Source organism: Nycticebus coucang, chromosome X (assembly GCF_027406575.1).
Source record: "Nycticebus coucang isolate mNycCou1 chromosome X, mNycCou1.pri, whole genome shotgun sequence".
NCBI lineage: Eukaryota > Metazoa > Chordata > Mammalia > Primates > Lorisidae > Nycticebus > Nycticebus coucang.
Genome location: NC_069804.1, coordinates 172,968,888 through 173,040,976, shown reverse-complemented (window position 1 = coordinate 173,040,976; position 72,089 = coordinate 172,968,888). Strand labels below are relative to the sequence as shown.

Genomic DNA, 72,089 nt, shown 5'->3' with positions numbered 1-72,089 from the left:
CTTGGGGTTTGGTTAATTTCTCTTCTAGCTCCTTGAGATGTAACGTTAATTTGTTTCTACCTTTCTGATGTGGGCATTTAAGCTATTAACGTTCCACTTAGGGCAATTTTTTACTGTGTGTCATAGATTTTGAGATGTCGTGTCCCCTTTGTAATTTAGTTGGAGGAATCTTTTGATTTCCATCCTGATATCAACATTAACCTAAGGATCATTCAGCAGTAGGTTGTTTAATTTCCAAGACTTTGTGTAGATTAGAGGGTTTTTCTTGATATTGATCGCTAACTTTATTCATAGTTTGAGAAGATACATAGTATGATTTTAATTTCTTTATATTTGCTGAGACTTATTTTTAGCTTAAGATATTATCAGTCTTGGAGAATGTCTCATGTGATGATAAGAAGAATGTGTATTCCACAGTTTGTGGTCAGAATGTTCTGTAAATGTCAGTTTTTTAGAAATCTTTTTTAAGTCTGGTGTTTCTTTCCTTGTTTTCTGTTTTGAAGATCTGTCTAGTTCTGTCAGTGTAGTGTTGAAGTCCCTAGCAACAAGGAAGCTAGTGTGTTTTTTCTTTGCTTTGATGTGGTAGAATTTTCTTTACGAATCTGCAAGTGCCTATATTAAGAAAATATATCTATAGGTTGTTCTTTCTTATTGTTGCATTGCTTCCGTTAATATCTTGTAGTGACCACAGTTTTTGTTTACTGTTGTCAATTTAAAAGTTTTTTTTTATTTGAAATGATAATGGCCATTCCTAATCACTTTGGCTTCCATTTATGAGGTATGTTTTTTTCTATCCCTTTACCTTGGGTCTGTGGTCCCTGTGGTTTAGATGTGTTAATTGAGGATAGAAAATATTTGAATCATTTTTTTAATCTATTCAGCCAGTCCATGTCTTCTAACTGAGGCATTCAGAATATTCATGTTGAGTATTCGTATTGATATGTTGGATGACGTTCTGTTAATCATGTTAGATGATACCTTGTTGCTATGTCTTCCCTCTTGTGATGTTTTTTGTAAGAGCTGTAAGCTTTAACTTTGGGGTGTTTTTACACTGGTGTGTATCTATTTTGGTATTCCATGTGTAAAGCACTTTTAAGCATTTCCTGTAGGGTATGTCTAGTTATGATAAATTGTCAATGTTCGATTATCTGGAAAAGTCTTTATTTCTCCATTATTTATGGAAATTTTTCACAAGATTCAAAATTCTTGGCTCACAGTTTTTCTGTTTTAGAAGACTAGAACTGGAACCCCAATCCTTTTTGGATTCTGTGGTCTCCATCTAGAAGTCTCCTATCAGCCTGATGGTTTTCTTTGTAGTTTACTTGTTGCTTTTGCCTTGCACTTGGTAGAATTTAATCCTTCAGTTATTCTTTGGCCAGACTGATGAAAATATATTTTGGGGATGTTCAAAAGTGCTATCTAGAGGTTGATGTTCTTTTCACTAAGTAGAAGAATTCACAGAAAAGAAGACTATGTCACCTGGAAACCTACCTTCCCTGAGCTGTGTCTATTGTGGAAGATTGATGAGATAGGAGAGGGGCAGATGCCCTGAAAACCTGTACCACAGCTGTTCTCTTCTGTTGTCCCATTCTCCTGTCATTATCACAGTCCAAGTCAGTGCTTGGGAATATCCGTTTGGTTTGGTGGGTTCTTCTCAGGCCACTGTTTCAAATGTTGCTCAGGGAGCTTGACAAGTCTTTCTCCTTGGGAGTTGGTTCTGTGAACTTGACTTGTACCTTGGTAGGTACTTGGATGCATCTCAGGACTGTAGCTAGTTGTGTGGCGTGTCATGGGACCTTGGCCGGTACCAAAGAGAATAAAGGGTCTGTAGCCAGAGACAAGGGTGCTTGGGCACATTTCAGGGTCTTGGGCTGTACCTGGGATTGTTAGTGAATATTGATCAGCACCTACTTGGGTCACAAGATCTTTAAAGGTCCCTGGACAGGTCATGGACCTTTAGCAGACACTCCAACAGTTTGAAGCCCTTAGTCAGCACATAAGCCAAACATAGGGCTTAGGGCTGAACCCTGGGTGTTTTATGAGACCTTGGCCAGTGCCTAGGAAGGTTTCAGGACCTTGGTAAGTAACTGGGCTTTTGCCAGCACCACAGCTGGTAGCAGAGTGGGCTGTGGGACATCGGTGGACAACTGGTCATTTCGTGAGATCTTGGTGGGTATCTGAGCAGGTTGCAGGAACTTGGCAGGTGCCTGTATAGGCCACAGGACCTTAGTGGATACCAGGGCAGTTCAGGGGCTCTTTGCTGGTATCTGGAATGTTGTAAGACAATTAGCTAGGGTTGAGGTGTCTAGTCAGATGAGCCACCCAAAGCTGGAAGGTTAAGTTAGACATGCTTGGGGAGTTGCAGTGGCTGGGGCTTTCTCTCTTCTGTGATCTGACTATGATAGCTGATGTAGTGCTACTGAGGTTGCAGCAGCAGCACTATTAACATGGTGAAAGAGTGGGGGCAGATTCTGTGTGCTAGTGAGCAGCTCCTCCGCTAGGATCCCTGGAATGCTGGTGGGAGGTACCTGGCACACAGTCACAGTGCAGGAGATAGCATCTGTCTTCCCTGACCTGACAGGGATATTAAGGAAGTAGCTGCAGTTGAGCTTACCCCTCCAGGTGCTCTGGGGCCCTGGATACTCTGGGGCTGAGAGAAAAGAATGGTGTCCTTTGCAGCAACCTAGGACCAGAAGCTGACAAGTGCCCACTATTCTCAGTCTCTGGTACACTGACTGTTTCTCAGTGTACTCACTGACATGCAATCTCCTAGCAGCTCTCTAATCAGTTCAGAGGCCTACAGATTTCAGAGGTAGGGGAGCCCCCTTGCAACTCAGGTTTCATTGTCTGCTGGGGAAATCCATACGTGGGATCCGTCTCACAGTCCTTCCCTAAGTGTGAATGTTTGTTCCAGGTCCCTTCTGGTCTTACAGAGTGAATTTCCCTTATTCTCTCTCCCCTAGTTTGAGTGTCTCCGGTTGATTCTCTGATGATTCAAAATGCCCTCTCTGAGACGGTCCATCTGGAAGCTTTGATCCTCTTTTTGAGAAATGAGCATGCTGGCTGCTTCTAAACCATCATTTTAACATTTTGACATGCCTCACACATCCCCCTTCATTTTATTTTCTATTATGGTTTTGAAATAGGTCTTACTTTATTTATTCCAGAAACATTAGCCAGTGTTTCCAAAGCTATTTTTTTTTTAAAACCTGCCTTTGTTGCAGTGATCTGAGATGCCATGTCAGTAACACACTAAATTTTCTTATGTATTTGGGTCAATGTATGGTATTTGAATTCTATCACAAAAGTCTGAAGTTTTTTTTCATATAACAGCAGTATTCTGTTTTATTATTTAAGAATAATTTGCAGTGTGTTTAAATGCCTGATAGGGCTAGTCCCCCATTGCACTTTTCTTGTGATAATTTTATTCTAGGTCTACTTACAAAATTGCTTCCTCATAAATTTTATTATGAACTTAGTTTTATTATCAATGTTTCAAACTCCATAAAAAGTGAGGAAATACCCATAAGTAGAATGACATTAAAGTTTATAAATTAGCATAGACAGAATATACACCTTTTTGATTTTGAGACCTATCAAAGAAAAAGGGGGTGTTTGTCTTCTTGTTCATGTCTATTTATGATTTTTCAAAAGAACTGTAACATTTTTCTCATACACATTTTACACTTGCCGTATTTAGTTTCTTCATTTCTAAAAAGGTAATCCTCTCTGGTAATATTATGAAGGGATTATTGCTGCTATTATTTTCCCTAACTAGCAATTGATATTATATATTAAAGGCAATAATTTCTGTATTTTATTGCATATTCTGCTATATTACTGAATGACTTTATTGTCTCAATTAGTTTTATCATTAAATCTCTAGGGATAATTAGATAAATTATCATAACATGTGAAAATAGAGACAGGTTCCAATTCTTTCTCAGTTACATATGCCTTGAATTGATTTGTCCACCTTTGATGTGTTTCAATTATTCAACCTGTAGTGCAATGCTAAATAGTCATGAAATGTCTGAAAGAACATCTCACTGAAGAAAAAGCATAGAGCAATCAAACGTTTTTCATAATTTTTGGTTACTGTGACTTTTGTCTTCATCTCAGAGTTATGTGTGTATAGTGTCATTATTCTTTTCACATCTATTATGGAAGATCTATGAAGACTATTTTCCAACTGAGAAACTAGAGGTGATGTTTTACTAGCAAATGTACTATAACATAGTAGAAGTCAGATTGAAGACAGTTACAACACTGACTCTACCACTTTTTTGATCTGTGTCTTGGGGAAATTATTACTCTTTCTGAACAGTAGTTTTCTTTACCTGTAAAATTATGATAAAGATGATCTATTGGGTTTGTTGTGAGTATTGAATAAAATTACACACATAAAGTAATTAGTATGCTTACTGGTACATTTAATTGTTCAGGAAATATTTATTTTTCTTTTTATTATATTTTATATCTCCTCCCTTGAATTTGGAAGCACATAATGAAAAATAAAATGGCTATGCTTGCACAAAGGGCCACAATGTATGGGATCACATCTCAATTTTGTAATTAACAGAACTGAGTATTCCTGTGTTGTTGGGTAAGTTGAAACAGTGCCTAGAGCATAGCAAGTGCTCAGCAAATTATGTTTTTATTCATTCTAAATTCCATTTTTGATTTGTATTATTCAATGTGTGCATTTTTTGAATAGGAAATCATGACCCAATTAATAGCAAGTATGATGTTGAGTGGTGCATTGCACTAAAGGCAAGAGTTGTGTTATTTAGAAATGAATTATTATTCTCAAAAGCATCCCTAATGGTGTATAAGGTTAACTGCAATGTTCGAGTAGATACTCATTGTCAAGTTGAAGAATCATTAATGGGTGTCGGGAATGATGCAAGGATATCTTCTTGCACCACTTCCTTTCAATATCATTCTGGAAGTGCTAGCTAATGAAATTAGAAAATAAAAGGAAATAAAACATTTAATAATTGGAAAGGAATGAATAAAACTGCCTTTTGGCAGATGATGTGCCTGTCTGAAAAACTGAAAAGAAATATACTATAATTAATAGGTGATAATAGCAGAGTTTTAAGGTATAAGATCAATATTCAAGGAGGAGAGCAAGATGGCGGCCGAGTAACAGCTTCCTTGCATCTGGGCACCGTGAGTCCGGGGAGATAGGACTCCAGGCATCACTGGCTAGTGGGATCTGCCTATCATCACTCCTGCAAGGATACAGAGAGTCAGTGAGAAACTTCTGGACCCCAAGAGGAGAACTAAAACAGTGGAAAACTGGCAAGTGGTCGCATGTGTTCAATCGCTCTAAACCCGCCCGCAACTGTAAGTTCAGTAGCAGCGAGACTGCAAACCAGAAAGGCCTTACCTGTGAACTGTTTTGGTGTCTTTGGACTTGGCACTCAGTTGAGCTGCCTTGGGGAGAGCCTGGGCGGGAATGTGGAGAACTTTGGCCATTGCCTGGGGCCCCAGTCTGAGCCGCTGAGCCAGACGGAGCTAATAGTGTTTGGAGGGAGCCATTGTGAGCGATCTGCCCTGCCAAGCTCTGCCCTCAGGGTCACAGAGCTAGAATCCAGGTGGGTGCTGGTAACCCAGCACAGAGTAGCCTAAGGGTGGGTTCTGAGCTGCCTTGCAGCCCTAACCCCAAGGGGCAGAGTGAGACCGTTTTGGCACATTGGGTAAGTGGATAGCCACTACAGCATTGATTCCAGCAACAAGCACTTTCCTGGGAAGGCTTCTGCTCAGCAAGTTAACAAGTTCAAAGTGCCTTTTAAGTGGGCTGAAGAGAGATTTAGGGTGTCTACCTGCTGGGGTTTGAGAAATCAGCAGCCTCCAGTCGTATCAGAACTGTGATTAACATCTCATACCCCAGAAGACCACGTGTTGCCCAGACAATATTCAACAACACATACATACTGCTTTGTTTTTGGTTGTGTTTTGTTTTTTTGTGTGTTTTTTTTTGTTGTTTTTTTTGTTTGTTTTTTTTTGTTTATTTTGATGTTGTTGATGCTGTTTTGATTTTAATTTCAACCCTTTCCATACAGATCTTTTTTCTTTCTCAATTTTTCTAGTTTAATTATAATTTCCCATTGCTGCATTTTTTAATAACTAGAACTTCATTTTTGCTACTGTTTCTACCGCTATTATTTGGTTTTTCACCCAATTTTATCCCGTAAAGTTTTCTGTTTGCTTTTCTTGGTTTGATTTATAGCATTTTTGTCTTTCCTCTCTACTTGGTGGAGGTGGGGTACTGTGTCTGATCAGGTTAGCAAAGAGCTGCTGACCTCAAGGAAACCACCCAACTGGACACCCCCAAAAGGTGTTTTTTTTTTAAGGTTGTGTCAAAGTACCCTACTGTACACCTAAACTGCTCTGTCTCCCTAATTCTGTGCCTCTTTTCTTTTGTCAATATTCCTTTTACCCATCCCTGCTTCTTTCTCTATTTTTTTTTCTTTTCACTCAGTCCTCCTGTCTTTCATCCCTTTCTTGCTCTTCAACCTTCTCACCCTTCTGGTCCTGTACCAAAAGGACTCATCTAACCCTTAGTCCACAGGCACGAGAACTTAAAGAGCAAGAGGAAGTGAAAGGAAAATTAGGGCAAGTAAACAGATAAAAGAAATCACTCATGAGGAAGAATCAGCAGAAAACTCCAGGCAACAGGAAGAACCAGTCCAGAACAACCCTGTCAAGGGACCATGACGTAACTACTACAGAGGATTCCACCTATGAAGAAATGTTAGGAATGATAGAAAGGGAATTTAGAATACACATGTTGAAAACAATGAAAGAAATAATGGGAATAATGAAGGAAACTGCTAATAAAGTGGAAAATAACCAAAAGGAAATCCAAAAACAGAATCAAATAAGGGATGAACAATATGAAGAATATAAAAAGGATATAGCAGAGCTGAAGGAACTGAAACAGTCAATTATGGAACTTAAAGATGTAACAGCAACAGGTTAGACCATGCAGAAGAAAGAATTTCAGAGGTAGAAGACAAAGTTCTTGAGATAACTCAGATAGTAAAAGAGGCAGAAAAGAAGAGAGAGAAAGCAGAACGTTCACTGGCAGAATTATGGGACTTTATGAAGCGATCCAACATAAGAGTTATAGGAATCCCAGAAAGGGAAGAAGAATGCCCCAGAGGAATGGAAGCCATACTAGAGAATATTATAAAAGAAAATTTCCCAAATATCACCAAAGATTCTGACACACTGCTTTCAGAGGGATATCAGACCCCAGGTCGCCTCAACTCTAACTGAGCTTCTCCAAGACACATTGTGATGAACCTGTCCAAAGTCTAGACAAAAGAAAAGATTCTGCAAGCTGCCAGGAGTAAACGCCAGTTGACCGACAGGGCCAAATCCATCAGAGTGACCGCAGACTTCTCTAATGAAACTTTCCAAGCAAGAAGACAATGGTCATCTACCTTTAATCTACTTAAACAGAACAATTTCCAGCCCAGAATTCTGTACCCTACTACGCTAAGCTTAACAATTGACGGAGAAATCAAATCATTTACGGATATACAAACATTGAGGAAATTTGCCACAACAAGACCAGCTCTATAGGAAATACTTCAAGCTGTTCTGCACACTGACCACCACAATGGATCAGCAGCAAAGTAAGAACTCAGAAATTAAAGGACAGAAACTAACCTCCACACTGATGCAAAAGATAAAACTAAGCAATGGACTCTCACAAAATAAGACGAATAGAATACTACCACACTTATCAATTATCTCAATAAATGTTAATGGCTTGAATTCCCCACTGAAGAGACATAGATTGGCTGACTGGATTAAAAAACACAAGCCATCCGTTTGCTGTCTGCAAGAAACACACCTGGCTTCAAAAGACAAATTAAAGCTCTGAGTCAAGGGTTGGAAGACAATTTTTCAGGCAAATGGCATTCAGAAGAAAAGAGGAGTTGCAGTCTTATTTTCAGATTCATGTGCATTTAAAGCAACTAAAGTCAAAAAAAAAAAGATGGTCACTTTATATTGGTCAAGGGAAAAATACAACATGAAGATGTTTCCATTCTAAATATTTATGCACCCAATTTAAATGCTCCCAGATTCTTGAAACAGACCTTACTCAGTATGAGCAATAGGATATCTGATAATACCATAATAACAGGAGACTTCAACACTCCTCTTTCAGAGCTGGACAGATCCTCTAAACAGAAATTAAACAAAGATATAAGAGATTTAAATGAGACCCTAGAACAACTGTGCTTGATAGACGCATATAGAACACTCCATCCCAAAGATAAAGAATATACATTCTTCTCATCACCCCATTCAACATTCTCCAAAATTGATCATATCTTGGGACACAAAACAAATATCAACAGAATCAAAAGAATTGAAATTTTACCTTGTATCTTCTCAGACCATAAGGCACTAAAGGTGGAACTCAACTCTAACAAAAATGCTCGACCCCACACCAAGGCCTGGAAATTAAACAATCTACTGTTGAATAACAGATCGGTGCAGGAAGAAATAAAACAGGAAATCATTAACTTCCTTGAGCATAACAACAATGAAGACACAAGCTACCAAAACCTGTGGGATACTGCAAAAGCAGTTTTGAGAGGAAAATTCATTGCTTTAGATGCCTACATTCGAAAAACAGAAAGAGAGCGCATCAACAATCTCACAAACCATTTTATGGAATTGGAAAAAGGAAAACAATCGAAGCCTAACGTCAGTAGAAGAAAAGAAATATCCAAAATCAAATTAGAGATCAATGAAATTGAAAACAAAAGAATCATTCAGAAAATTAATGAAACAAGGAGTTGGTTTTTTGAAAAAATTAATAAAATATATAAACCATTGGCCAGACTAATGAGAAATAGAAAAGTAAAATCTCTAGTAACCTCAATCAGAAATGATAAAGGGGAAATAACAACTGATCCCACAGAGATACAAGAGATCATCTCTGAATACTACCAGAAACTATATGCCCAGAAATTTGACAATGTGAAGGAAATAGATCAATATTTGGAATCACACCCTCTCCCTAGACTCAACCTGGAAGAAATACAGCTCTTGAACAGACCAATTTCAAGCACTGAGATCAAAGAAACAATACAAAATCTTCCAACCAAAAAATGCCCTGGTCCAGATGGCTTCACACCAGAATTCTATCAAACCTTCAAGGAAGAGCTTATTCCTATACTGCAGAAATTATTCCAAAAAATTGAGGAAGAAGGAATCTTCCCCAACACATTCTATGAAGCAAACATCAACCTGATACCAAAACCAGGAAAAGACCCAAACAAAAAGGAGAATTTCAGACCAATCTTACTCATGAATATAGATGCAAAAATTCTCAACAAAATCCTAGCCAATAGATTACAGCTTATCATCAAAAAAGTATTCATCATGATCAAGTAGGCTTCATCCCAGGGATGCAAGGCTGGTTTAACATATGCAAGTCCATAGATGTTATCCACCATATTAACAGAGGCAAAAATAAAGATCACATGATCCTCTCAATAGATGCAGAAAAAGCATTTGATAAAATCCAGAATCCTTTTCTAATTAGAACACTGAAGAGTATAGGCATAGGTGGCACATTTCTAAAACTGATTGAAGCTATCTATGACAAACCCACAGCTAGTATTTTACTGAATGGAGTTCAACTGAAAGCTTTTCCTCTTAGAACTGGAACCAGACAAGGTTGTCCTCTGTCACCTTTACTATTCAACATAGTGCTGGAAGTTCTAGCCAATACAATTCGGCAAGACAAGGAAAGAAAGGTAATCCAAATGGGAGCAGAGGAGGTCAAACTCTCCCTCTTTGCTGAAGACATGATCTTATACTTAGAGAACCCCAAAGACTCAACCACAAGACTCCTAGAAGTCATCAAAAAATACAGTAATGTTTCAGGATATAAAATCAATGTCCACAAGTCAGTAGCCTTTGTATACACCAATAACAGTCAAGATGAGAAGCTAATTAAGGACACAACTCCCTTCACCATAGTCTCAAAGAAAATGAAATACCTAGGAATATACCTAACGAAGGAGGTGAAGGACCTCTATAAAGAAAATTATGAAATCCTCAGAAAGGAAATAGCAGAGGATATTAACAAATGGAAGAACATACCATGCTCATGGATGGGAAAAATCAACATTGTTAAAATGTCTATTCTTCCCAAAGCAATCTACCTATTCAATGCCATTCGTATCAAAATACCAACATCGTACTTTCACGATTTGGAGAAAATGATTCTGCGCTTTGTATGGAACCGGAAAAAACCCCGTATAACTAAGGCAGTTCTTAGTAATAAAAATAAAGCTGGGGGCATCAGCATACCAGATTTTAGTCTCTACTACAAGGCCATAGTGGTCAAGACAGCATGGTACTGGCACAAAAACAGACATAGATACTTGGAATTGAATTGAAAACCAAGAAATGAAACTAACATCTGACAACCACCTAATCTTTGATAAACCAAACAAGAACATACTTTGGGGGAAAGACTCCCTATTCAATAAATGGTGTTGGGAGAACTGGATGTCTACATGTAAAAGACTGAAACTAGACCCACACCTTTCCCCACTCACAAAAATTGATTCAAAATGGATAAAGGACTTAAATTTAAGTCATGAAACAATAAAAATCTTCAAAGAAAGCATAGGAAGAACGCTGGAAAATATTGGCCTAGGGAAATACTTCATGAAGAAGACTGCCATGGCAATTGCAACAACAAAAACAAACAAAAGGGACTTCATTAAACTGAAAAGCTTCTGTACAGCTAAGGAGAGAATAACCAAAGCAAAGAGACAACCTACACAATGGGAAAGGATATTTGCATATTTTCAATCAGACAAAAGCTTGATAACTAGGGTCTATGGAGAACTCAAATTAATCTACATGAAAAAAGCCAACAATCCCATATATCAATGGGCAAGAGATATGAATAGAACCTCTAAAGATGACAGACGAACGGCTAACAAACACATGAAAAAATGTTCATCATCTCTATATATTAGAGAAATGCAAATCAAAACAACCCTGAGATACCATCTAACCCCAGTGAGAATGGCCCACATCACAAAATCTCAAAACTGCAGATGCTGGCATGGATGTGGAGAGAAGGGAACACTTTTACACTGCTGGTGGGACTGCAAACTAGTACAACCTTTCTGGAAGGGAGCATGGAGAAACCTCAAAGCACTCAAGCTAGACCTCCCATTTGATCCTGCAATCCCATTACTGGGCATCTACCCAGAAGGAAAAAAATCCTTTTATCATAAGGACACTTGTACTAGACTGTTTATTGCAGCTCAGTTTACAATCGCCAAAATGTGGAAACAGCCTAAATGCCCACCAACCCAGGAATGGATTTACAAACTGTGGTATATGTATACCATGGAATACTATTCAGCCATTAAAAAAAATGGAGACTTTACATCCTTCATATTAACCTGGATGGAAGTGGAAAACATTATTCTTAGTAAAGCAGAATAGAGAAGCATGAATCCTATGTTCTCAATTTTGATATGAGGACAATTAATGACAATTAAGGTTATGCGGGGGGGAGGAAAAGCAGACAGAGGGACGGAGGGAGGGGGGTGGGGCCTTAGTGTGTGTCACACTTTGTGGGGGCAAGTCATGATTGCAAGAGGGACTTTGCCTAATAATTGCAATCAATGTAACCTGGCTTATTGTGCCCTCAATGAATCCCCAATAATAATAATAAAAGATCAATATTCAAGACTCAGTAGCTTTGCAATATATCAGCAATGTACAAATGGAATGTAAATGAAGAACAATATCATTTACATTGGCACTTCAAATAATGAAATATTGATGTTTCAATCTAATAATATAGGCATAAGATGTATATAAGGAAAACTGAAACATTATTATGCAATAAAAGAAAACTAAATAAATGGAGAGATAGGTCAAGTTTATGTGCAGAAAAACAGAATGTTATCAAGATGGTGTCCCAAAGTGATTTATAGATTCAGTATAAGAAATATCCAAGCAAGTTGTTTTATGTACACAAAGAAATTGATTCTGAAATTTAGTAAATTAACCAACACAATATTGAAGAGTAAGAATAAAATTGAAGTGCTGACATTTCCTAATTTCATAACTTTCTATAAAGTTTCCACAACCAAGACAGCATGTAATTGGCACAAGGATAGAAAATAGTTCAATGGAACAGAATAGAAAGCCCAGAAATAGAAATGTATAAATGTGATCACTCGATCTTTGAGGGAGCAAAGACAACGTGAGCAAAGACAGTCTTTTCAACAAATATTGCTGGAACAACTCGAAAACTACATGTAGAAAAATAAATTTAGGCAGACTTTACGTCTTTCACAATGTTAATGAAAAATTGATGACAAATCTAAATTGAAAACTCAGAATTATAAAAGTCCTGATGACAACATTAAAAGAAAGTAGATGTTATTGAGTATAGTAATCACTTTTCAAAAACATAATCCATTAATAAATAATCAATAATATAGCCATAAATTAAAACCTTCTGATCTTCAAAATACACTGTTAAGGGAATGAAAATATAAGCCACAGTCTGGGGAAAAATAGTTAGAAATGACCTCTGATTAAGGACTGTAATCCAAAATAACAAAGATGTTGCTGCAATTGCCAGGGGGATCTTCATCATAAAGTTTTTCCACAGGCCAGTATTCAAGCATTCCCCCCACAATCTCTTCTAGAATTGTTATCATTTTGTGTCTTAAATTTACACTAAAAATAAATAACTGGCATTTGATCAAGCTAAAAAGCTTTCTGCACAGTAAGGGTACCCCCCAAAAAGCAAACAGACAGCATTTAGAATGGGATAAGAATTTTGCATATTATGACTCTGACTAAGGGCTGATAACTAGAATCTATAGAGAATTCAAATAAAACAACAAGAAAAGGGTAAACAACTCCCTTTATAAATGGGCAAGAGACGTGAACAGAAATTTCTCTGAGGATGACCGACAAATGACCAATAAACACATGAAAAATGCTAATCATCTTTAATCCTGAGAGAAATGTAAATAAAAAACACTTTGAGATATCACCTAACTCCAGGAAGATTAGCCCACATCATAAAGTCCCAAAACTGCAGATACTGATGTGGATGTGGAGAGAAGGGAACACTTCTACATTGCTCATGGGGTTACATACTAATATAACTTTTATGGAAAGAAGTATGGAGAATTCTCAAAGAACTAAAAGTTAACCTTCCATTTGATTTTGAAATCCCATTATTAGGTATCTACCCAGTAGAACAAAAATTATTTTACCACAAATATATTTGCATAAGAATGTTTATTGCAGCTCAATTCATAATTGCCAAGTTGTGGAAGCAAATCAAATGCCCATCAACCCACAAATAGATCAACAAATTGTGATCTATGAGTATACCATGGGATACTATTCAGCCATAACAGTAATAGAGATTTAATATCTTTCATATTTTCCTGGAGTTGAAACACATTCTTCTTAGTAAAGTATCTGAAGAATGGAAAAATAAATATCCAACGTACTCAATACTAATATGAAACCAATATATAACCAATTAAATGCTCATACGGAAATATAGTCTAGCAAACGGGTAGGGTGAGCCGAGAGAGGGGAGGGGAGAGGACAACTGGTGGAAGGAAAGAGGGCATTTGGTGGGATCTCACCTAATGTGCACAATGCGAGGGTGTACACCATGCTCCCTAATGAGGGGTTCTTATACAACTGGAACTTTACCTTGGAAGTGAGAACAATGTAATCTAAACATTTGTACCCTCATATTAATTTTAAAGATTAAATTTAAAAATAAAATAACAAAGAATACTAACAGTTCAACAATAAGAAAATAAAAAACCCTGATAAAATAAATTAGCTAAAGACTTTAACAGATATCTCACTAAAATATATATGTAGATGGCAAATAAGCATACAGAAAGATGCTCAACAGCATATGTAATTAGAAAATTGCAATTTAAAACAAGTGAGATACCCTTAGAATAATATCAGTATGGTAAAAATCCAAAAATACTGACAACACCAAATGCTGGTGGAATATGGAATAAAAGACTCATATTCACTGGTAATGTGAAAATAAAGTGGTACAGCTTCTTTGAAAGACAGTTTCTTAGTTATGTACAAAACTCAACATATTCTTAACTTACTATTCAGCAATGTCAATCCTTGATAGCTCCTAAAATGAGTTGAAAATTCCATCCATGAAATAATCTGAACATAATTGTTTATAGTAGCTTTATTCATAATCACCGAAACTTGGAAGCAGTCAAAATGTTGTTCAATAGTTGAATGGATATATTAACTGTGAGACATCCAGAACATGTCTGCTCCTTGGAGGAACTTAGGCAGACACTAAGACAGGACTGGATGTGCAAAGATTAACTAGGGTAAATGTCTATGTGAAAGTTAACATGGAGGGAATTGAGGAAGCTGGGAGAGCTGTCAAATCTTTATGTACTTCTGACCCTGAGAGAAGAAGACAAGGAGAGATGGTTAGAAGGAAGCAACTTAGACTACAGTGACTCAGAGGAAGATTGGACAAAGCCATGGGAGTTAGTAAATGATAAACAAAATAAATGTTAGTGAGGATATGGAAAAATTAGAACCCTTGTAAACTGTTGGAATGCACAATTGTGCAGCAGTTACAAAAAAACAGGATAGTGGTTCCTTCCTCGATAATTTATTTATTTATTATTTATTTTATTTTTGAGACAGAGTCTTACTTTGTTGCCCTCAGGAGAGTGCCATGGTGTCACAGCTCACAACAACCTCAAACTCTTGGGCTTAAGTGATTCTTTTGCCTCAGCCTCCTAAGTAGCTGGGACTACAGTCACCAGCCAGAAAGCCCTGCTATTTTTTGGTTGTAGTTGTCGTTGTTTTAGCAGGCCTGGGTTGGGCTTGAACCTGCCTGCCTTGGTGTATGTGGCCAGCGCTCTAGACACTGAGCTATGGGTGCCAAGCCAACCTCAATAATTTAAAAATAGAAATTCCATATATAATCCAGCAATTCCAATTCTAGGCATTCATCCAAAAACAAATAAATGAGGATATCAAAGAGATGTAAGCACCCAATGTTCATTATTGCATTATTCACAATAGTCAAGGTGTGGACACAACCTAAATGTCCATCAATAGATGAATGGACAAAGAAAATGTGTTATATACATGCAATGTAATATTATTCAGCCTTAAAAAAAAAATCTGCAACGTGTGACAACATGAATGAACTTTGAGGACACAGTGTTAAGTGAAATAAAACATTACAGAAGGACAAATACTTCATGATTCCACTTATATGAGGTATCAAAAATAGTCACTTTCAAAAAAACAGAATGCAGAATACTGGCTACCAGAGACTGTAGGGCAGGAGCAAAGGAATATGAATGTTCTACTGATTACAGTCCTATAATTTCTGCCCCCTAGAATTTCCATTCTCTATTGTCTTTCAGGATCATTTTAGAGTTCAACTTTGGATAATGCAAGATATTCCACAAATACACACACACACACACACAAAAATAATGGTGAATTCCCAGTGAACTAGGCATATAAATTCCTCACGAGACCATGGGTGTTAATGGAGGGAGAGACATAATTGTAGTATAAGTAAGATCATTGGGAGTGTGAAAAATACATTCATGAAAGTTACTGGTGCTTTGAGAGTCAACAATTTCCACTTGATAAAAAAATGGTGCCTGTGGCTCAGTGAGTAGGGCGCCGGCCCCCACATACAGAGGGTGGCGCGTTCAATCCCGGCCTGGCCAAACTGCAAAAAAAAAAAAAAAAGTATCTGGGTGTCATGGCGGGCACCTTTAGTACTAGCTCCTGGGGAGGCTGAGGGAGGAGAATCGCCTAAGCCCAAGAGCTGGAGGTTGCTGTGAGTTATGACACCACGGCACACTACCAAGGCAGAGGGCAGCAAAGTGCGACTCTGTCTGTCTCTAAAAAAAAAAAAAAAAAAAAAAATGCTCAGCAGTTATATGTTTGATTGTTACAGATGAACCCAAAACATCATGGGCATTTGGATGTCATGGTTAGTTACTATTTTTTTTTTTTTTTGATACTGAACCAGCAGTCAGAAAGAACTCAAAAATTACTGCTCAAAAGTTGTTTCTAAGAGGCAATATGTCTTTGCTCTAAAACTTTAATGGTTTTTAATATAATTTGTCCTGATTTTATCATAGAATTCATAGAGTATTCCAGTATACTGGTGAAAATTTAATCATATCTGGATCTGTCATATCATAAAGGCACATGCAAGTGAGTGGAGAGCCTTCTTTTATCTGATGTCATGAAAATGTGGCAGCAAAAAATGTGTTACCTCCATAAGATAAAGAGGTGTATGAATTGTTACACATCTTTCTCAAAAACATAACAGCTTTCTTCTTAATCATAGTGTTCTGACTTGCCTTCAGATCATGGGTTCCTGGGAAATTTGTTCTAATTTCTAGAGGCTCATATTTGCTATGTGTTTGCATATTATTTCAAGGCATCCACAGAAACTGCCAATTTATGTTCCCCTGGCCCTCTCATCAATATTTTATCAATGTAACAGGGATATCCTGTAGGATGATGAGGCATTTATGTTTCCCTTGAAGTAGGCATGAAAAGATTTAACATACACCTGAGGGAAAATGGTAAATGTGTACTGATATACCTAGGCAAAATACAGGTGTAACTTCTGCTGGTATTCTCTCATTAATGGAAAGAAAAAAAATGCTTCCATCAGATTAAAATCTTCACACCAAGCACCATTAGCCCTATTTATTTACTTCAGTAAGAAGACCTTACTATGAACTTCAGCTACAAAGCCACCATTTGATTAAGTTTACCATCATCCAGTAACATTCTCCAAGACCTATTAGACCATTTATTCACCAAATAGGAGAATTAAATAGGCCTATTATAAAAATCAATAGTCTTAAACCTTTCAAGTCATTTATGGTGACAAATTACTCTACATGTCCTCTTGCAGAATAAATTGTTTGATAGATATTAGAAGCCCTTACTTGGTTCACTCAATATCAAGGAGTCAAAAAAAAAATTCAGTAATTTGTCGAGCCAATATCCAAAAATACAACCTAAACTAGAGAAAAAACTATAGTATATATATATAGTTTTTGCTGATATATGGTCACATATGACAATATTTAGTTGATAATTCCACTTGTCATTTTACCTCATGTCTCCAATCTAATAAATTAAAATTGTATGATATGTCCTGAGGAGGTAGCTTTAGCTCAGTGCCCATATATGATTTCCCAAAGATATTTATGCGGAATATTTTTAATTGTTAAATCATAGCTGTGTACATTAGTGCAATTGCCTGTACCCATTCTAAGATGCACCATAGATGTGGACCCACCCACTACTCTCCCTCCACCAAAACCTCCCGCCTCCCTTCCCCTTCCTTGGCCCTTTCCTCATAGTCTTGTGCTATAGTTGAGTTATAGTCTTCATGTGAAAGCTATAATTTAGCTTCATAGTAGGGCTGAGTACACTGGATACTTTTTCTTCCATTCCTGAGATACTTTGCTAAGAAGAATATGTTCCAGCTCCATCCATGCAAACATGAAAGAGGTAAAGTCTCCATCTTTCTTTAAGGCTGCATAGTATTCCATGGTATACATGTACCACTATTTGCTAGTCCATTCGTGGGTCAATGGGCACTTCGGCTTCTTCCATGACTTAGCAATTATGAATTGGGCGGCAATAAACAGTCTGGTACAGATGTCTTTGTTATATTGTGGCTTTTGGTCTTCTGGGTATAAACCTAGTAAAGGAATTATAGTATAGAATGGCAGGTCTATTTTTAGGTCTCTAAGTGTTCTCCAAACATCTTTCCAGAAGGAACTTATTAGTGGGAATTCCCACCAGCAGTGTAGAAGTGTGCCCTTCCCTCCACACACGCCAACATTCTGGTTTTGTGATTTTGTTGTGTGGGCTACTCTTAATGGGGTTAGGTGATATCTCAGAGTAGTTTTGATTTGCATTTCTCTGATGATTAAGGATGATGAGCTTTTTTTCATGTGTTTGTAGATTTTGCATTGGTCTTCTTTAGAGAAGTTTCTCTTCAAGTCCCTTTCCCACCCTGAAATGGGTCACGTGTTCTTTTCTTGCTAATAAATTTGAGTTCTCTGTGGATTCTGGTTATTAGACTTTTATCAGAGGTATAACCTGCAAATATTTTCTCCCATTCTGAGGGCTGTCTGCTTGCTTTACTCACTATGTTCTTGGCTGTGCAGAAACTTTTTAGTTTCATCAGGTCCCAGTAGTGTATTTTTGATACTGCTTCAATTGCCTGGGAAGTCCTCCTCATAGAATATTCACCCAGGCCGATTCCTTCAAGAGATTTCCCTGCACTTTCTTCAAGTATTTTTATAGTTTCATGTCTTAAGTTTAAATCTTTTATCCAGTGAGAGTCTATCTTAGTTAATGGTGAAAGGTGTGGGTCCAGTTTCAATCGTCTGTAGGTTGCCAGCCAGTTCACCCAGCACCATTTGTTAAATAGGGAATCTTTTTCCCACTGAATGTTTTTAATTGGCTTGTCAAAGATCACATAACGTTAAGTAGCTGGATTCATCTCTTGGTTCTCTATTCTGTTCCAGACATCTACTTCTCTGCTTTTGTGCCAATACCATGCTGTTTTGATCACTATTGATTTATAGTACAGTCTCAGGTCTGGTAGCGTCATTCCTCCTGCTTTGTTTTTATTGCTGAGTCATGTTTTGGCGATTCGAGGTTTTTTTCTGATTCCATATAAAACGAAGTATTATTTTTTCAAGATCTTTAAAGTATGACAATGGAGCTTTAATAGGAACTGCATTAAAATTATATATTGCTTTGGGCAGTATGGACATTTTAACAATGTTGATTCTTCCCAGCCATGAGCATGGTATGTTAACATCTGTTAACATCTTTGGCTATTTCTTTTCTTAGAGTTTCATAGTTCTCTTTGTAGAGATCTTTCACGTCCTTTGTTAGGTATACTCCCAAATATTTCATCTTCTTTGGCACTACTGTGAAAGGAATAGAGTCCTTGACTGTTTGTTTGGCTTGGTTATTGTTGGTATATATAAAGGCTACAGATTTATGGGTGTTGATTTTGTAGCCTGAGACATTGCTATATTCCTTAATCACGTCTAAAAGTTTTGTAGTAGAATCCCTAGTGTTTTACAGATATACGATCATATCATCTGTGAAGAGTGAAAGTTTGATCTCTTCTGACCCTATGGGGGTATCCTTGATCGCCTTTTCTTCCCTAATTGCAATGGCTAAACCTTCCATTACAATGTTAAAGAGCAATGGAGACAATGGGCAACCTTGCCTGGTTCCTGATCTAAGTGGAAATGATTTCAATTTAACTCCATTTAATACGATATTGGCTGTGGGTTTGCTGTAGATGGCTTCTATTAGTTTAAGAAATGTCCCTTCTATACCAATTTTCTTAAGTGCTCTGATCATGAAGGGATGCTGGATATTATCAAAAGCTTTTTCTGCCTCAATTGAAAGAATCATATGGTCTTTATTTTTAAGTTTGTTTATGTGTTGAATTACATTTATAGATTTGCGTATATTGAACCAGCCTTGAGACCCTGGGATAAATCCCACTTGGTCATGTGTATAATTTTTTTGATGTGTTGTTGGATTCTGTTTGTTAGGATCTAATTGAGTATTTTAGCATCTATATTCATTAGTGATATTGGTCTATAATTTTCTTTTCTTGTTGGGTCTTTCCCTGGTTTGGGGATCAAGGTGATGTTTGCTTCGTAGAATGTGCTGGGTAATATTCCTTCTTTTTCTATATTTTGGAAGAGGTTTAGTAGTATAGGTACTAGTTCTTCTTTAAAGGTTTGGTAGAATTCTGATGTAAAGTCATTTGGTCCTGGGCTTTTCTTTTTAGGGAGATTTTGTATAGTTGATGCTATTTCAGAACTTGATATAGGCCTGTTCAACATTTCCACTTCGTTCTGGCTAAGTCTAGGTAGGTGGTGTGCTTCCAGGTATTGGTCTCTTTCTTTCAGATTTTCATATTTGTGAGAGTAGAGTTTCTTGTAGTATTCGTTAAGGATTTTTTGAATTTCTGAGGGGTCTGTTGTTATTTAATCATTACCATTTCTGATTGATGAAATTAGAGATTTTACTCTTTTTTTCCTGGTTAGGTTGGCCAAAGTTTTATCTATTTTATTGATCTTTTCAAAAAACAAGCTTTTGTATTTATTGATCTGTTGTATAATTCTTTTGTTTTCAATTTATTTGGTTATTTCTTTTCTTTTGCTGCGTTTGGGGTTGAAGTGTTATTCTTTCTCCAGTTGCTTGAGATGTTCCATTAAGTTATTGACTTCCTCTCTTTCCTTTCTCTTGAGGAAGGCTTGCAGTGCTATAAATTTCCCTCTTAGGACTGCCTTTGCAGTATCCCAGAGGTTCTGGTAATTCGTGTCTTGATTGTTGTTTTGTTCCAAAAATATGGTGATTTCCTTCTTAATCTCCTCTATAACCCACGTATCCTTCAGCATAAGATTGTTTAGCTTCCATGTTTTTGTATGGGTATGCAGATGCCTGTTGTTATTTAGTTCAACTTTTATTCCATGATGGTCTGAGAAGATGCAAGGAATAATTTCTATTTTTTAAAATTTGCTGAGGTTAGATTTGTGGCCTAGGATGTGGTCGATTTTGGAGTATGTTCCGTGGGCTGATGAGAAGAATGTGTATTCAGCTTTTTGGGGATGAAATGTCTGTTAAGTCCAGATGTTGAATGGTTGAGTTTAAATCTAAAATTTCTTTGCTTAGCTTCTTTTTGGAGGATCTATCCAGGACTGCTAAAGGGGTGTTAAAATCTCCAACTACTATGGAAGTGGAGGAAATCGAGTTGCTCATGTCTGTTAGAGTTTCTCTTATAAATTCAGGTGCATTGTGGTTGGGTGCATAAATATTAATAATTGAGATCTCATCATATTGAGTATTACCTTTAACAAATATGAAGTGTCCATCCTTATCCTTAATTATTTTGGTTGGTTTAAAGCCTATTGTGTCTGCGAACAGGATTGCAATGCCTGCTTTTTTCTGCTTTCCATTTGCCTGGAATATAGATGACCATCCCTTCACCTTGAGTCTATATCTGTCTTTTAATGTAAGATGTGATTCTTGGATGCAGCAGATATCTGGCTTGATTTATGCAGAATATTTATGGCTTCATACCAAACTGAATGAATAAGAAGTGGCTACCCTATCATGAGTCTTAATTTTATTACATTTTCTAGAGAGCTATATTTTTAATGAACTTTAAGGACATAGAAACATTAATAAAAAATTATCCAATCATCAGAGGCATTTCAGTCCATACCATCTATTGTGGGCTGAATTGTATTCTCCCAATTTTGTATGTTGACATTCTATCATCTAGCACCTCAAAATGTGACTGAATTTGGTGATAGGGCCTTTAGTAAATTGATTAAATTAAAATGAGGCCTGTCAGTTGCCCTCATAAGAGGTAATTTGGTCACACTGAGAGACACCAAGGATACACTCACAGGGAGGAAAGTCTACATGAGTACACAGTGAGCAAGGCATCATCTGCCAATTGAGAAGAAAGCCTTCAGTAAAACCAACAACCCACTGATACCTCATTCTTGATAAGCCTTCACAAATGTAAGAAAATAAATTTCTGGTAGTTAAACTACCAAGCTTATAATATTATGCTATTCAGCCATAGAAAACTAATATACTATCCAAGATAAAGGAAATATTATTGCAACTTTCAACTTCTACTAGGAAGTACATACACTGCCTTTTGGTTCTCTCAGCAGCATATTCAACATCCAGAAAAACTTATCAACCCATATGCAAGCTGACCTTAAAGACAATCACTTTTGAGTGAGGCCCAGAGCAGGAAAAGGCTCTGTATCAGTTCAGGCTGTGATGCAAGCACACCTAATCACTTGGAGGCATATGGTCTGGCAGGCCACATGGTGCAAGAGATATTAAGGATGGCAAAAAATGCCAAGTGGAGATCATTGAAAGGTTCAGAAAAAGAATCACAATGCAGGCCCCAGAGATTCTGGAACAAAGTCACTCCATAAACCCTCACAATTCAAGAGACAATTGGTGCTTGATCCAGCAGTGTGGGATTCCTTATAACTTTGTGTCCCATCAAAGGATTTACTTTGATAAATAGCAGAGGAGCAAGACTTGTCACTCTGCCAAAGCTGCTGGCCTCATGGACAGCACTGGAACAACTTAGAGGGGATATTTTACAAGGATAGGGTGTCATCACCCAAGACACAGTTTATCCCTTGAATCTGAGTCTCTGTAGGAAGAATAGATGGGTCTGGAAAGAATCCTCAAAGAATCCTCATCATTGATTCAGCAAGTCATTTGTAAAATATTCTTATTCCCATGACCCTGGAATTGCAGGTTTAGAGGTTCTCAGTTACAAATGGGCAACACATTTGCCAGAGAACCCAGTAAGATCAACACTGAACTATAAACTGTAACTGCTGCTTTGACACTCCAGGATCTTTGTGTGAAAACACCAGCATATAATGAGAGGAGTCACCACTCTACCAGGGATAATTAGCATTGATAACAAGAAGACCATAATGGGGGCTGATATATCACAGGGACAGGAAGGAATATTTGTGCTCCTCAGTAAATCCTCTAGAGTGTCTCTTTTTCCCCCCACTATAATAATAAATGAATCAATCCAGGCCTGAGAAGGACATGGTAACAAGGAGTCCCCACCCTTCATGAATTAAGATCTACATCATGCCACCAAGCAAGTTATCAATAAGAAAAATGTTTGTATTTCAGTAAGAGAAGAGAAAAGCAGTATCAGCTGTGACCTCGAGACCAGATGGAGAAATGGGAGTTGTGGTTCATCCAACTAATTTTCCTTTTCCAAACTTGCTCCAGGAAGAGATGAACTTCTCCTGGAATTTATGTTATATTAAATGAATTCAAACTACACAAAAGTGGACTATAATGAAAACACAGAAGCAGTTCCCAGATGCCCTTTGAGGAAGGACTTATTGAACCAACAAACTGGGAATACCAGCAAACATCAGCAGTCAATGCTTTCAAGGTTTCTTTTGTTGCAAAGACCTGCATTACCCAAAGTCGTACTTCTTCTCAGGGCAGCCACCATTCAATAACTGATTGATGCAGAAATGTCTGGTCATCTTGGCACAACTTGGGACAACCTGAATGGCTATTCTAGCTTCATAACTCCTCATGGAATAGGCTGGGATTGGGCTTGAATTACAGCTCAACTTCTCCCTCTGAACAATCTTCCTTCTTTTCTGTCTTTTCCATAGTTATTTTCTCAAAGTTACTCTGAGAAAAATCCTACATGTTAAGTTTAATTTGAAAGTCAGCTTCCTACAGAACCCCACCTGAAATGTTTGCTTAATAATTGCCAGGGAGAAGACATTTAGGGACAGTAGGCTTTACTTTCAAGAGAGAAAATGGGAAATTAAATTCCTGATTAAGTTAGGTATGCCAGTGAGAATTTCTGAGTCCTTTGTAGTTATCCTTCTTCCCTGTAACCAAAAATTATTACCATTGGAATTACGTACACCATGATCATATTCTTTCCAAATCATTGTGCTAACTTTTTCATAGCAATAATGATAATTATCATTCCAGCAATAATGATAATTCAAATTACGCATCAATCTTTGAGTTTGCTTCTAAGCTTTAATTATAAAAAAAAGTCTATAAAAGTGGTCAGGCAACAGTCTTGAGATTTATTACTTTACCTGAGGGAAAACTTTGGGATTTGATCTTTATCTGGTTATCTTAGGTCATTTCATTTACATTAGTTCTCTGGCCTGTGAGAGCTTCACTTTAGTGGGCTAATTTCCCTAGGACCCTGCAAGTGGACTTCAGTAGGTTCTTGCACACTCCATGACATAGTCTACTAGTTTTCATTGCAGAATTTAAATGGACATCATTCTGACTTTCATGTTATCTTAGCTCAATTAACTATTTGAGGCATAGTATTTTTATGAGGTCGGTTACCTAGAGTTATGACATTAAGTTATGCACATAAATTCAGGCCAATTAAAAGAGAACAAAAGGAATTATTTGGAAATCAGGAGTAGCTCAAATATTTGGAAAAACGGGTGGAACATACAGGCCTCAGGAAAGAAGAAAAATATTTAGAGCAGCTCTGAAGATATCAGTAACAAAAATTCATGCATTATATTGTGGTATTCCCTAAGAATATCCTCTCTAGGTTGTGAATCAGTGGGTTTGCAATGTGATTTGGGGACTCCTAGTTTTTACAAGGAACTGTTGAGAATATTGACCAAAGAAACCCAGCTTAAGTACCTTTGGACCTTTTGTATCTTTACTCAAATTTAAAATTTCCAGGGAAAGTGATAGTCACATGATTTCTGATGTCAGATTGTATGTGGGTGCTTATTCAGCAACCCACCAGGGGGAAGTTAGCTGTGAAGCAAAAGAAAAACAACTCTGCTACAGGTATTCTTACAAATGACTAAATATGTGGAATTTTGTTTACTCTCCTTTTGCTATAATCGCTATTATTTTGTGTGTAAAAATGATGCCCCATGATCATATCAATGTATACAGTTATGATTTAATAAAAAATAAATAAAATAAATAAATAAATAAAACAAAAAATAGTTACCTGCTTTGTTTCTATATTACAGAATTTAATGAGAGCTATCCTATCACCTTGTAAAGCTTTCATATTTATAATTTTTATACTAGTACTTAAAAATGGGTAAGTAGTTTTGGTAATGATATATAAAACTAGATATTTTCATCATATACAAAGGCTACTGATTTGTGGACATTGATTTTATATCCTGAGACATTACTACATTTTTTTTATCATTTCCAGGAGTCTTGTGATTGAGTCTTTGGAGTTTACTAAGTATAAGATCATATCGTAGGCAAAGAGAAATAGTTCAACTTCTTCTGCCCCCATTTGGATTACCCTTTATTACCTGCTCTTGTCTGATTGCATAGAACTTCCAGTTCTATGTTGAATAGTAGTGGTGATAGTGTACAACATTGTCATGCTCCAGTTCTAAGTGGAAAAGCTATCAGTTTTTCTCCATTCAGTATAATATTAGCTGTGGCTTTGTCATAGATAGCTTCAATCAGTTTAAGAAATGTGCCACCTATGCCTGTATTCTTCAGAGTTGTAATTAGAAAAGGATGTTGAATTTTATTGAATGTTTTTTTGTGTATCTATTGAGAGGATAATATGGTCTGTGCTTTTGATTCTATTGATATGGTAAATTATGTTTATGTACTTGCATATATTAAACCAACCTTGTGGGTGATGCCTGTGGCTCAAAGGAGTAGGGCACTGGCCTTATATACCGGAAGTGGTGGGTTCAAACTCAGCCCCTGTCAAAAACAAACAAACAAACAAACAAAACAGCCTTGCATCCCTGGGATGAAACCTACTTAATCAATCTTATATGACTTTTTAATGATAGGCTGTAATCTATTAACTAGGATTTTATTGAAAACTTTTTCCTCTATATTTCTTAGTGAAATTGGTCTGTAGTTCTCCTTTTTAGTTGGATCTTTTCCCGGTTTTGGTATCAGGGTGATGTTTGCTTCATAGAACATGTTGGGGAAGATTCCTTCTTTCTCAGTTTTTTGGAATAGTTTCTGTAGTATGGGTATAAGCTGTTCTTTGAAGTTTGGTAGAATTCTGATGTGAAGCCATCTGGACCAGGACATTTTTTTGTTGGGAGTTTTTTTTTATTGTTTCTTTTGTCTCAGTGCTTGAAATTTGTCTGTTCAGGAGATCTATATCTTCTAGATTAAGTCTAGGGAGAGAGTGTGATTCCACGTCATTGATTCATTTCCTCCACATTGTCAAATTTCTGAGCATAGAGTTTCTTGTATTATTAAGATAAACTCTTGTATCTCTGTGGCATCTGTTGTTATTTCTCCTTTGGAGTTTCTGATAGAGTTTACTAGAGATTTTACTTTTCTTTCTAGTTAGTCTGGCAAAAGGTTTACCTGTTTTATTTACATTTTCAAAAAAACAACTTTAAAAAAATTATTAAGTCATTTGTACATAGATCATAAATACATTTATGCCATTATGGGATTTGATGTGTTGATTATTTGTACTTGGAGTGCTTGGAGTGCTTACATCCTACTAATCAACATAGCTTTCATCTCATTTACCCAATTACAGCATTAAGACATTTGTGTTCTACACCTGATAGATTCAACTTGTTTCATTAATTTTCTGAATGTTTTTTGTTTGTTTTCAATATCATTAAGCTCTGATTTAATTTTGGTTATTTCTTTTCTTTTGTTGGATTTAGGGTTAGATTGTTCTAGTTTTTCCAATTCCATAAGATATATACTGAGTATGCTAATGCACTCATTTCTGTTTTTTGAATGTATGCATCTAGTGTAATAAATTTTCCTCTCAAGACTGCTTTTGCTGTATCCCACAGGTTTTGGTAACTTGTGTCTTCATTGTTGTTATGTTTGAGGAAATAAAAAATTTCCTCTTTTATATCTTCCTGAAACTAAGTATCAATGTAAACTTGCTTAGTTTCCAGGACTTTGTGTGGGAATAAACATTTTTGTTAGAGTTGAGATTCACCTTTATAGACTTGTGGTCTGAGAAAAGACATGGTATTTTGCTGAGGTTTGATTTGTATCCTAGGATGTGATCTATTTTGGAGTATGTGCCATGAGCTGACAAGAAAAAGTATATTCTTTTGCTTTGGGATGGTGTGTTCTGTATATGTCTATTAATCTCATTTGTTCTAGGGTCACAATTAAGTCATTTGTATCCTTGCTTAGTTTCTGTTTAGAGGATGTGTGCAGTTCTGACAGAGGGGTGTTGAAGTGCCCAATATTACAGTATTATGGGATACCATGTTGCTTAGACCCCTCAAGGTCTGTTTTATAAATCTTGAAGCACTTAAATTAGGTGCCATAAATGTTAAATATTGAGATGTCTTCTTGTTGTATTATCCATTTGACCAGTATAAAGTGTCCTCATAGTCCCTTGGGGAGAGGTTGCTCTGCTTTGGTTTTATACTTTTTTAGAAATTCTCTGTCCATTCCTTCTGTGTGTTTTCTTCTTGTTCACTTTTTTCTCCTCCTTTTTCCTTCCCACTACTTCCTTCACTTTAAGTTACCTTGCCTCAGAGCTTAGGCATTGACTTGCCCCTTTGGTTTAAGGTTAAAAAGAAGAAAAGAGGAAAGAGAAAGAAGGAAGAAAGAAGAGAGAACAAACAAAAAAAGTGGGTGAAAGAAGAGAAAGAGAGTAACAGGAGAATTGGTGTTGCTCAGCAAGGTCTCATGCCACATTCACAATTCTAGGACTTTGGCAGGGGCGGGAGTGATATGGCTGGGTGAGTTCCTCATAAGAAAGAGCTTCTTAGAAGCCTTGCCAAAAGCGGGACCCACTTCCATCAAATATGGAAAGAGAAAAAATAATCAATAGTATATTCCAGTGGGGCCCTACCAATATTGTCTTTCCAAAAGCCAAAGCTAGGTCACCCTAGACTGTGACCTCTTGTCCTCCTTGAACCAAGCCAATGACATGACCCTCCCTCATCACCAATGCCATGACCCCCCCAGCACTCAGAGAAAGGAAATATAATAAAAAGAGATAAAGAGAAATTCATGCTGTAATGATGGGAAAAGGAGAACAATTTCTACTAAAAGAGCAATGAAAGGAGAGAAATATAAAAGAAAGAATAAAAGTGGCTGAAATACCATAACAAAAAAATGCATTGCAATATATTTCTTGGTGGCATATTTTGCTGTGGTATACAGAGATGGAGAATGTATGCTGTTTTGCTGTGAAAAATTAGGGCCGGATAGTACTCTCTTTGTTGCAGAGGATATTTGGTCCTGCCTTCTACTCTTAGTTGCCCTCATTCAGGGCCTGATTATTTCATTAGCATTTGTACCCTTTGGGATTGAGTCTAGCCAGATTACTAAGGCATCATGACTCACAGAGTACCCTAACAACAATTCCCAGGACCACTCAGCTCACCCCAAGGATCCATGCCTGAGCTCAGGAGGCACACCTGAATTGGCTGTTCACTACGACCTTGCAGAAGGTTTCTCACACATGGCTTTCCCACAGTGGTGGTGCCCCGCTAGCAGCTAAGCAGATGGGAAAGCCACCTCACCCAGTATTCAATCCCATCCTCTGGACACTGTTTAAGTCCACACACTTGTTTAAGCCTTTCAAGGCAACTCCAGAGAGCAGTTTAGCCCCAAATCAAAAAACTGCAGGACAGCTCCTTCGATCCCCAGTCCTCCGTGGGTGGGCTGGCTGGTCATTCCCTGCCCATTTTTGAGCCTTTGCCTTCTGTTGTTGGTTTTCATCAGCTCCAGACTTCCTCACTGTCTACTGTGTTCCACCACTGCTTCACTGTGCCCCCATAGTGATGTCCCTAGGTGGGTTCTCCCAGCCAGAGGTGGTTGGAGTTTTCTTTCTCCTGCCTCACACAAGTGGCTAGTAAGGAGATGTTTCTACTCCACCATCTTGCTCCATACAGTTATGCTGGTAAAATGTTGTAGGTCCATTTGGGGAATGTTGAGAGAAAGATTCTTTCCTCAAAGATAACTGTCTTCTTCTTCATTCATGGCATTCTAAATCTGTAAACTAGTTCACATCTGAGAATTAATGGAGACACCACAATTTTTTTAATCCAAATTGGACTTTCATTTATAGGATCTATATATTTTCTGCTTATGATGATAAACTAAGAATTTAGTAGGTTTCCTATCTATTTCACTTCTAGGAACATCACCATCCACTAGTTAATGTCAGAGACCTACAAAATACTAATTGCTACTTTGACTCTTCCATCCATCATGAAAATGATGTCCACCTTGCTTTGGAGGTTCAGTGCCACCAGTTGGCCTCTGACACTCCAGGGTCCAGTCTGTCTCATTGCATTTAGGTTTTCCAACAGTGAGGTTGTCATAACCACTGTAAGGTCTGGCCAACAGAGAAGAGCAATCACAGAATACTTCAAGGATACTAGGGCTCTCCTCCTCATGGGTTTGTTGTAGTTGTGGTGAAAAGCACTTCTATATACACACATATATACATATATGTACATATATTTATATATATACATGTATTTATGGCATATATATGTGTGTGTATATATATATATATAAATCCTTGCATTCCTAGACTAATAATGTTAAGAAATAGTGCACTCTATTAAAAAATAAAAATTAGTGCTCGCTTCGGCAGCACATATACTAAAATTGGAACGATACAGAGAAGATTAGCATGGCCCCTGCGCAAGGATGACACGCAAATTCGTGAAGCGTTCCATATTTAAAAAAATAAATAAATAAATAAAAATTATATATGTTCTAAAATAAGTAAAAAGACATAAAAATGTATCAATACAGCACATGTACAGTCATGTATATGTATGTGAATGTACATGGACAAATACACATACACAAAAGTCCATAACTCTTGTCTATACTAACTATAAATAGCTCAAAATAGGAATAACAATTTTTAATTCAAAGTAACAGTTGTAATACACTTAGCAATAAATTTGAAAAATGCAATAACCATCTGTATAAGTTTATAAAATTCTTATTAACTCTATAAATAAGTAAATAAATGAAAGACTTATAATTAGAAAATGAATACAGTCAAGGGTAATAATTTGCAAGGTTAGTTCATAAATTTAATGTAATTCCAATCAGAATAACGATTTTAATGCTTGGATATAATGGCCAAATAATTTATTTAGGAAAAGATGCCTAAGGCTAACCAAGAAAATTATGAAAAGGTAGGAGACTTGTGCTTTTGTACATTAAAAGTACCCTAAATTCAATTAACAGTACATAATAGTTCTTTCATAGTAATAGACTATAGTATATTAGGCATTAGAGATTGTAAAAGTTGAAAATCAGGGGACATAAAAAAATATTAAAGAAAGATTTTGGTTTAAGGATTTGTGTTTTAAACAAGAAACAAAACAACACTGAAGATTTAAAAAGGAAAAGAAACATAATTAGATTTTAGTGTTAGCTAGAGCACATATATAGAAGGTTGTGCAAGTTAATCCCTTCAAGATATTTTACAAATTCAATAAATATTTTTCTTTGATCTAAGTGAAAGTGTCTTTCCCATCATAATAGGTCTTGCTGCACACATTAGGAAACAAATGTGAGGATTCTGCCAGATGATTGAATATCTATTCGAATTATGCATTCTGGAACTGGGGAAATAGTCAAAGGATGTTTTGGGTATTCTAGAATCACTATTAGTTCAAAGCCCATGACCAGTAGTCCCTAAAAGGTCAGATTATTTTCTTTTCCTCAATAAGTAAATTATGAACATCATATATGCAAAATTTAGTCCTTAGATGAATTTTTATTTTATATATGTTTTATTCCATTTTATGGGGTACAATTAAAGTTTTGTTGTAGAGATATATTATACATCTTATATAGCAGTAAAAGCTGAACTTTTGGTTTAGTATACCCATCAACTGAATAGTGTACATTGTACCCAGTAAGTAGTTATAATTAGGTAATTTCTCTCTCACTCTCTCTCTGTATCTCTCTCTCCCTATCCCTCGCCCCCTCCCCCTCTCTCTCATTTGAACACAGGGTCTTGCTTTGTCACCCAGACTAATGTGCAGTAGTGAATGGTGTCATTATAGCTCACTGCAACCTCAAACTCCTGGGTCCAAATGATTCTCCTCTCTCAGTTTTCTGAGTAGCAGGTGCTACAGGTGTGAACTAATACACAAAGCTAATTTTTCTAATTTTTTGTAGACATAGGATCTCCTTCTTGCTAAGGCTGTTCTTGACCTTCTGGCCTCAAGTAATCCTCCTGCCTTGACCTCCCAAAGTGTTATGATTATATATTTGAGCCACTATGCGCAACTCCAATAGGTAATTTTCCATCTCTCACTTGCTCCCACCTTCTAAACCATTGTTAAAATGTCAAAAATCAATACTTGGCTTTTTTTTTTTTCAGAGAGTAATGGACATTATGACTGAAGTAATATGGTATCTCACTGTGGTTTTCATTTGCATTTCACTGATAATTTTGAGAATTTTTTCATGTTTCTTGGCCATTCATATATCATCTTTAGAGAAATGTCTGTTCATGTGTTTTACCCATTTCTTAATGGGATTATTTGTATTTTTCTTGTCATTTGCATTCCTTGAGATTTTTGTATATTAGTCTTTTTTTTTTTTTAGAGACAGAGTCTCACTTTTTCACCCTTGGTAGAGTGCCATAACATCACAGCTCACAGCAACCTCCAACTCCTGGGTTTAGGTGATACTCTTGCCTCAGCCTCCCGAGTAGCTGGGATTAGAAGTGCCTGCCACAATGCCCGGCTATTTTTTTTGTTGTTGCAGTTTGGCTGGGGCTGTATATTAGTCTTTATTTTGACACAGAATTTTCAAGTATTTTTTCCTATCATATAGGTTGTCTATTTATTCTGTTAATTACATGTTTTGGCTGTGCAGAAGCTTTTTCATTTAAGTAAGTTCCCTTTGTCTATCTTTGGTTTTGTTAAATTTTCTTTTGGGGTCCTAGTCATAATTTCTCTGCCTATGCCGATTTCCAGAAGAAGAGATTTTCTTAGTTTTTTTTTTTTTTTTTTTTTTTTTTTTGTCTAGAAGTACTTTGGTTTATGGTACTATATTTAAATCTTAATACTTCTTGGATTAATTTTTGTAGATGGTGAGAGATAGGGATCCAGTTTCATTCTTCCACTCATGGTTATCCAATTTTCCCAGCACCATTTATTAAATAGTCAGTCTTTTTGAGCTGTATGTTCATATCTATTTTGTCTAAGCTCTTTGGTTGTAGATATGTGACTTTATTCCTGGGTTCAATATTGTGTTTCACTGAGATATGTTTCACCCATTTATGTGCCTATTTTTATACCCCTATCATTCTGTTTTAGTTACTGTAATCTTATTGTACAATTTGAAGTCAGGTAATGTGATGCCTCTACTTTTTCTTAGCTTAAGTTTTTTTTAGTTACCTGGAGTCTTGTTAGATACCACATGAAATTTATATATTTTTTTTAATTCTCTGAAAAATGACTGACATCTTTGTAAGAATTGCATCAAATCTATTGCTTGCTTTTGGAAGTATGGTCGTTTTAACAATATCAATTTTTCTAATCCGTGAGCATGGGATGTTTTTCTATTTGTTTGTGTCACTTAGATGAAATATTAATTTAGAATACTTCAAGAGATATGAAGTTATTGAACCAAATGATTTTTAGTTTATTGACATATAGACAAAGTGTCCCTATCCAGCGTGCTACTTCATAAAGATCAATTTGAAATGTCTTCTCTTTGGGGGATATTTTTTTTGATATAACCATGTTGAGTTCATGTGCTTTCTTTGTAGATGCTACCGCTTCCCTTATTACACTCCATAATTTATTTTTCTATGGATGTGCTAGTCTCTTTCCTCTATATTATTGTGCTCTTAACTTTAGTTGCATATGAAATTACATGTGGAACAATTAAAAAATACCTAAGTCTCATGGTATATGTACATCACGGAATACTATGCAGCCTTAAAGAAAAATGGAGACTTTACCTCTTTCATGTCTACATGGATGGAGCTGGAACATATTCTTCTTAGTAAAGTGTCTCAAGAATGGAAGAAAAAGTACCCAATGTACTCACCCCTACTACAAAACTAATTTTGGACCTTCACATAAAAGCTATAACCCAGCTACAACCTAAGAATAGGGGGAAGGGAGAAAGGGTGGGGGTGGAGGTGGGTAGAGGGAGGGGGATTGATAGGATTACACCTGCGGTGCATCTTACAAGGGTATATGTGAAACTTAGTAAATGTAAAATGTAAATGTCTTAGCAAAATAACTAAGAAAATTCCAGGAAGGCTATGTTAACTAGTGTGATGAAAATGTGTCAAATGGTTTATGAACCAAGTGTATGGTGCCCAATGATCATATTAATGTACACAACTATGATTTAATAAAAAATAAAATAAAATAAATAAATAAATAAATAAATACCTAAGTCTCACCACAAAAGATTACCATTTAATTTGTCTGAAGTGTGACCTAGACTTCAGATCTTTAAGTATTTTATGAGATGATGCAAATTAGCAGTTAAAGCTTAAGAAAATTTGCTTTATAGAGAATACTGCTTCTCACATCTGTAAGCTTATGAGAATCACTTAAGGGAACTTGTAAAAAATATTGACTCTTGGGCGACATCTGTGGCTCAAAGGAGTAGTGTGCCAGCATCATATGCCAGAGGTGGTGGGTTCAAACCCAGCCCCTGCGAAAAACTGCAAAAACTGCAAAAAAAAAAAAAAAAAGAAAAAGAAAAGAAAGAAAGAAAAAAAATATGTATGCAGACTCTTGTGTTCTTCCTCAATCCAATTAATCCAGAATCTCTGTGGGTAAGACACAAGCATTGATGTTTTGCTGTTGTTTCTTTTCCTTCATTCTTTTTCCTTCTTTATCTCAGGTTATTCTGATGTTTATTTAGAGTAAAGGTGTATTGATCTATCACTTAGGAAATTGCTAAAAAACACACATTTCTGAGGCCCATCCAAGGCCTACAATTTCAGGATCTCCAGAGCCTTATCCAGTAATTTATGTTCAAACAAGCTTTATGTGTGATACAGATATAACTCTAAAGTATGAGAACTGCCCTAATTAGTTATACTTTACCTTGTCAACAAATTGGAGGCAGCTATGATTCTTTAAAAATGCTGATGGTTGGGTCTGTCTTCCACACATTGACTGAATTAATTGTTTTGGAGTATGTGCTTGAGTTATTTAAAAGCTCCTCAGATTACTTCAATAGGTAGCTGTGGCTGAAAACTGCTTCCCTAGTCCACAAATGACTTCATAGCAGAAAATTATGACAAGATCAATTTTGTAGGTTCTGAATTTCACACAAGATGTGACACTTACAGAATATGGGGAAAACTTGAACATAGACAAGAGGTAATTAAAACTGTGACTAACTAACTAAGCTAAAAAGGTATTTGGCGGCTGTGATAGAGACAGGCAGGGGACTGAGCCGGAGAGTGTCGGTGAGGGCGCTGGTGGAGAGACGCAGTGGTGGTAGCAAGTGCTGGTTGCAAGAGACTGGAATAAACAACACCGGTGCCTCTCTCTGTGCTGGCGGAGAGACACAGTGATGGTATTCGTCTCTTGCAACCAGCATTTGCTTTCTCCTTACCCTGAACTGTGGTTTCCAAGATGGAGTCATCCCAGGAGAAGAAATTCTGTTCTGGGTTGTGTTTCAAACCAAGATACTAGATTCTCCTAGTTAAGAGCTTGGAGTGCTTAACGGTGAAAATGGCATAATCTGGTTAACATTTCATGACTTGAAGGTATGACAATTAAAGAACACACATGGACTTGTGGCACATGGAAATGTATACACAGAAAAAGGAAATCTGTAATTATCTAAAAGTAGGAAGGCATTCTTCCTGTCCAAAATGGGGACATTCTGCTCAGTGATCAAGTTTGAAAATCTCTAAGAATTAAAGAGACTATGTCACTGGGGTCCCCATCATAGACTTTGGTATGTTAGCAATATGTTCTATGGCCATGATTGACTATGTGTTGTGGTATTAGCCCTTACATACAACTGGAGCATTTGATAAAATCCAGCATCCTTTTCTAATTAGAACACAGAAGAGTTTAGGCATAGATGGCTCATTTCTGAAACTGATTGAAGCTATCTATGACAAACCCACAGCTAATATTTTACTGAATGGAGTAAAACTGAAATACATTCCTCTTAGAACTGGAAACAGACAAGGTTGTCCTGTTGCCATTACTATTCAACACAGCGCTGGAAGTTCTAGCTAATACAACTAGGCAAGATAAGGAAATAAAGGGCATCCACATGGGAGCAGAGGAGGTCAAACTCTCCCTCTTTGCTGACGATATGATCTTATACTTAGAGAACCCCAAAGACTCAACCACAAGACTCCTGGAGTCATAAAAAATACAGTAATGTCTCAAGATATAAAATCAATGTCCACAAATCAGTTGCCTTTGTATACGCCAATAACAGTCAAGATGAGAGGCTAATTAAGGACACAACTCCCTTCACCATACCCCAAAGAATATGAAATACCTAGGAATATACCTAACAAAAGAGGTGAAGGACCTCTATAAAGAAAATTATGAAACCCTAAGAAAGGAAATAGCAGAAGACTTTAACAAATGGAAGAATATACCATGCTCATGGCTGGGAAGAATCAACATTGTTAAAATGTCTATACTTCCCAGAGCAATCTACTGATTCAACGCCATCCCTATTAAAATACCAACATTCTATTTTCAAGACTTGGAAAAAATGATTCTGCTTTTTGTATGGAACCAGAAAAAAAAGAAAAAAACCGTATAGCTAAGGCAGTTCTTCGTAGTAAAAACAAAGCTGGGGGCATCACCATACCAGATTTTAGGCTGTACTACAAGGCCATAGTGGTAAAGACAGCATGGTACTGGCACAAAAATAGAGACATAGACATTTGGAATTGAATAGAAAACCAGGAAATGAAGCCATCAACTTACAAACACCTAATATTTGATAAAACAAACAAGGACGAACACTGGGGGAAAGACTCCCTATTCAATAAATGGTGCTGGAAGAACTGGGTATCCACATGTAAAAGACTGAAACTGGAGAAAGGTGTGGTCTTTCTTCACTCACATAAATTGATTCACAATGGATAAAGGACTTTAATTTAAGGCATGATGCAATAAAAATCCTCAAAGAAAGCATAGGAAAAACACTGGAAGATGTCAGCCTGGGGAAAGACTTTATGAAGAAGACTACCATGGCAATTGCAACAACAACAAAAATAAACAAATGGGAATTCATTAAACTGAAAAGCTTCTGTACAGATAAGGAGACAATAACCAAAGCAAATAGCCTACACAATGGGAAAGGATATTTGCATATTTTGAATCCTACAAAAGCTTAATAACTAGGATCTATAGAGAACTTAAATTAATCCACATGAAAAAAGCCAACAATCCCATACATAAATAGGGAAGAGAGAGAACAGAACCTTCTCTAAAGAAGACAGACTAATGGCTAGCAAACATATGAAAAAATGCTCATCATCCCTAATTATTAGAAAATGCAAATAAAACCACCCTGAGATACCATCTAACCTCAGCGAGAATGGCCTATATCACAAAATCTCAAAACTGCAGATGCTGGCACGGATGTGGAGAGAAGGGAACACTTTTACACTGCTGGTGGGACTGCAAACTAGTACAACCTTTCTGGAAGGAATTATGGAGAAACCTCAAAAAACTCAACCTAGACCTCCTGTTTGATCCTGCAATCCCATTACTGGGCATCTATCCAGAAGGAAAAACAAACAAACAAACAAAAAAAAAACCTTTTATTGTAAAGACACTTGTACTAGACTGTTTATCACAGCTCAATTTACAATTGCCAAAATGTGGAAACAGCCTAAATGCCCCTCAACCCAGGAATGGATTGGCAAGCTGTAATGTATGTATAGATGGAATACATATATACATGGAATATTTTGACCTCATCTTTCCCAATTTGGGTCCTTTTACTTCCTTCCCTTGCCTGATTATTCTGGCTAGCACAGAGCACTATGTTGAATAGAAGTGGTGACTGTGGGTACACTTGTTCAGTCCTTAGTGGGAATGCTTTCAACATTTCCCCATTTAGCATGTGTTGACTGAGGCTTTATCATATTTGCATTTTATAACTTTCTGATACGTTCTTCTATTACTAATTATTTTATGTTATTTTTGTCATGAAAGGGTGCTGAATTTTGTCAAATGCTCTTTCTTCATCTATAGTCTATATAGTATCTGCTTTTGCTTCAGTTTACATAGTGAATCACATTTATTAATTTATATATATTGAACAATCTTTGCATCACTGGGATGAAGCCCACTTGGTCATGGTGAAATACTTCTTTTGATGTGCTGTTGAATCAGTTTGCTAGAATATTAATTGGGATTTTTGCATTTATATTAACATAACTTATGGTCTGTAGTTCTGCAGTGGTTTTTGTTTTTGTTTTGCTTTTAGTTTTTGTATCTTTTCTTGGCTTTGATATCAAGGAGATACTGGCTTTGTAGAATGAGTTGGAGAGGATTCCCTCCTTGAAGTTATGGAATAATTTCTGCAGTATGAGTAACAACACTTCTTTGTAGGTCTGGTAGAATTCAGCCATAAATCTGTGATGTCCAGGGCTTCGGATTGCTGGAGGATTTGTTATTACTACTTTAATCTTATTGCTTATTATTCATCTGTTCAGGAATTCTGTTTCTTCTCAACCGAGTCTTGGGAGGTTGTGTGTTTCCAGGAATTTGTCTATTTACTATATGTTTTCAATGTATGTCCATAGATATTTGCATAGCATTCACAGATGATATTTTATATTTTTGTAGTACCACTTGTAATATCTCCTTTTTTCATTTCTTATTGACCTTACATGATTTATTTCTCTTCTGTTTCTGGCTTATCTGGCTAGTGGTTTATTGGTTTTATTTACTTTCAGATAACCAACTTTTTATTTTGTTTGTATTTTATATTTTTTCCTTCTCAATTCTCTGTTTTTGTTTTTTTTTTATTTTTGACTGATTGTGTTAATTTTAAAGCATTGTCTCCAAGATCTGAGATTCCTCTGTCTAGTCTGTTCTTAAACTTGCTTTGTTTTTGATCCTTATAAGCATTTGTAGCATCTTAACACCTAAACAAGTAGGTACTTATTCCAATGTTAAAAAGCCAGTTTTTCTTTTTCTGGGAATACCCTTTAACATTGAGATTTCAGACAAAATTCTAGAGCATTTATCAGAGAACCTCATCCTTGGCTAACCTTGATCATCAATTTTTTTCCAGCTAAATCTTAGTATATTTTATAGATTCTGTTCAGTTATTTAGCCCTTCCATAGTATATTCTAATCCTCATCTGTGCCCCTGGGTAGAAAGCACTTTAACCTTATGACCTCTTCTTTTGGTTTATGCTCCTGAGTATTTGACCTGTTATTCATCACTATCTAATGAATTCTTCAAAGCCTTAAATACATCTTTAAAAATGTACATTCTTTCTAGCTGTTTCCAGTATTAAGGCTCATCTGACTCATCAGATCGGATTTTATCAAAATCGGTAATATGTGTTTTATTTTAAAATTTTTATTTCACTTCTAGAAGTATATTTCTTTTATAAATTTGTTAGATTTGGGCTCATAGTTTTTAATATCTTGACAAATTCAAACTTTCACAATAGATATTATAATATAACAATTGTATTTATTTTATAATATTTTGTCACCTGAAAACAAAGTTTTTTTTATGTTCATGCCTCCTTTGTTTATTTATGTTTATTCTCTTTATGGCACCTTAAATACTGGATTATCCTTGATTGCACAATGTTCATTGGCATGAAAACAATTCTGCATATTGAGAATTATGACATAAAGAATAATGTCATGCCCCAAAGATGTCTACATCCTAACCCCTGGAATGTGTAAATACGTTAGATTATATGACAAAGGAAAGTCAATATTTAAAATGGAATTAAAGTTGCTATTCAGCTAAACATAAGGAAAGAATATTACAGTGCATTATTGGTGTGGGTCCGATATAATCACAAGAGTCATTAAATGTAGAAAAGTGAGGCATGATAGAATACTTAGAATGATAAATAACTGTGAAATAATTGTCAAAGCTAATGCAGTGAAACCCAGTGAGACTGATGTTAGATTTCTATTTGTGCACATAAATCTTTATAGTCTTTTAATTTCATCTAATTTATAGAACTGTAAGATAAATATGTGTTGTTTTAAGTGAGTAAACTTGCAGCAACTTATGAAAGGGGTAAAAGAAAAGTAATGTAGAAATTCCTTAACATCTAGGGTAAAGGTACCTTGCCAAGAAAAGATTTTTGCATACATTTGTCTCATGTTTGGAAGCAATGTTAGTCAAGGAACTCCTTAACAAGTTAATAAATTGGCATTCCCTGGATCATCATCTTAACTAAGGATGCAAATAATAGCCAGCTCTATTCAGAAACAAGACAGCATTTTCCACGGGTCTATGTAGTGGAGAAATAATGGATACGTGAGAGTGACAATTAAGTTCACAAACTCATTCTAGAAAAGGCACTATATACCTCACTACTGAACATCACTATGGTCATCTTCATAGTACTCCCCTTGGAAAACTATGCACCCATTCCAGAACCTAGTCAACATTTCGAGGTAATTTTGGAACTCTTTTTCTGGAATGACCATCGTAGACATTGTAGTATGTGGTCTGACAACTAAATTTGTGAAGTTGCCACCATGTGCTTATGTTGGCAGCAGTGTACAAACAACTTGGTAGGGTTTCATAACCTTAGTACATCAATGACTCATGGCTTTGTTCATGTCGATGTGTGGTGATGTCTTGCAGAGTGGTGTTCATTAGTGTTGAGTGATTTTGTGTGCCATATAATGACAGCTTTTACGGTGATTCCAGAAATAGAGTTCCAAAATTGCTTTATAGTGTGAACTAGGCACTAGCATTGGTGCATAGCTTCACAAGTGGAGAGTACTTTGAAAGTGACCATAGTGATATTCAACAATGAGATATGTTGCACTCTCTCTAGGATGAATGCTTGAACTTAAATATTAGACCTCATATTAAAAGCCATGGAAATGTACTATTTAAGTGCATTGATTGTGTTGTATACGAATTATGTCTCCATCAGCTTACTATTACAAATACAGTAGTAGTTCTCTATGATTCTGCTTCCTTACTAGGTTCTTGGTTTTACTCTGATATTGTCCCCAAATATTTTATTTTTGCCTAATATTTTTATTAGATCATAACTGTATATATTACTACATTTATGGGGTACAAAGTGCTGATTTTATATACAATTTGGAATGTTTACATCAAACTAGTTAACATAGCCTTCACCTCACTTATTTCATAGTTGTTTTTAGACATTTATACATTACTCTTAATATATTTGATATGTACCCTTGCAATATGCATAATAGGTGAGGTCCCACTGATTACCCTCCCTCCACCTGGCCACCCACTTTCCCTCTCCTCGAAAAAAATACACACATATACACACATACATTATGTAAATATTAAAAATCTGTCAAATGTGAGAGAAAAATAACATTTATACTTTTATCGTGTGTGTGTGGGGGTGTAGTGATTTTCATCAAAGCCAGTGCCAGTTCGCTTACATTTGTGTAAATATCATGGTCTGACCTCCACCCATCCCTTTTGTCATGTCCTATATATCTTTCCAAACCATAACACTAGCATTGTTTTGCTAGAGTTGCATATTTCATTAGCTTTATTTTTCCTTAGTCCTTCATAGTAAAGCAATAGTGCTGTGTAATTATGTATTAAATCCAAAAAGTCTCAGTATTTTTATTCCAAGATCATTGGGATGTAGGTAGAGTAATAGAGAAAATATTTCCTGGCCTATAAAGGTGATGATTAATAACCATATCTGATTTCCATTAATTTCTACTAATATCACTTAGTCAATCATTTATTTTTAGTAATACCCTGTGTGTACATGATTTTTTATTAGTAGACTATTTTCCTAGAGCAAGATTAATTTCATGGAAAAATTATGTAGCTATTATAAGAATGATAGCTGTATACTTTCTTTGCCTCACAGAATTCCTCCTTTTATTAGTATATTCGTGTGAAACATTTAATACAATAGATGAATATTGATGCTTTATTATTAACTAAAACCCATACATAATTTGTATTAATGTTCACACTTTGTCTTATGAGTTTTGACCAATGTATAGTGTCTTATATCCACCATTACAGGATCATTTAGAATGGTTTTACCACTCTGCCCCCAAAAAAGTCACCTGCTTCACTTATTCATCTCCTGCTTCATCACACTGAATCCTATGCTACTAATGATTTTTTTTTTTGCAGTTTTTGGCCATGGCTGAGTTTGAACCCACCACCTCTGGCATATGGGGCCAGCGCTTTAGTCCGTTGAGCCACAGGTGCCACCCACTACCAATGATCTTTTTAACATCTCTATGGTTTTGCCTTTTCCTGAATGTCATGTAGTTGGAATCTTACAACATATATCATTTCGTGAATGGTTTCTTCTATTTAGCAGTATGCATTTAAGGTTCATCTATGTCATTTTGTGCCTTGTTTGTTCATTTGGTTTTAGTGCTGAATAATACTCCATTATGTAGATACAGTAACTACCACCATTTTTCTGCCGTTCTACTTTCCATGGTTTCAGTTACCTGCAGTCAACCATGGCCTAAAAAAATATTACATTGCATGCAGTTTTGTGTATCATGATAATCTTTTGTGTCACTCTTTTCATTAGGGTATACATGCTGTATATGCTACCCACCCTTTAGTCACCTAATAGTTGTTTTGATTATCAGATTGTCAGATCACAAGAAGGGTGAGCACAGTACAATAAGAGATTTTGAGAGAGAGAGAGCTAGAAAGAGAAATAGAAAGACCACATTTACATAATATTTATTATAGTATATTATTATAATTATTAAATTTTATCACAATAATTGTTGTTATTCTTTTACCATATCCAATTTATAAATTAAATTTATCATATATATGTATGCCAAGGAAAACATAGTATGTATAGGATTTAGTACTATTCATGGTTTAAGTCATCTACGGGGGTCTTGGAATATGTCACTCACTAATAAGGTGGAACTACTGTATTGTATTTATATGTTCACCTATTGAAGGGTATATTTGTTTCTTCCAATTTTTGATAATTGTAAATAGAACAGCTATAACCATTTATGTGTATTTTGAAGGTGCACACAAGTTTTTTAATTATTTGAGTAAATGTCTAGGATTGTGACTGCTTGATCACCTAAAACAATATTTACCACATTTACCATATTCATATGGTGAACCATATGTCACTTGCTTCTCTGTATTGCAGACACCCATGATTTTTGCCCACACTTTCAAGAAAATGCTCCTTGAGAAGGTGGTGAGCTCTCAGCTGGGAGAGCTACATCTGAGAATTCTCCCCTGATAAATGTGCAGGTCACACTGCTGTCCTGAAGTCACCTGCTCTGTGTTGCTTGAAGATTCTTTCTGTCCTTGGTGGCCTACCCTCCTTGCCATGTCTGGGGCCACAGATGAGATGGCCATGTATGTGCTTGGTGGGCTGGAGTTTCTGAGACCGCTCACAGGCAGTCAGGTGGGTTTGTGTGGCCTGAAGGGAGCTCCCAGTATCTTCTAAATGGTGGGGCCTCACACCCTGACCTTTGTTCCACACAGCCATGGCCCACCTCCCCACCCCTGCCACCACTGGATCCCCCTGATCACAGCACTCAGCCAAGGTTAATCTAGCCTGTTTCCACTGGAACCTGAAGCCTCCCGAACTGGAACCCCGTGCAGCTGGAGCTGACAGGCCCAGGTGGGAGTGTGTGGTGGCCCTGGGAGACCTGCTATACTCCCCTGCTCTTGAGATATACTACCTTTATATAATGAACAACCTTATTTTTACCTCAAAATTTGAGCAAATAAGTGTACATTATACAGGGCACAATGATACAGTAGCATAGTAAGACACTTCGAAACTGTTTTCTGATGTGTATCAATTTGCATCCCCCAAAATGAATGAGAGCTTTTGTTGCTTTACATTCTAACTAGCATTTGGTGTTGTCAGTGTTTTGAGTTTTAGAGAATCCAATAAGTGTGTAGTGATATCTCATTGTTTGAATAAAACATTTCTGCTATGTGTTTTATTCTATTAATTACAGAATTATTCGTAATTCCCTAATGTCATGTGACATAGGACTTCTTTATTTTATTTATTATTTTTCTATAATTTCCCCCCCATTTTTGGCCAGGGCCGGGTTTGAACCCTCCACCTCCGGCATATGGGGCCAGCACCCTACTCCTTTGAGCCACAGGCACCGCCCAGGACTTCTTTTAATATATTCATTTTCCATCTGTATTCCTTCCATAGTGAGGCATATATTTTGCACATTTTCTAATTGGCTTGTTTGCTGTCTTTTATTGTTGAGTTTTAAGACTTCTTTCTATATTTTTGATGAAAAATTCTCTGTGTGCTTGGCAAATACTTTCTCCCAGTCTATGGCTTGTCTTTTCATTGTCTTAACAGTGTCTTTAACAGAGCAGAATACTTTTTAAAATTTTAATATGGCACAACTAAAATATTTCTTTGATGGATTGCATATAAAATGTCATCACCAACCCAATGTTACCAACATATTGTCCCATTTTATCTTGTAGATTATTTTTCATTTTATATTTAGGTTAATAGTACAGACTGAGTTAATTTTATGAAAGGTGTAAGGTCAATGTCCAGAATTATTAACTTTTTAAAAAATATTTGATTTCGAATTGTTCTATCATCAATTGTTGAAAAGACCACCTTTTTACTATTGTAATGACTTTGCTTTTTTAAAAAAGAAGATCAGCGGACTTTATGTATCTACATTTATTTCTAGTTTCTGTGTTCTGTTCTACTGGTCAGTTTATCTATTGTTTCAACAATACAGCATGTATATATTGTTTAAATTGGATAGTTCAATATTTTTTTTTTATTTCAAAATGTTAAAAATAGATTTCTCTTGAAATTTTATGATCGACTCATGTAATTTAGAAGTATATTGTTTAGTTTCCAACTATTTCATGATTCTCCAGCTATTACTTTGTTATTGATTTCTAGCTTAATTTAATTTTTGTCTGAAAACATGCTTTGTAAGCTTCCTATTCTTTTAAATTTGTTAAGGTAATTTTTACATCCCAGAGCAAAGTCTGTCATTCTGAATGTTCCCTGTGTGCTTGAGAAGGTGGCATATTCTACACTTGCAGGATGAAGAATTATATATATGTCAGTTAGATCTACTTCAGCTTTGTTCAGTTCAACTATATCTTTACTGTTTCTCTGCCTGCTGGATCTGACAACTACTGATAGAGCATTGTTGAAGTCCCTAAGTAGCATGGTGGATATGTCTACTTTTCCTTATAGTTCTATCAGTTTTCGCCTCACCCATTTTGATATTCTATTTTTTAGATGTGTGCATGTTAAGGATCATTATGTCTCCTTAGGGTTATATCCTCATATTTTGCTAACACTTCTTAGAGAATTGACATCGTCGTCATTATGTAATGCCTCTTTTATCCACAATACTTTTATCTGCTCTGAATTCTGCTTTGTGTGACATTAATATAGCTATTTCATCTTTCTTTTGATTACACTAGAACTTCCTTCATTCCTTTACTTTTAATGTAATTATATTGTGTAATTAATTATAAATGTAATTATTATTATGTAATTAATCATAATGTAATTATGTATGCAATTAATTATAATTACAATTATGATGGAATTATATTATATTAATATAATTACTTTTAATGTAATTATATTAAAGTGGTTTTCTTATACAACATATAACTGGATACTATTTTTGTATGAACTCTGACAGTCTCTGTTTTTTTAACTGGTGTATTTAGATCTTACGCATCAAAATGAATACAATAATGATTGGATTAACATTACCCCTATTTGTAATTTTTTCATGGAATACAATATTAATTACCATGGGCACCATTCATGTTTTGTGGGATTTGACTAATTAATGTAATAGTTTTTGAGCCAGGCATTGTGGCAGGTGCCTGTAGTCCTAGCTACTCAGGAGGCTGAGGCAAGAGAATCGCCTAAGCCCAGGAGTTGGAGGATGCTGTGAGCTATGACACCACAGCACTCTACTGAGGGCGATAAAGTGAGACTCTGCCTCAAAAAAAAACAAAAAAAAAAAACCCACAACAATAGTTTTTGAGTCACACTCATTAAATATGAAAATTATAGTTGTGAAAAAAAAAAGTATTGCTTCATTATTGATCTTGTATGGACATGATGAGGAGCAGGGACCAGAGGAGAGACAGACCCTTGCCTGTCTCTTGAAAAGTTGTCCTGAGATCTTCCTCCTTGTGGGGCGCCCATAGGGGATCCTGAGGGAAAGCTGGCAGCAAACCTTCAGCAGGCATGACCCAATGCCTTTCTACACCAGATTTGTTCAGTGGGAATCCTCTCTTTGACCAAATGATGGATCAATCGATTGGCTCATTCATTCATTCAGGTATGGTACTGCAGGCAACCTGATGCAATGTCCATTTCTAGCGCCCTCATTCCTAGCCTGCTTCCAAGTAGAGGCTGAGAAAGCAAAATAGTTCTATTTCCAACTGTCTTGTTTTGTTTGGACTGCTATAACAAAATACCAGAGACTGCATGGAGTATGAACACCAGAAATATTTTCTCATTGTATAGAGCTGCGATTTGCAACCGGTGTGCCACGGCATGCCAGTGCACCATGAGAGGATCCCAGGTGTGTAGTAAAAATCTCTAAAGATCATTAATCAAATCACCTTCCAAAGAAGTTCAAAGCATAGTTGTATATACCCTTATGTTAATCAAAAGAAAATGGAGAAATAACACCTCATATGTGTTATAATGGCTGTTATCAAGAAGACAAGAGGTATTAAGTGTTGGCAAGGTTGTGAAGGAAAGAGAACATTTGCACTCTGTTGTCACTATGGAAAACAATACGAAGGTCCCCCAAACAATTTAAAACACAACTATTCTTTGATCTATAAATCCTACTTCTAGGTATGTATCCAGAGGAAACTAAATCACTAACTCAATATCTATCTGTATACCTTTGTTTTATTGTAGCATTGTTAACAATTGTCAAGTTATAGAAAGAAGCTGAGTGTCCATGAGCAGATGAATAGAAAAATAATATTTAGATATATGCACATATGCACAGAACAAAATACTATTCACAAATAAAAACTAAGAAAATCTTGCCATTTTAGATAGCACTGATAAGACTGGAAGAATATTATGTTAAGTGAAATAAGACAGAAAGACAAATACAGCATGATCTCACTTATAGGTAGAATCTAAAAACGATCACTCATAGACACAGACAGTAGAATGGTGGTTGCCAGAGGGTGGGAAAAATGGGGAGGTGAAAAGGTATACCTCAAAGGATGAAAACTTTCAGTTATAAAATGAATAGGTTGTGGGTATCTAACATACAGCATGGACAGCATAGTTAATAATACTGTATTATTTACTTGAAATCTGATAAGAGAGCAAATTTCAAGTGTCCCCATCACATAGGCACAGACATACACACACACAAAAATCCACAAATAATAACTATGAATGGTGATGGATGTATTAATTTGACTGTGGTACTCAGTACACACTGTATGAATTTTTCAAATCATCATGTCATACACCTTTAATATATATAATTTATATTTATTAACTATATATTTTTAAATTAAAAATGAAATCCCGTATTCCTAAAGTGTATGCTCAATAATTGAGGAAAACTATTATTCAGGTGTTCTCTGCTGGGTAAAGCATGACTTTTGGAAGGCTCACTTGACCTCCAAAGTCAGATTCTGTCATTGGCTAACATGTGAATTTAAGGACATCTGAACCTTAATCAAAATTCAGCCTTATATTTAAAAATTAATGAAACCACAGTTCAGGCATGTCCCACTTATTTCTTCAAATGCACATTCTCAAATATGTATTCGTATGTGTTGATACTATAGAATTGTAATAAGGTGGCTGAGACAAATATGCCAATCTGTATACATGTGAATACCATGCCATATAGTCATTATGATAAACTTTGTGGGACATATTATATGAAAAAGAAGTTTATTATATCATGATTACAAACCATTATAATTTATATCTGTATTCTATAGTTATGTTTTATTCCTATGTGTAAGAAAGAGTAATAAAAGGGACAAGTAATCCAGGTGATGGGAATTACGCATATAGAAATTTTCAGGCTAAATAATGAAAATTCTCTCTCACTCAACCCTTCCACACATGAAACACAACAAAACATTTTAAAAGGAGATTTTGAAATGCCTGAATCCAAACTGGTAACCACTCATTCTTTGAGAGAGAATAAAATGTACACCTAAATGTATACACACACCTTATTATCAATTTAATTTCTATCTTGTCTACACAGAATCTTGGATTTATTCCCATTTATACGTGATGAAATCTACCCATCCACCAAAATAAAGACCAAAATGTTATTTTTTAAAGAACTGCAGCATTAACCATAACCACCTCCATCCTATTTCCACTTATAATTATTCTTGCTTTCTCTTCTGGGTTCCTGAACCACCTTCTTTATACTTATTATTACAGTTGTCAGTGAAAATAAGTCTTAAACAGTGTCACTTTCAAAAAGGAGGAAGAAGCTACATGGCTTGTTTAGCCACTGTTTCTGCCACCCTTTTTGTTTTTTAATCTTCCAAGTATATGCTTTCACGTCCAGGTACCAGCCCTCTTGGGTGGCACTTGATTTGTTTTTGTGACTTTCTTGAGGTTAAGGTGTTTAGTGTAGTTCTCCTCATATTGCCAGTCTAGGCTGTTGATTTGAATAAAATGAATAAGAGGGAGAAAGCGTATTTCCAAGAGAGGTGATTTGGGCAACTGTTGACTGCTAGCTGTGATGGAACAAAGATTAAATCATTGCTAATTTAGGCCCCAGAAGACTGCTTTCTAATGGTAAATATGGAAACCCTTCATTTTCTGTGTTGCAAGGTTGGGCATTTGGAAGCAAGTCTTTATTTTCAAACAGCCTCATTCAATGGAACAGCAGTAAACCATGGATCAGAGTATTGCAATTTAGGCTGTCTTAACTGCACTGATTAGAACCTAAAAGACTAGTGTACATTACCTTTATAAAAATTGGATATTAAGTTTGAGGAACTAAAGAAAAAGCTGCCTTGAGTCACATAATAAACATGACAGTGTTTTGTATCTGTGACCACAAAAATTTGGAAAAATTTAAAACCATTTTTTCAAGTTTCATTCAGTATATATATATTGAGTGGACCACTTTTAAAGGCTACAGTTTATTGTGCCCTGTGATATAAAGTCAGTATATAACAAGCCACCAAAAATACATGTATACCGACAGTAGCTTATTTGCATTATTAATCTCAGCTAAAACTACAGATCACTAAAACACAATACTGGTAGCCTACCTCTTTTCTAGGTACTTTGGAAATAAATCAACAGTCAACTGCAATGATATTTAATGCAATGTTAAGAGACTTATGAATTTATAATTAACATATAATAAACATCACACGCATAAAGTATACAATTTGATAATTTTTGACTATAAATAACATATAAAATCATATTGTAATCAAGATAATGAACACAAGCCTCACCCCAAAAAGTTTCTTCATGCCCCTTTGGAAACCTCCTTTCCACATGCTCTTTCTCCAATCACTGCCTAATTTTTGTCACTGTCAATTATTTCACATTTTCTAGAGTTTTGTGTGAATGGAATCAATGGAATTTTTTTATCTCCTTTCTTTTGCTCAATATATTTATGTTGAAATTTAGCCTCTTACTGGTTATATATGTATGGATGTTTACAATTCTCCAAATCTTTGCAAACACGAGCATGGCCAGTCTTACTTATTTTTAGCCATTCTGTGTGTATGAGGGACATTGAACAAGTTCACATTGGGCTCTTTTGCCATCCTTATGCCATTTGTATGGTATTTTACCTATTTTTAATTTTATTTGGTTTTTAATGATGGGTACAAGTCAATTACCAGATAAATGAATAGAAAATATTTCTATGAGTCTCTGGAGTCTCTTTTTACTATATTAGAAGTTACAGCAAAAGAGCAGATTTTATCATTTTAATGAGGTATAATTCTTCATACCTCAGGTTAAAAACATGTTCTCTTACACTGTACTCCAGAAATTTTGTATTTATAGGCTTTATATTTAGGTATCTTGTGTTAATATTTGTATATTGCTTGCAATTTGAACAAAAGTTTATTATTTTTGTATATAGAAATCCAATTTTTCCTTCACCACTCTTTGAAAAGACTGTCCTCTACTAACTGTCTTTGTACTTTAATTGAAAGCAGTAACACATACGTATATGGAACTATTTCTAGATACTCTATTCTGTCTGTTGTTCTATTTTCTGTTTTAATTCCACCATCACACCATCCAGCTTACAGCTGTTTTTAATGTTTTAACATCAGGTATTGTTAATCCTTTACTTTTTGTTCCATTGTTTTGTGATTCTAATTTCTTTCAGTTGCCATATGAATTTTAGAATCAATGTATTAATTTCTACAAAAAATACATCCATCACAGTACTGACTGTGATTGCATTTAATCTATAGATGTACTTGGAAGAGAACTGAACTGATATGCTAATTATTAATTAGTATTCTAATGCATGGATAAAGTGTATATCTACATTCAATTAGGTCAACTTTATTTCAGGTATGTTTTCTATTTTCAGTATACATACAACATTATGTGGTCATATACATCACTATGGTTTTCATAATTTGGGAGGGTACCATACAGTTTATTGTTTCACTTGTCACTAAACAGAAAATGGATTGCAAAGAAATAAGATGGTTCATAATGTTCTTCTATTCATGGTACTTCTTAACTTCTGCCTGGCTCCCAAGGCCTGGGGAGGGGAGGAAGGAACCTACAAATAGCCTAGGGCTGTGGTTCTTAACCTTCCTGATGTCGCGACCCTTTAATACAGTTCCTCATGTTGTGGTGACCCCCAACCATAAAATTATTTTCGTTGCTACTTCATAACTGTAATTTTGCTACTGTTATGAATCGTAATGTAAATATCTGATATGCAGAATGTATTTAGGTGACCCCTGTGAAAGGGTCGTTCAACCCCCAAAGGGTGGAGACCCACAGGTTGAGAATGGCTGGCCTAGGGTATACCCGCCTCTTGTGCTAAAAGGAGAGAGTGTGTGCTAGCTTCTCTGCCAGTAAGTCTTTTGTTAGCCAACACTTCCCACCTACTCAGGGCCCCTAACCCCCTCCACTATGTTAGTATATCTATCTCTGTTTCTGACTCTGAGGAAGGGTCGGGCCAGACAGAGGGGATACTAGTGGATGTTAGTTCCTCCTCTGTTGTCCAGCTCACCACATCAATCTCTTCGTCTTCAGAGCTTGCAAGAAGTGGGCTCAGTAGCCCAGCGTTACCAAATACCTCCTCGTTTGCCTCTGTAACAGGGTATAATATCTCATCCATAGTTAGGGACACTTCCAGACCAGTATCTGCCCAGTTTGAGCAGGGAGGTAAGAGGTCCTCATAAGTCCTTTGGGGAGTGTTAAGGGAGTCAATGTGGAGAAGTTTGTCTCCCTGACCATCCAGTGGCTCAGAGCTGGTGATTTCAAGGTCTAGAGTCCAAGAGCCAGTCACTGAAAGCACCTCTCCTTCATTCATCTCAGAGGGCGTGACAAGGGGGCTAAGGGGCTCAGTTGGCTTTTTGTTCTCATCAACAGGTTCCTTTTCCAATCCTGTGAGCTCCCTGGGACAGAGTTCTAAGTCTGACAAACAGCATTCTTCCTCTTCAATCCAGTACTTTCCTGTTTCTGTTAGGTGGTAACTAGGGGTTCTGCAGCCCTCAACTTCAGGACTCGGCAGAGACGCCAGAGGTGATTCAGTGTCTGAGCCACAGGACATGAAGTCCAAGATCGCTTCCAGCTCACTGGTGGCAGCAGCACTTGTGATTCGGTACTCCTCGTCTTCACAAGGTTGCCCCAGCAGGGTTGTGTCAAAGGCACAGGGCTTCTTGCAGTCTATATCCAACACAGGTTCCTTCCTTTCTAGCTCTGGACTGGACTCAAACTTGGCCTTCACCACTGGGTGTTCTGGGGAGTGGCTAGTAGAAAGCAGAATGTCTTGTATCTTCAGACACACAGGGGAGTCATGACACAGTTCTAAACTAGCAGATGACACTGATTGCTCTTTAACTGAGGAAGGCTGAGGCTCTACTAAGTCTCCTCCAGGTTCTGGGATCTGGGGGCTATCCTGAGAGTTTTTGAGGGGAGGCTCTTGTACCACCTTCCAGCAGGTCCCTCTGACAATCTTGCGAAGCTTCACTCTCCCGACCTGCCCCTCCTCTGCAGAGTCTGAGTTAGGTGCCCTGTCTTCAGGGATTCTCTTCTTATTCCCATTTGTCTTCCCAAGACCACATGGGCTTGGAGTGCTCTGTAGAGGACTAGTTATTCCCGGTTTCTGTTTATCCTCTGGTGCTTCTGTATTTATACTCTTCGGCCGCCACAGACGCCGGCCATGGGCTGCAGGCACTGAGCTGGGTCTGCTTAACACACTGGAGGGATTCAATGTGCAGATATGAGGAGATACCATTGAGCGATTCAGCCTGAACTTTCTGGGTAATAGTCGCTCATCCACAGAGGGGTACAAGCTGGGTCGGGAATGTGCTGTAGGACTAACAGCAGGGACACTCTTATTCTCTTCTGGCCCCTGACTGTGGCTTGATGGTAAAGAGCTTTTTTCTTGTGGAGTTGGGCAGGCTCTGGCCTTCCTCTTAAGCAGAAGACTACCAGACAAGTCTGCACTCTGTCGGTTGTTTTTCTCCTGTGAACCCTCCTCCTTGCCTAAAGACTTCAATCTCACTGCCCCAAGAGGACAGCGAGTCTGGGTAGCAGGCAGTGGAGTTCGAGGTGGGCGGTTGGATACCACCACTCTGGCAGAGACTGGTGCAGCAGCTGGTGGTTGTAAGCACTCTCGGTTTAATCTTCGGCCCTGAGAAGCCTTCACCAACTTGCCACCCTCAAGGTGAAGGGATTCTAGCTCAGATATGCGGAGCTGACGGGCAGCAGAAAGCACATCTTCGGCTTCTTCTCGAGATACTTTCAACTCTGAGGTATACAGGAATTCCACAAGCTTCCTGAGTGTCCTGATCTTCAGATCCCCCAGCTCCAAGACCACTTTCTGACCTTGATCTGGCCTCTCCCGTTCTAGGCGCTCTGTGAAGAAGCTGCAGGATGACAGGATGCAGCAGTGGGCTGGGACTGCTTCACCTTCTGCCTGCAGAAGGACATCACAGAACACACCACTCTGCTGCTGGTGATGAAGCTGAAGAAAAGTTAACCAGAGGAACCGCCGGCTCCTGTATAGGATTTTGGGACTGGCAGAAGAGTACATGTTGGTAGTCTCTTAACAAACCTTCTAGGTTTCACAGATCACCGGTTTCACCTGTACCTTTCCTGGTATGCAGTTTTCTGTCAGGTGGCACTGAAGGTCCAAATAGTTCACGTCACAACTAGAATAACTCTGCAGTAGGGTATACTCCTGTTGTCCTCTGTGCGCTTGGGTCCTTTGCCCAGCCTGCCTTGCTTCCTCCCAATGTCCTGCCTTGCTACGTGAGGTTAAACAAAGCAGCACAGACAGGCCAATGGCCTGAGTGGTTCTCCTCCCAGTCCAGGACCAAGGGAATCACGGTTGGCGAAGAAAGCACGGCTTCAGGTAAGGCCCCTGCAAAGCTAGGTGCCCCACCCGTTGCAGGCTTCCCCGGCCCAACGCCTTTGAAGAAAAGCCTTTGCGCGTGAAGGTTTCTGGGAACCGAGCGTGGGGAACCCGGAAGCTGCAAGTTAGTACTCGCCCTCACGACCACCTCTAGCCGCAGGAGCTTTGCAGGAACCCTCTGGCATCCTCTGGCAGGAACCCTACTGGCTCCGGCACCCACAAACAATGGGCGATAGACACAGTGAGAACCCGAGGCCACGCAATCCTCTCAACACACCTCACACAGCCATCCTCACTGTCGGAGCGTCGCGGGGCCTGACGTCCTTCCTCCTCCCAGGAGACTTCGGCCTACGTCTGCCCACACACGTCATCCCCATTGGCCAAGGGCTCACAGGAGGACAAATCAGAGGAGAAAAAGCCCTTCTTGCAGGAGGCTAATTCTCGGGAGATTTGACAGGCTGAAGAAAGATGCCAGGCTAGCTGCGCAGTGATTTGTGCCTGACTGTGTCAAGGAGAAGAGTACTGGTCCTGAGTTGCTTGTGGGTTGCTCTAGCAGGTTTAGTGAACTTCTCAGGTTGCCTCTAACCTGCTGTCTTCACCTCTTTCATGCAGAGTGTTTTGAGTTAGATTCCCCAGTGTACTCTCAGTGGTGGAGGGTGGTAATGTGAATGTAAATCAGCTCCACCTTGTTTTCTTGAATTGGAAGATGCTTTGAAGGGCTGTATCATTGCTCTCCCAGTTATTGGTTGATGACTGTGTGAATTTTCCAATTGCTAAGATGTTCATTTGTGTCTGTGGTAATCTCTGGTCCCCTAGGTGGAGTACTAAGAGTGCACCAAACTTTAGGAGGGAACGTGTAGCTCCCAGGGGGGGTTCTTGATTTCCACCACCACCCAAATGGATGGCACTGTCAAGGAAGTTTGTGGCTATGTTGCCTGAGCCTCCATGTCAGTAGATGGCAGCTGTGGGAAAAAGAAAACTGCAGTGTTTTTTTGTTTGTGTTTTTTTGGGGGGAGGTTGGGGTGGGGGGGTCCTGAACTGGCTCCCATCCCTTAGTCCACAAGCAAAAGCACTTGAATGTCCCAGGTTGTGGTTGGGGCCCTAGAGGTTCCAGAAAAGTCCGTAAGCCCTGCCCCAGCTGAGGTGTGTGGGGAACTGCAGCTGTGAGGGATTGGGTTGGGTGAGCTTTCCCTCAGAATCCACAGAAACTGACCAGTTAGCCGTGTGCTGGGAGTCAGAGGTCTGCTTCCAGTTTCTGGCTGAAGTCACCCCACCCAGAGAGTCTGTTTATGGAGACAGGTCCATCAGAGAATGACAGTGTGGAAACCCTCAGTGGGCTGCACTCTTCTCCTGACCCTATGCTCTACATTTCCCCCCAACAACTTCTGGAAGGCTGACTCTCAGGCCACCAGTGTTCCTCCCCTGTGTCTATGTTATGGGCCAGGAGATTTCCAGTTTGAGATCCCAGCCTAAGTTTATAATGCAGCCATCCTACCAGGGAAAGGGGGCCTGTGAGCACATTATAGCTAGTACCCACACTATACTCTACCCACATAGACTCCCTTACTTCCTTAGACCAAGTGGAACCGAAATCTGTCTCTCTCTGCTGGATCCTTGGTCTAAGATATTCAAAGAATGAATCAAGGGAACACCACAAATGAAGGAAAGGATATATTTTACTGATAGATAAGAAAAAAGGGAGATAAAGCCTCTGGGGTAGCCCCTGTGGGCTTTCTGTTCTAGGGGGTTATATGCAGATTTTCCTACCCTGTGGGAAGGAGAGTTTGGGAATATGGAATGTACTTCCAAAATATGTCACAACTGTGTGGCACCATGGACCTATGAACAGAAGTGAATTTTAAAACTTCCCTTGTTTAGGAATGTGGTCTTCCTTTGGGTGTTGTCTCTGCCTTGGAAGTGGCAGCTTAGGTGGGATACTTGGTTGATATGAACTTGCTTAAGCCCAGAGAATAGGGTTCATGTACAGCCCTTAGTGGGTGAACTTGAATCACAAGTAGGTCAATCTCAGACTATTCCAAGGAGAGGCCCACTTCTCGAGTGGCACGCAGGGTTTCCAGGCAGTTTCAATGTCCTATTGCTTCAAGGTAGGCCTGGCTCCCTTGGAAGCTCCAGGCAGGCAGCAGGAAGAGCCAGTGAGTGGGAGTCAAAGTTTGAGGACCCCACCGTATGTTGCAGGACCCATAGAGGAAAGGTTTTAGTTTCACATTCTGTGGAAACTTTGGTGTTGTGGAAGCTCAGGTGGGGGGAAGAGGGCAGGCAGAGAAGAGTCTGTATGGGAAAGTATTTGAAGACTGGTCAAGAGGGCATCTGCCCTTAATGTCCAGGCCACAGCATCACAGAAATCACCTGGGACCAGCTGAATCCAATGTGGATCCTGCGGTCTTGGCTAGAGTTGTGAAATATCTGTGTAAATGAGCAGGAAAAAAGCCCGAGGAGTTTAAAACTCCGTGGGAAGAACAAAATTGCATACATGATGGGTGGAGGAGCAATATGGTGCCTGCTGTCCTGGCTTGGGTCTGTGGGGGTGGGAAGTGCTCTCTGTGAGGGGTGGGAGCCTGGTGCCCTGTCAACAAGCATTTCCTAGCTCACTTGTGGCAGAATCCTCTGGTCTCATGTGTGCAGAAATTCTCTCCAGCAACTTGATCATCCTCTGGCTATCAGAGATGCAGGGGAAGAAGAAGAAAACAGCTCCACCTGCACTTCTCACTCTGCTACAAGTCTCCCCAGGTTGTCCTTTGTCCATCTCCTCCTTGTTCTGCTCTGTGACTTCTTCCCACAGAATCTCTTGTAGTTTCTATCACTTTTCCCTCAGAAATACATCTGCTCTGTGATTGCTTGTTAGGACTTTTCTTTTTCTTTTTCTTTTTTTTTTCCCTTTTTTTACAGACATCTGAAAGCTGGTGTCTCTAGTCAATAACCATCCACCAATTTGCCAATGATATTGATTTTAATGTCAATAATAGATCATTTATTAGTGGTATATATAGAAGTACAACTGATTTTTGTGTATTTATCTTGTGTTCTACAACCTTGATAAACAAACAAATATATTACTTTTATGACTTTTTGTAGATCTCTTTTGACTTTGCATTGAATATCAGTAATATGTAAATAAATAAAGTTTTATCCCATTATTTCCAATCTATACATTTTTATTCTTTTTTTTTTTCAGCTTTACTTCAGCTGCTTGTGCCACCAGTACAAAGTTGAATGGAAGTGGTGATAACAGACATCCTTACATTGTTTCAAATATTGGGGTAAAAGCTATGCTTGTCAATAGTAAGTATAATGTTAGCTTTATCTTTTTCAAAGTTACCCTTTATCAGATGGATGTAGTCCCCTTATATTTTTAATATGTAGAGATATTTTTTAAAATTATAAATAGATTTAGGATTTTGCCAAACATCATCTCTGTATGTAAGAGTTTGTCTTTTCTACTTTATTAATATTGTAAATTACCTAAATTATCTTGCTTGGATTCCTAATAATGAAATAACTTTACCAGTCTGCAGTCAAACCTAATTGTCCTTTTAATATATTCTTGAAATAATTTGCTGAATTTTTGTTTAAATGATTTGCATTCATATTTATGTAGGCTATTGATTTGCAGGATTTTATTTTACTTTTTTTTCTTGTTATAATGTCTGTGTGTGGCTTCCATATGGCCTCATAGAATGAATATGAAAATATTCCTTCTATTATGGGTTGAGTTATGTCCCCCCAAAATTTATATTTGGAACTTTTACTCCCAATACAACAGAATGTTACTGTATTTGTAGATAAGACCTTCAAATAAATAAGTTAAAGTGAGTCTGCTAGTTTGGGCCTTACTCAAGTATGTCTTGTGTCCTTATTAGAAGAGACTAGAACACAGACAAACAGACAGAGGAAAGATCATCCGAAGACAAGACAAGAGGTGGCAATCTGCAAACCAAGGAGAGAGGCATAAGAATAAACCAAACCATCCAACACACTGGTCTTGTAATTTTAATTTGGTTACCATATTGTCAGAAAATAATTTTCTATTCTTCAAGCCAACAGTTTGTGCCACTTTGTTATGGCAGGCTTAGCAACCTATACACTATCTTTTTCAATTTCGGTAGGATAGTTTCTGTAGAATTGCTATAAGGCATGTCTTAAATGGTTGGCAGAATTCACCAATGAAGCCATACAATTCAGAAGCTTTCTTTGTAGGATTTTTAAATCAACTTATGTCAAAATATAGTGCTTGTTGGGTTATCTACTTTTCCTTATATGTGATTTGGTAGTTTGTGCCTTCCAACAAATTGGTATATTTTCTCTAATTTGTTAAAATTATTCACATAAAATTGAACATATTACACTTTTATTATCCTTTCAACATTTAAGGAGTCTCTTCTGATGTCACGTCTCTCATTCTTTAATTTGGTAATTTATGTCTTTGCTATTTTTTCTCCAGGGTGAATATAGCTGTATTCACTTTATTGATATTCTCTAGGAACCCACTTTTGGCTTTAGTTTTTTTTTTTTTTTTAATTGTTGGGGATTCATTGAGGGTACAATAAGCCAGGTTACACTGATTGCAATTGTTCGGTAAAGTCCCTCTTGGAATCATGTCTTACCCCCATAAAGTGTGACACACACCACGGCCCCACCCCCCTCCCTCCGTCCCTCTTTCTGCTTTTCCTCCCCCCCCATAACCTTAATTGTCATTCATTGTCCTCATATCAAAATTGAGTACATAGGATTCATGCTTCTCCATTCTTGTGATGCTTCACTAAGAATAATGTCTTCCACTTCCATCCAGGTTAATACGAAGGATGTAAAGTCTCCATTTTCTTTAATAGCTGAATAGAATTCCATGGTACACATATACCACAGCTTGTTAATCCATTCCTAGGTTGGTGGGCATTTAGGCTATTTCCACATTTTGGCGATTGTAAATTGAGCTGCAGTAAACAGTCTAGTACAAGTGTCCTTATGATAAAAGGATTTTTTTCCTTCTGGGTAGATGCCCAGTAATGGGATTGCAGGATCAAATGGGAGGTCTAGCTTGAGTGCTTTGAGGTTTCTCCATACTTCAATCCAGAAAGGTTGTACTAGTTTGCAGTCCCACCAGCAGTGTAAAAGTGTTCCCTTCTCTCCACATCCACGCCAGCATCTGCAGTTTTGAGATTTTATGATGTGGGCCATTTTTACTGGGATTAGATGATATCTCAGGGTTGTTTTGATTTGCATTTCTCTAATATATAGAGATGATGAACATTTTTTCATGTGTTTGTTAGCCATTCATCTGTCATCTTTAGAGAAGGCTCTATTCAAGTCCCTTGCCCATTGATATATGGGATTGTTGGCTTTTTTCATGTGGATTAATTTGAGTTCTCTATAGATCCTAATTATCAAGCTTTTGTCTGATTGAAAATATGCAAATATCCTTTCCCATTGTGTAGGTTGTCTCTTTGCTTTGGTTATTGTCTCCTTAGCTGTACAGAAGCTTTTCAGTTTAATGAAGTCCCATTTGTTTATTTTTGTTGTTGTTGCAATTGCCATGGCAATCTTCTTCATGAAGTCTTTCCCCAAGCCAATATCTTCCAGTGTTTTTCCTATGCTTTCTTTGAAGATTTTTATTGTTTCATGCCTTAAATTTAAGTCCTTTATCCATCTTGAGTCAATTTTTGTGAGTGGGGAAAGGTGTGGGTCTAGTTTCAGTCTTTTACATGTAGACATCCAGTTCTCCCAACACCATTTATTGAATAGGGAGTTTTTCCCCCAAGGTATGTTCTTGTTTGGTTTATCGAAGATTAGGTGGTTGTAAGATGTTAGTTTCATTTCTTGGTTTTCAATTCGATGCCAAGTGTCTATGTCTCTGTTTTTGTGCCAGTACCATGCTGTCTTGAGCACTATGGCTTTGTAGTACAGACTAAGATCTGGTATGCTAATGCCCCCAGCTTTATTTTTATTACTAAGAACTGCCTTAGCTATACGGGGTTTTTTCTAGTTCCATACAAAACGCAGAATCATTTTCTCCAAATCTTGAAAGTCCGATGTTGGTATTTTGATAGGAATGGCATTGAATAGGTAAATTGTTTTGGGAAGTATAGACATTTTAACAATGTTGATTCTTCCCATCCATGAGCATGGTATGTTCTTCCATTTGTTAATATCCTCTGCTATTTCCTTTCTGAGGATTTCATAATTTTCTTTATAGAGGTCCTTCACCTCCTTCGTAAGGTATATTCCTAGGTAATTCATTTTCTTTGAGACTATGGTGAAGGGAGTTGTGTCCTTAATTAGCTTCTCATCTTGACTGTTATTGGTGTATACAAAGGCTACTGCTTTGTGGACATTGATTTTATATCCTGAAACATTATTGTATTTTTTGATGACTTCTAGGAGTCTTGTGGTTGAGTCTTTGGGGTTCTCTAAGTATAAGATCATGTCGTCAGCAAATAGGGAGAGTTTGACCTCCTCTGCTCCCATTTGGATTACCTTTCTTTCCTTGTCTTGCCGAATTTTATTGGCTAGAACTTCCAGCACTATGTTGAATAGTAAAGGTGACAGAGGACAACCTTGTCTGGTTCCAGTTCTAAGAGGAAAAACTTTCAGTTTTACTCCATTCGGTAAAATATTAGCTGTGGGTTTGTCATAGATAGCTTCAATCAGTTTTAGAAATGTGCCACCTATGCCTATACTCTTCAGTGTTCTAATTAGAAAAGGATGCTGGATTTTTATCAAATGCTTTTTCTCCATCTATTGAGAGGATCATGTGATCTTTATTTTTGCCTCTGTTAATATGGTGGATAACATTTATGGATTTGCGTATGTTAAACCAGCCTTGCATCCCTGGGATGAAGCCTACTTGATCATGATGAATGACTTTTTTGATGATAAGCTGTAATCTATTGGCTAGGATTTTGTTGAGAATTTTTGCATCTATGTTCATGAGTGAGATTGGTCTGAAATTCTCCTTTTTGTTTGGGTCTTTTCCTGGTTTTGGTATCAGGGTGATGTTTGTTTCATAGAATGTGTTGGGGAAGATTTCTTCTTCCTCAATTCTTTGGAATAATTTCTGCAGTACAGGAATAAGCTCTTCCTTGAAGGTTTGATAGAATTCTGGTGTGAAGCCATCTGGACCAGGGCATTTTTTGGTTGGAAGATTTTTTATTGTTTCTTTGATCTCAGTGCTTGAAATTGGTCTATTCAGGAGCTCTATTTCTTCCTGGCTAAGTCTAGGGAGAGGGTGTGATTCCAAATATTGATCCATTTCCTTCACATTGTCAAATTTCTGGGCATAGAGTTTCTGGTCGTATTCAGAGATGATCTCTTGTATCTCTGTGGGATCAGTTGTTATTTCCCCTTTATTATTTCTGATTGAGGTTACTAGAGATTTTACTTTTCTATTCCTCGTTAGACTGGCCAATGGGTTATCTATTTTATTTATTTTTTCAAAAAACCAACTCCTTGTTTCATTAATTTTCTGAATGATTCTTTTGTTTTCAATTTCATTGATCTCTGATTTGATTTTGGATATTTCTTTTCTTCTACTGAGTTTAGGCTTAGATTGTTCTTCGTTTTCCAATTCCATAAGATGGCTTCTGAGATTGTTGATGCACTCTCTTTCTGTTTTTCGAATGTAGGCATCTAAAGCGATGAATTTTCCTCTCAAAACTGCTTTTGCAGTATCCCACAGGTTTTGGTAGCTTGTGTCTTCATTGTTGTTATGCTCAAAGAAGTTAATGATTTCCTGTTTTATTTCTTCCTTCACCCATCTGTTATTCAACAAAAGATTGTTTAATTTCCATACCTTTGTGTGGGGTTGAGCGCTTTTGTTAGAGTTGAGTTCCACCTTTAGTGCCTTATGGTCTGAGAAGATACAAGGTAAAATTTCAATTCTTTTGATTCTGTTGATATTTGTTTTATGTCCCAGGATATGATCAATTTTGGAGAATGTTCAATGGGGTGATGAGAAGAATGTATATTCTTTATCTTTGGGATGGAGTGTTCTCTTTTCGTCTATCATGCACAGTTGTTCTAGGGTCTCATTTAAATCTCTTACATCTTTGTTTAAATTCTGTTTAGAGGATCTGTCCAGCTCTGTAAGAGGAGTGTTAAAGTCCCCTGTTATGATGGTATTATCAGATATCCTATTGCTCATACTGAGTAAGGTCTGTTTCAAGAATCTGGGAGCATTTAAATTGGGTGCATAAATATTTAGAATTGAAATGTCTTCTTCTTGTATTTTTCCCTTGACCAATATAAAGTGACCATCTTTGTCTTTTTTGACTTTAGTTGCTTTAAATCCACATGTATCTGAAAATAAGATTGCAACTCCTCTTTTCTTCTAAATTCCGTTTGCCTGAAAAATTGTCTTTGAACCCTTGACTCAGAGTTTTAATTTGTCTTTTGAAGCCAGGTGTGTTTCTTGCAGACAGCAGATGGATGGCTTGTGTTTTTTAATCCAGTCAGCCAATCTATGTCTCTTCAGTGGGGAATTCAAGCCATTAACATTTATTAAGATAATTGATAAGTGTGATAGTATTCTATTCGTCTTATTTTGTGAGAGTCCATCACTTAGTTTTGTCTTTTGCATCAGTGTGGAGGTTAGGTTCTGTCCTTTAATATCTGAGTTCTTACTTTGCTGCTGATCCATTGTGACGGTCAGTGTTCAGAACAGGTTGAAGTTATTTCCTGTAGAGCTGGTCTTGTTGTGGTGAATTTCCTCAATGTTTGTATATCCATAAATGATTTGATTTCTCCATCAATTTTTAAGCTTAGCTTTGCAGGGTACAGAATTCTGGGCTAGAAATTGTTCTGTTTAAGTAGATTAAAGGTAGATGACCATTGTCTTCTTGCTTGGAAAGTTTCATTATAGAAGTCTGTGGTCACTCTGATGGATTTGCCCCATATGTCAACTGGCGCTTACTCCTGGCAGCTTGCAGAATCTTTTCTTTTGTCTTGGCTTTGGACAGGTTCATCACAATGTGTCTTGGAGAAGCTCAGTTAGAGTTGAGGTGACCTGGAGTTCAATATCCCTCTGAAAGCAGTGTGTCAGAATCTTTGGTGATATTTGGGAAATTTTCTATTATATTATTCTCTAGTATGGCTTCCATTCCTCTGGGGCATTCTTCTTCCCCTTCTGGGATTCCTATAACTCGTATGTTGGAACGCTTCATAAAGTCCCATAATTCTGAAAGTGAACATTCTGCTTTCTCTCTCTTCTTTTCTGCCTCTTTTACTATCTGAGTTATCTCAAAAACTTTGTCTTCTACCTCTGAAATTCTTTCTTCTGCATGGTCTAACCTGTTGCTGATACATTCCATTGCATCTTTAAGTTCCCTAATTGACTGTTTCAGTTCCTTCAACTCTGCTATATCCTTTTTATATTCTTCATATCATTCATCTCTTATTTGATTCAGTTTTTGGATTTCCTTTTGGTTATTTTCCACTTTATTAGCAGTTTCCTTCATTGTTTCCATCATTTCTTTCATTGTTTTCAACATGTGTATTCTAAATTCCCTTTCTGTCATTCCTAACATTTCTTTATATGTGGAATCCTCTGTAGTAGCTACCTCATGGTCCCTTGGCGGGGTTGTTCTGGACTGGTTCTTCATGTTGCCTGGAGTTTTCTGCTGATTCTTCCTCATGAGTGATTTCTTTTATCTGTTTCCTTGCCCTAATTTTCCATTCACTTCCTCTTGCTCTTTAAGTTCTCGTGCCTGTGGACTAAGGGTTCGATGAGTCCTTATGGTACAGGACTAGAAGTGTGAGAAGGTTGAAGAACAAGAAAGGGGTGAAAGAAAGGAGGACTGAGTGATAAGAAAAAAAAAAAGAGAGAGAGAAAGGAGAGGGGGTGGGTAAAAGGAATATTGACAAAAAGAAGAGAGGCACAGAAAGAGGGAGACAGAGCAATATAGGTGTACAGTAGGGTACTTTGACACAACTTTAACGAAAACCTACCTTCTGGGGGTGCCCAGTTGGGTGGTTCCCTTGAGGTTAGCAGCTCTTTGCTCACCTGGTCGGACACAGTACCCCACCTCTACCCAGTAGAGAGGAAAGACAAAAATGTTATAAATCAAACCAAAACAAGCAAACAGAAAACTTTGCAGGATAAAATTGGGTAAAAAAACCAAATAATAGTGGTAGAAACACTAGCAAAAATGAAGTTCTGGTTATTGAAATAGGCAGCAATGGGAAATTATAATTAAACTAGAAAAATTGAGAAAGAAAAAAGATCTGTACGGAAATGGGTGAAATTAAAAAACAAAACAACATTAACAACATCAAAATAAACAAAAAAGAACCAAACCAAAAAAAAAAAAATAAAAAAAAAAAACACAACCAAAAACAAAGCAGCATTTATATGTTGTTGAATATTGTCTGGGCAACACGTGGTCTTCTGGGGTATGAGATGTTAATCACAGTTCTGATACGACTGGAGGCTGCTGATTTCTCAAACCCCAGCAGGTAGACACCCTAAATCTCTCTTCAGCCCACTTAAAAGGCACTTTGAACTTGTAAACTTGCTGAGCAGAAGCTTTCCCAGGAAAGTGCTTGTCGCTGGAATCACTGCTGAAGTGGGTATCCACTTACCCAGTGTGCCAAAACCGGTCTCACTCTGCCCCTTAGGGTTAGGGCTGCAAGGCTGCTCAGACCCCACCCTTAGGCTACTTGGTTGCTAGGTTACCAGCTCCCACCCGTATTCTAACTCTTCGACCCTGAGTTGGAGCTTGCCGGGGCAGGTCACTCACAATGGCTCCCTGTGACCCACAGCCAAACACTATTAGCTTTGTCTGGCTCAGTGGGTCAGACTGGGGCCCTAGACAATGGCCAAAGTTCTCCGCACTCCCGCTCAGGCTCTCCCCAAGGCAATTCAACTGAGTGCCAAGTCCAAAGACACCAAAACAGTTCACAGGTAAGGCCTTTCCAGTTTGCAGTCTCCCTGCTACTGAACTTACAGTTGCGGGCGGGTTTAGACCGATTGAACACACGCGATCACTTGCTGGTTTTCCACTGTTTTTGTCCTCCTCTTGGGGTCCAGAAGTCTCTCGCTGACTCTCTGTATCCTCACAGGGGTGATGATAGGTAGATCCCACCAGCCAGAGATGCCTGGAGTCCTATCTCCCCAGACTCACGGTGCCCAGATGCAAGGAAGCTGTTACTCGGCCGCCATCTTGCTCTCAACCCCCTTGGCTTTAGTTTTTAAACAAATTATACCATTTGGAGTAGTTTTAGATTCACAAGAAAATTGATTAAAAATTACGGATAGTTCCTATATTATCCCTGTCCAAACATGTCCACAGCCTCCCCCACTATCAAATATTCATGCCAATGTGATACATCAATGAGCCTACATAGGAAGCATTGTTATCTTCCACTCTCCAAACTGAAAGAAAGTTCAGTCTTAATATTTTAAATGCTATGGAGTTTTTAAAAAGTATAATAGAATACATCAACGTTATAGAAAAGAGTTTTACTCTCCTAAAACCTTCCTTTCTCCATCCATTCTATCCCCTACACTGCTTCAAATGCCTGGCAACCATGTATTTTATAATTTTTATAGTTTTGCCTTTTTAAGAATATCATGTTGGGCAGAGCCTGTGGCTCAGTGGGTAGGGCGCCAGCCCCATATACTGAGGGTGGTGGGTTTGAACCCAGCCCTGGCCAAACTGCAACAAAAAGAAGCTGGGCATTGTGATGAGCACCTGTAGTCCCAGCTACTTGGGAGGCTGAGGCAAGAGAATTGCCTAAGCCCAAGAGCTGGAGGTTGCTGTGAGCTGTAATGCCACAGCACTCCACAGAGGGCAATAAAGTGAGATTCTCTCTCTAAAATACAAACAAACAAGAATATCATGTTATTGGAATCACATGGAATACATAGTTTACATATTAGATCCTTTCAAATAGAAATATGCATTTATGGCTGCTCCGTCCAAGTCTTTTCATGGCTTGAGAACTCGCTAATTTTAGTATTGAATGGTAGTCCATTATTTTAGTGTTTCACCTACTGAAGAACAGCTTAGTTATTTTCAAGTTTTGGCCCTTATGAATAAATCTGTTATAAACTTTTATAGCAAATAATCTTTTTATGTGTGCCTGAGTTTTCAATTTAGCTGGGAATTGTGGTATTTCCCTGTAATACAAGAAACTAAGGAGGCTGAGATTCAAAGATCGCTTAGGCTTAGAAATTCAAGAATGGCTTGTCAATGTTGTGAGGAAAAAGTTAATGAAAAGCGTTCAATTTATTTAAATAACTACTAAAAAACATGACTGCTGGATTGCATGGTAAGAGCATGAATTATTTGTTATACATTGCCAAAGTGTCCTCCAAAGTGATTGTACCATTTTTCATTTCCATGAATAAGAATTATACTTTATGATGCTCCAAATCCCCATCAGCACTTTTTCTCACCAGTATTTTGTATTTTTTCCGTTATAATATATTGTAGTGTTATCTAATTTATTTTTCAATTCTCTAATGATATGTAATGTTGGAGACTTTTTCATATACAGTAGAACCTCTATAAATTGACCACACAAGGTACTATAACAAACTGGTCAACATACAGAGGTGATCAAAATAAGGAACAAGATCTATTGTACTGATATATACATGTGGTGCATGTCTGGTCTATGAAAATTAAGTCAACTAAAGGAGGTGGTCAATGCAGGAAGTTGGTCAACTATAGAACTTCTACTGTACTTATATGCTTTCTGTATACATTTTTAGGTGAGATATCAGTTGAGATATTTTGCCCATTTTGAAAATTGTGTTTTTTAATAGACAATTATATATTTGTTCCTATTTCTGCAATTGTTTCTTCTTTTGTGATATTCTTTTTCTTTGCAGTTTTTTTTTTTGTTGTTGTTGTTGTTGTTGTTTTTTTTCCAGGGCCAGGTTTGAACCCGCCACCTCCAGTATATGGGGCCGGCTTCCTACTCCTCTGAGCCACAGGCGCTGCCCTCATTTCTGATATTCTAAGTTTCCTTCTGGTATCATTTTTTTTTTTTTTTCTATTTCAGGTTAATGTGAGGATACAAACAGCTAGGTCACAATATTTTAATTTGTTAGGTATAGTCCCTCATGTAGCTGTGTGTGTCCCACATCTAAAGATGTGCCATTACCCCTACATTGTGTCCATTAGATGGGATCACCCTAAACTTCCTTCCTCATATCTCCCCGCTTGCTCCTTTGCTCTCTCCCCAACTTGAATTGAATTGAGATTTTCTCTTATATGGGCATGAATTAGATCATCTACTGGCTTCACTTTAGTGGTGAGTACATTGAATACCTGCTTTTCCATTCTTCTGATACTTTACTAAGAAGAATGTGTTTCAATTAATCCAGGTTTATACAAAAGATATAAAGCCATCATATTTTTATGGCCGAATAGTATTCCATGGTACACACATAACATAGGTTTGCTAATCTACTCCTGAGTTGATGGGCATTTAGGTTTCCATATCTTGGTGATTACAAACTGAGCTACAATAAACAATCTACTTTTAAGGTATTTATGATAAAATGGCTTATTTTCTTCTGGGTAGATGCCTACTAGTGGGATTACAGGGTCAAAAGGGAGATCTAATTTTGAGGATTCTCCATACTTGTTTCCAAAGAAGCTTTATTAGTTTGCACTTTCACCAACAGTATAAAAGCATTCCCCTATCTCCCCATCCATACTAGGATCTGCGACTTTAGGAATTTGTGATGTGATTCAAGATGGATAAAAGATTTAAATTAAGGCATTAAATGATAAAAATCCTAGAAGAAAGAGGGAGAAACACTATTGAGGATATTGGCATGGGGAAAGATTTTTATGAAGAAGACTTCAGTGGCTATTGCAACAACCACAAAAATAAATAAGTGGGACTTAACCTGAAAAGCTTCTGCACACCTAAGAACATAGCAATCAAAGCAAATAGACACCTTCAGAATGGAAAAATATATTTACATATTACGAATCTGGCAAAGGTTTGAAAACTAGGATCTATAAAGAACTTAAATTAATCAACAGAAAGAAGAGCTGACAATCCTGTCTATCACCAGGCGAGAGACATGAACAGAACTTTCTGAGGAAGACAGAAAAATGGCCAACAAAGACATGAAAAAATGATCATCATCCCTAATCATCAGAGAAATGCAAATCAAAACCATTTTGAGATACCATCTAACTCCAGTAAGTATAGCCCACATAATAAAATTCCAAAACTATAGACGCTGGCTTGGATGTGGAGAAAAGGGAACACTTGTGCACTGCTGGTGGGAATGCAAACTAATATGTTCCTTTCATAAAGACGTTTGGATATCACTTAGGGATCTAAAAATAGACCCGCCCTTCCATCCTGCCATTCCTCTAATAGGTATATATCCAGAAGACCAAAAATCACTTTATAACAAAGATATTTGCACCAGAATGTTTACTGCAGCCCAATTCATAATTTCCAAATCATAGAAGAAGCCTAAGTGCCCATAGACCCACAAATGGATTCATAACTTGTGGTATACATACACCATGGAATATTGTCAGCCTTAAAAATAATGGAGACTTCACCTCTTTTATGTTTACATGGATGGAATGGGAACATATTCTTCTTAGTAAAGTATCTCAATAATGGAAGAAAAAGTATCCAATGTACTCAGCTCTAGTATGAAATCAATTTACAAGCACCCACACTTCCATATGAAAGCTATAAGCCAACTACAGCCCAAGAGGAAGGGGATAGAGGAGGGGGAGGGGAGGGGAAAGTTTGGGTGGAGGAAGGATAATTGGTGGGACCACACCTATGGTGCATTTTACAAGGGTACATGTCAAATCTATTAAATGTAGAGTATAAATGTCTTAAAACAATAATTAAGAAAGTGCATGGGTGGCGCCTGTGGCTCAGTGAGTAGGGCGCCGGCCCCATATACCGAGGGTGGCGGGTTCAAACCCAGCCCCGGCCAAACTGCAACCAAAGAATGGCCGGGCGTTGTGGCGGGCGCCTGTAGTCCCAGCTGCTCGGGAGGCTGAGGCAAGAGAATCTCGTAAGCCCAGGAGTTGGAGGTTGCTGTGAGCCGTGTGACGCCATGGCACTCTACCAAGGGCGGTACAGTGAGACTCTGTCTCTACAAAAAAATAAATTAAAAAAAAAAAAAAAAAGAAAGTGCAGTGAACGTTTGTATTTCAGATTGTATATAAAACCAGCACATTGCACCCCATAAATGCATTAATGTACACAGCTATGATTTAATTAAAAAACTTTAATTACAGAAAAGACACTCTAATTTATTTAATCAAGAACTAGAATAAAAATCAGCAAATACACACACACAGCAGCACTATGTAATGATTCCCAAAAGGGAAAAGCAGTGTCCCAGGACCACTCAAGATGGCTTGTCAGTTGAAGAGAAAAAAACCCACACACTCACACACTCACACACACGTTCACTTACACACACAAAAGCACAATCACACGCACACATACATGCAAACAACAAACCCAGTACTTTTCAGCAATACAATCAATGAACTACAAGTACAAAACTCAGAATTATTTCACAATGCTTCCTTTTTTAATAACAAAGATGCCCACCTTGGGTGTACAGATAATATACTTTCAGTGGTTTACTGTTGATTATGTTTAAGGATATCAGTGTTACTATACAAAACTGCTTCCCGTATTTCACAGCCTTTTATTTACTTTTACATATACACCTTCCACCAACCAATAGAGTTTCAGGTTGGCAGGCAGAGGGGTGCCTTATTTTCTGCGAAATTAAAGTTCTAAACACTGGGCAGAAAATGTCTTATTGCCATTTCAATACCGGGCAATAGTGACAGTGATGCTTAAATCTCCATTTTCGGCAAAAATTTGTGCAGCGTTGGTGTCAAAGACAAGGCAGTCACTGTTGATCATGGCTGTCTCAATTCCCTCTCGAATGGACCGAGGAGCTGCTTCCCACGTCAGTCTCCGTCGATCACCACGAAGCTCCAGTCGGTAAGTGAAAGTTTCCGCTTGCTGGCTTGTTCCTAGCAGCCGGACCATTGCGCAGAACCGCTCTTGACCCTCGTCGTTTTCCTGTTTCCGCAAGACCACCATGAAGCGCAAGCCAAAACAGGACTGCATCATCACCCAGTGAAAAGTAACATGAACAGTATTAATGTTCCCAGCAAGGAAAATTGCAGTCTCTCCCTCTCGCGCTGTGATGGAGTCATGCCGTTCCATCAGATGGGCCATCACGGCATCCAAAGAGCCTGCCCATCGACAGAGGACACCAGGGCACGGACAGGTATAAGGCCTGAAGTCACAGCGCTCTTCGTGGCCTGCTTTTTGCGCGGGCGGCAGAGTTAGTCCACACCCAGACGAGGCATATTTACACGGAAAGGTAAGTAAATCGGCCAGTTTCTCCATAGCCATGTTGCGAATTGAGCCCAGTGGGCACCGGCAAGTTGGACAAGAAGCCACCTTTTGGCGACAGCTGTTACACACAAGATGACCATGCTGACACTGAAAGATGGGTGGTAAGACATTCCCAAAGCAGACCGGACACTCGAAAAGACTCCTCAATTCACTGCTGGATGGAGTCGTGTCAGGCGGGGCCAGCTCCCTCTGGGGTGGTGGATCCTGTGAGGGATCATCAGGCTGTGCCCTGTCAGGCCGATGGCTCATTACTGTGGGCCGAGAAGGCTCCTGGAACCCGGTCCTGGATCAAATGCGCTCAGCCCTCAACTCCCGCCATAGCCTTGGCGCCCAGACCGAACAGACACTCTGGGTCGCCGCGGCTGCTGGAGAGGGTTCCCCTCAATGGCCGGGCTTCCCCCTAACCGCCTCACTGTGGCGGGCACGGCTGTTTGGCGCATCCTCGAGCCCACCGCGCGCTCCCTCTAAGTACCACACACCGTGGCCAAGGCCCCGAGGAGAGGCGGCCCGCGGGCCGGGCTCCTGCCTGCTGTTTTATAAAAGAATTCTTTATCCAAATTCAGCATATGTTGTATGTGATTGTCTCCTTGGACTTTTTGCCTCTCCTGGGGCCAATGTAGGTAAATTGTTTCAATAGAAAATTATCCTTGAAGAAAGATGGAGACTTTACCTCTTTCATGTTTACATGGATGGAGCTGGAACATATTCTTCTCAGTAAAGTATCCCGAGAATGTAAGAAAAAGTATCCATTGTACTCACCCCTACTATGAAACTAATTTAGAACCTTAACATGAAAGCTATAACCCAGTTACAACCTAAGAATAGGGGGAAGGGAAAAAGGGTGGGGAGGGAGGGGGGAGGGGGGTAGAGGAAGGGGCATTGAAAGAATCACACCTGTGGTGCATCTTACAAGGGTATATGTGAGGCTTGGTAAATGTGGAATGTAAATGTCTTAGCAAAGTAACTAAGAAATGCCAGGAGGGCTATGTCAACTAATGTGATGAAAATGTGTCAAATGGTCTATGAACCAAGTGTATGGTGCCCCATGATCATATTGATGTACACAGCTATGATTTAATAAAAAATAAATAAATTAAAGTAATATTAAAATGAAAAAGAAAAAGAAAATTATCCATGGGCATGGGGTACTTTTTCATTTATGTCATTTATGATTTCTATCATCAGTTTTTTTTTGTTTCTTTTTTTAGTTTCTGTAGATCTTTCACTTCCTTGCTTAAGTGTATTCTTAAGTATTTTATTTTGTAGCTTTTGTAAATTTTTCATTTTTATTTTTATTTTTTTTTCTAAAGAATAAAACAGCTCTATGATCATATTGTCACAAAATAGGGATAGTTTGACCTTGTCTTTCCGATACACATACCCTATATTTATCATGTCTGATAGGTTATGCCTTACAGTACTATGTTGAATAGAAATGGGACAGTGGGAACCCTTTTATTGTCCCAGTTCTTAAAAGGGATACTTTCAACTTTTCCCCATTCAGTATGATGTTGGTTGTGGGTTTGTCACATATGGCTTTTAAAAGTTTGAGGTATGTTCCTATGCCTAGTTTGTCCAGGGTTTTTATAATGAAGTAGTGCTGAATTTTAGAAAATGCTTATTCTGTATCTATCAAGATGATACCAAGATTTCTGTTATGTGGTAAGTAACATTTATTTATTTGTAAATATTGAATCATTTTTGAAAAACTGGCATGAAACACACAAGATCATGGTAAAATTTCTTTTTGATGTGCTGTTGTATATGGTTTGCCAGTGATGGAGGATCTTTGTGTAGAGTAGTGAGTTGGTCCCCAGGCCTGTGTTTGAAGCTCAGATGGGGTACTGGGTGAGTACCTCTTTATGGAGGTGAGCATTGCAGGAGATCATGCTGCCCAGGTCTCCTCTTGGCTGTGGCAGTGGCTGCTTGGCAAGGCTATGGAGGCATTGCCTATGAGTATCAGGGCTGTAGGCCTTCACTCCTCCCAGTTGTGGCATGGATGGAGGAGAAGCTCATGGCAGGTGGATTCATGATGAAGCACTTGACTGCAGGCATGGCACTGTGCAGGTTTGGGGTATGTTCTGTCAGGTGCCCTATGGGGCTGTAGGAGTGTGTTCTGTCTGGCATATGGTATGTGGAAGGAGAATCACACTGGGATGTGTTTGGGGCTAAGCATAGATTTTTCTAGTGGTGTTATTTACTGTTTTTGACTCTTGAATAGTTAGGAAATAAGAAGGCAATCTCAGAGATGAGTAAGAGCCATTTTTGTTTAACCTGGACTTGGGAATGCTAATGAATTTTTCCTCAATTTTTTAAAAGTATTTTCTCATATCCACCACTGTGTTTTTTACAAGGTTTTTCTTGGACATCGTTAGGGAGTGAGACTGTTGATGTCAGTGATAATTATATTATAATGCATAATCTATATTTAAATGAATATCATTAAATTAATCATCACTAGTGCATAGACACTCATGGTGAGCCTCCCCTGCTATTTCTTTGATACTAGAATATTACAGCAGCATCATTCTCCTTCATTTTTAATATCTATTTGCTTCCCTTTGTAAGCATTTATGTCCATGTTCTCTGTGATAAACACATCATTTTAAACCTTGAAGTTAAGAGACGTCTCACATAAAAATACAATGTGCTGAATTCTACACAGTATAAATATGACGTCCAACTGGTAGGAGATACTTCTCCTATGAATAAATTACAAAACTCATACACTGCCCACTGTGTGAAGAGGGCCACTAAGACGCCTCTCTTAGAAATAGTTGGCTTCATTTACACGAGACTCAGTTAGTTTACAGACATTGAAAGGAAAGGGATAGCATATGATGGAAAGGAAACCTGTTTGTCACAATTGATACAATTGGGAACTGTGACCTTATTATTTAAACAATGGCTATTGAATAACATTCAAACCATGTGTATTAAACAACTACTATTTGGAGCACACGGTGCTAGGTGCCATTGGAATGCAAAAGTGTTTCAAATGTATTACTACTTCACTGAAATTTGAAGGGGATTTTGTAAATTGAGTATCTTAAAATATAAATATGATTCAATGCTATATCATACACACAAAAATACTTTGAAGGTGCAAATTGTGGGAGAACTCTAAGATACTGAGGAAATTTGAGGAGGTGGTCATCAAGGAATTAATGTATGATATGAAACTTGAAAGAAGAGAAGGCAAAAAGATCAGGAGACACGAAAGCATTCAAGTGAAGG

At 37.7% G+C, this 72,089-nt stretch overlaps 1 protein-coding gene and 1 non-coding gene across 2 annotated transcripts; one reads left to right on the top strand and one right to left on the bottom strand.

Annotated features, from left to right (window-relative positions):
- Positions 1 to 29,268: 29,268 nt before the first annotated feature.
- Positions 29,269 to 29,375, top strand: LOC128578634 (U6 spliceosomal RNA). The gene has a single exon (XR_008377773.1). It is a non-coding gene; the product is annotated as a U6 spliceosomal RNA (small nuclear RNA).
- A 20,622-nt stretch (positions 29,376 to 49,997) lies between these two features.
- On the bottom strand, positions 49,998 to 52,130 carry LOC128577201 (BTB/POZ domain-containing protein 18-like). The gene has a single exon (XM_053579297.1). The coding sequence runs from the start codon at positions 52,128 to 52,130 to the stop codon at positions 49,998 to 50,000; it is 2,133 nt and encodes a 710-aa protein (XP_053435272.1).
- Positions 52,131 to 72,089: the final 19,959 nt, after the last annotated feature.

Excerpts from the sequence above, each read along its gene's own strand:
- LOC128577201 (XM_053579297.1), bottom strand. The coding sequence starts at position 52,130 with ATGTACTCTTCTGCCAGTCCCAAAATCCTATACAGGAGCCGGCGGTTC.